Below are 72089 nucleotides of genomic sequence, written 5' to 3' on the forward strand. Positions count from 1 at the left end.
TCCTTCACAGTTTTATTTGAGCTGACTGTACAACCATCAAGATTAATTGTCAGATCCAACAGAAGATCTCTTTGTTTCTTGGGTGCAAAAATTCTAACTAAAAGATTGGATTAGGGGCCTCCCGGGTGGTGCAGTGGTCTATGGCACTGCATCGCAGTGCTAGCTGTGCCACCAGAGACTCTGGGTTCGCGCCCAGGTTCTGTCACAGCCGGCCGCGACCGGGAGGTCAGTGGGGCGACGCACAATTGGCCTAGCGTCGTCCGGGTTAGGGAGGACTTGGCCCGGTAGGGATATCCTTGTCTCATCACGCACTAGCGACTCCTGTGGCAGGCCGGACACAGTGCATGCTAACCAGGTCGCCAGGTGCACAGTGTTTCCTCCGACACATCGATGCGGCTGGCTTCCGGTTTGGATGCGCGCTGTGTTAAGAAGCAGTGTGGCTTGGTTGGGTTGTGTTTCGGAGGACGCATGGCTTTCGACCTTCGTCTCTCCCGAGCCCGTACGGGAGGTGTAGCGATGAGACAAGATAGTAACTACTAACAATTGGATACCACGAAATTGGGGAGAAAAACACATGTTTTTTTAAGAAAAAAAGATTGGATTAGGTTAGAAAAATGTATGTTATTTAGCTTTGTGTACCACAAGATTAATCAATCAGTCACTCAACATACATGCAAAAACACAGATATTAAAAACAGTTCATTTGTTATCATAACTTACAAAAATAGAGTTGGTGTGACTTCTCATTTACACTGAACAAAAATATAAACGCAACAATTTCAAAGATTTTACTGAGTTACAGTTCATTTAAGGAAATCAGTCAATTGTAATAAATTAATTAGGCTCTAATCCCATAGGGCGGTGCACAATTGGCCCAGCGTCGTCTGGGTTAGGGGAGGGTTTGGCCAGGGTAGGCCTTCATTGTAAAATAAGAATTTGTTCTCAACTGACTTGCCTAGTTAAGTAAAGGTTAAATAAAAATACAAAAATGAAATGATCTATGCATTTCACATGACTGGGAATACAGATATGTATCTGTTGGTCACAAATAAAGATAAAAAAAGGTAGGAGGGTGGATCAGACATCCAGTCAGTATCTGTTGGGATCACAATTTCTCTCGTTCAACTCGAAACATCTCCTTTGCATAGAGATGATCAGTTGTTAATTGTGGCCTGTAGAATGCTGTCCTCTTCAATGGCTGTGCAAAGATGCTGGATATCAATCCAGAGCATTCCAAACATGCTCAATGGGTGATATGTCTGGTAAGTATGCAGGCCATGGAAGAACTGGGACATTTTCAGCTGCCAGGAATTGTGTACAGATTCTTGGGGCTGTGCATTATCATGCTGAAATATGACCTGATGGTCGCGGATGAATGGCACGACAGCAGGCCTCAGTCTCGTCACGTTATCTCTGTGAAAATTGCCATCGATAAAATGCAATTGTGTTCGTTGTCCGTAGTTTATGCCTGCCCATACCATCACCCCTCCGCCACCATGGGGCACTCGGTTCACAATGTTGACATCAGCAATCTGCTCGCCCACACAATGCCATTGTCACACCCTGGCCTTAGTATTCTGTGTTTTCTTTATTTTTGTGGTTAGGCCAGGGTGTGACATGGGTGATTATGTGTTTGGCTTGTCTAGGGATTTTGTAGATTGACGGGATTGTGTTCAGTGTTGTATTCTAGGTAAGTCTATGGTTGCCTAGAGTGGTTCTCAATCAGAGGCAGGTGTTTATCGTTGTCTCTGATTGGGAACCATATTTAGGCAGCCATATTCTTTGGGTATTTCGTGGGTGATTGTTTCCTGTGTCTTGCACCAGTTAGGACTGTTTCGGTTTTTCATGGTTTCTTGTTTTGTATATGGTTCACGTTATCATCTTTATTAAAGATGTTCAACCATAACCACGCTGCATTTTGGTCCTCCTCTCCTTCCCAGGAAGAAATCCGTAACAGCCATTCAGCCTGGTACAGTTAAAACCAGGATTCATCCATGAAGGGTACACTTCTCCAGCGTGTCAGTGGCCATCCAAGGGGAGTATTTTTCTACTGAAGTCGGTGAGAACCACGAGCATGCAGAGGAGCTTCCCTGAGAAGAGTTCAAAACAGTTTATGCAGAAATTCTTTGCTTGTGCAAACCTAGAGTTTCATCAGCTATCCAGGTGGCTGGTCTCGCAGATGAAGAAGCGGGATGTGGAGGTCCTGGGCTGGCAAGGTTACACGTGGTCTGCGGTTGAGGCCGGTTGGACGTACTTCCAAATTCTCTAAAACTAAGTTGGAGGCGGCTTATGGTACTTCCAAGAGAAATTAACATGAAATTCTCTGGCAACAGCTCTGGTGGACATTCCTGCAGTCAACCTGCCAGTTGCATACTCCCTAGAGTGGCCTTTTATTGTCCCCAGCACAAGGTGCACTTGTGTAATGATCATGCTGTTTAATCAGCTCCTTGATATGCCACACCTGTCAGCTGGGTGGATTATCTTGGGAAAGGAGAAATTTCTCACTAACAGGGATGTGAACAAATTTGTGTACAACATTTGAGAAAAATAAGCTTTTTGTGCATCTGGAAAAAGTATGCGATCATGGAAACATGGGACCAACACTTTACATGCTGCATTTATATTTTTCGTCAGTGTAGTTTTGAGTCAGGACCACAAACATTTTGAGCAATAATTACTTTTCATTTACTTTCAGTTCAACTTTACTAGAAGTATTTGAGTTAAAAATGTCTTGGTTTACAGTGTATGGAACTACAGTGTGGTGTGTGTGGGCTTGGGAATTTGAACATTATACTTTGCAATCACCACGAGACATCCTCAATATTATTGATACAATTATCTAGTTTGACTTACCCTCTTTCTTTCTCTCCATTTCCCCCCCAACTTCCTTTGCTTTTTCAGGTTTTTTTCAAGCTGTTCTCCGATATCCAACCACCCTTCAACTGAAAGTAAAATTGTGTTTGTAAATAATAATCAAAAGGAATACAATTCATTTGTACAATTACTTATAATATATCTTTTTAAAACAACACAACAAAAATGTCTTCCTGGTCTCTGTTGCCCCCTCGCTCTCTCTGTCAGTCATTACAGCTTGAGTTCAATCAATTGTCTCTCTGGCTTTTCACACTTTAGTCTCTCTATTATTCTGTCGTTTCTCTGTCAATCTATTCAACTTCCCCCATTGGGCCTCAAACTCCATCTATTTTTCTGTTGTTCCAGTGGAGTTCCCACTCTCTTTTATGCTCCTCTGTCGCTTCCTCCTCTGCTGTCCTTTCTATCTTTTTCTGTCCCTCTTCCTCCGTCATTCTTTCCATCTTTCTCTCCCCTCTCTATCCTCCCCTCGTTCTCTTTCTGGATCACATTGATAGAATCACTAATCTCTCTCTCTCTCCAGAGCCTCCTGGATAGTTGGTGTCTCTTCCTTCATTGTGCTCAATCTCATTTGATCTTTCATTTATTTCTATTTGTCCTTCTTTCTCTTCCCACCACCACCTCCTCCACCCTATTTGCTTGCGGAGCAGATCTTCATGCTCCTCACCACTCCAACAGACCACCGCTTCTCCCCTCTCCCTGTCCATCCTCCTACCACTCTCTCCCTTCATTGATCACCTGTTATACGAACACTCTTGTTCAACCCGCCGTCTCATCTCCTTATTGGCTTGTGCCTTTGCCGCCGTTCCGTCTTCTCTTTTCTCCTTGCCGTCTCACCACCGACACTCGCAAACTCCTTTGATCAGAAGATCTGTGCGAAAACAAACACATCCAACATGTTCAGGAATAATATTACCAGACTGTCTTTTCATTTACAAAACACTGATTCTGTTAAACTAGTTCAACACTGGAAACCAGCTCATATTAACTGTGGGAAAACTGGCTCCTATGGGGAAAGAGCACACAGCTCCCTTTGTAAAACCTCATGCTTCGTTACCATGACCCTTATTGTTACGTCTTTAATAAACATGAATCACTGTGTGGCATTCAATTAGTATCCCATGTAGTATTGATTTTATAGGCAGATATAACAAACTCACTACAAGCGTGAGTGAATAAACAGAGTGAATAAACAGGCAACTCTTATATTAAATTGTTCTGAATGAAGAAGAACCATCTGAATGTGCGAGGATCAGGCTACACTGCTTCGTTGTTCAACCACAACTGTCTCTATTAAACACAATTAATGTATTTCAATGTAAAGACTTGCTTTAAAGCTTCCAGTGAGTTGCTGCAACTGCTGATTGCATTTTATCCATGATCTTGTTTGTTGGGTTCTCTCTCTGTGACAACTGTGAAGTCATAAAATGTCGAGCGTCAGTGTTATATCACCAATAGTTACCAATAGTCTCCAACCTAGGTTGTAACTACCCCTTAGGACAAACGGGATTCGCTGGTTATAAGCAGGATGTCAAATCCATTTTAAATCAATGAGAACAATGACATATCAGTCTCATTCATTGTTTTCTGTATTTTCTGTTAGAAATATTAGCTATTTAAATGAGCAATCTGTAGTTCAAACACTGACAAAGCGGTCACCTCGCTACTGTTTTGGTAAAGAGCTAAGGGATGAGGCTAAAGAAATGTCCATCCATGACCATCTCTGATATCAATATTATAGTTTTTTTAGGCTTTACAGTATTTGGCAACTATTACATTATTTACAAACATTGTTCTGATGGAGTGAAAGACGTTTTTAAAGTAAGGCACGTGTCACGCCCTGATCTGTTTCACCTGTCCTTGTGATTGTCTCAACCACCCTCCAGGTGTCGCTCATCTTCCCCATTATCTCCTGTGTACTTATAAACGTGTTCTCTGTTTGTCTGTTGCCAGTTCGTCTTGTTTGTCAAGTCAACCAGTGGTTTGTCTCAGCTCCTGCTTTCCGCAGTCTTGCTTTTTTTTGACCATCCTGGTTTTGACCCTTGCCTGTCTGCTGTCCTGTCCCGTTGACCACTACTCTGGATTATTGACCTCGGCCTGCCTTGCCCTGTCGTTTGCCTGCCCCTGTTGCTGTAATTAACATTGTTACTTCAACACAGTGTGTGTGTGTGTGTGTGTGTGTGTGTGTACCAGTCAAAAGTTTGGACACACCTACTCATTCAAGGTTTTTCTTTCATTTTTACTATTTTCTACATTGTAGAATAATAGTGAAGACATCAAAACTATGAAATAACACATATGGAATCATGTAGAAATCAAAATGTTTTGAGATTCTTCCAAGTAGCCACCCTTTGCCTTGATGACAGCTTTGCACACTCTTGGCATTCTCTCAGTCAGCTTCATGAGGCAGTCACCTGGAAGTTAATTTGTGGAATTTCTTTCCTTCTTGAGCCAATCAGTTGTGTTGTAACAATGTAGTGGTGGTATACAGAAGACAGCCCTATTTGGTAAAAGACCAAGTCCATATTATGGCAAAACGGCTCAAATAAGTAAAGAGAAACGACAGTCTGGCATTACTTTAAGACAATACGGAAAATTTCAAGAACTTTGAACATTTCTTCAAGTGCAGTCGCAAAAGCCATCAAGCGCTATGATGAAACTGGCTCTCATGAGGACCGCCACAGGAAAGTAAGTTCATTAGAGCTCATTAGAGTTAACTGCACCTCAGATTGCAGCCCAAATAAACGCTTCACACAGTTCAAGTAACAGACACATCTCAACATCAACTGTTCAGAATAGACTGCGTGGTTGAATTGCTGAAAATAAACTACTACTAAAGGACACCAATAAGAAGAGACTTGCTTGTGCCAAGGAACACAAGCAATGGACATTAGATTGGTGGAAATCTGTCCATTGGTCTGATGAGTCAAAATGTGAGATTTTTGGTTCCAACCGCCATGTCTTTGTGAGACACAGAGTAGGTGAACGGATGATCTCTGCATGTGTGGTTCTCACCCTGAAGCATGGAGGAGGAGGTGTGATGGTGTGGTGGTGCTTTGCTGGTGAGAATGTCTGTGATTGACTTAGAATTCAAGGCACACTTAACCAGCATGGTTACCACAGCAATACACACCTCCAGGCTGTGTAAGGGCTATTGAACCAAGGAGAGTGATGGAGTGCTGCATCAGATGACCTGGCCTTCACAATCACACAACCTCAACCCAATTGAGATGGTTTTGGTTGAGTTGGACTGCAGAGTGAAGGAAAAGCAGGCAACAAGTGCTCAGCATATGTGGGAACTCCTTCAAGACTGACAACTGAGATGTACAAATTATGGCATAAGGGGACAGCAAGCGGATAAGAGGCAAATCGTAATTTCGATTCAGACATTAATGAGCAAGCGATGACGGACAGAGTCAATATAACTGTTTGTTCAGCACTTTTGAAATGTACGACGACAGAACTCAGAGCATTGTCCATTTTTCCAGTGTACTCCCTGTACCAGTCAGAACCGTAGGATAAATAAATGGGGAACATAAACAGACAATGAAAGCTCTTATAATATTCGCTGATTACATTTATCTAAAACAGGTTATAGGCTATTTGTGCACCACCAAGTTAGAACAGTAGGCGAAATTAAGAGGTGAAAGTATACCAAATTATTAGGGTGTGTCACGTTCGTTGAATGGAGGAGACCAAGGGGCAGCGTGATATGAATACATGTTTTTAATGAAGGCGAAGAACACTTAACAAACTAAACAAAAACAACAAAAATGACAGTGAAGCTAAATATAGTGCTGACACAGGCAACTAACACATAGACAATAACCCACGAAATACCCAAAGAAGATGGCTGCCTAAATATGGTTCCCAATCAGAGACAACGATAAACAGCTGCCTCTAATTGAGAACCAATCTGGGCAACCATAGACATACATAAACACCTAGATGGTAAACAACCCCATAAACATACAAAACCCCTAGACAGTACAAAAACACATACATCACCCATGTCACACCCTGACCTAACCAAAATAATAAAGAAAACAAAGAATACTAAGGTCAGGGCGTGACAGGGAACGCCTTTGGTTCTTTGCGTTTAAAAACAAATACACGTCATATAACATTTGGGTCTTTGCGTTTAAAAAAAAAAAGATTTTAATTTGACTCAAATTAAAACACTCATTGTGTCAAATAACACAATTCTATTAGAATGTTGTGAATGTTGTGTGTGCTGAATTTGCACTTGCAAGCCAAGCACCACAACTACTAACGTTATGTGTTTACAATACCGCTTTGGTGAAAATAGACCAAATTATTAGGGTGATACACATGGGCTACTAACAGTTTACTACACAACATACACTTCGTATTACTTTCTTATACATTTCTCCCTAGCATATTACATCATTTATGCAGCAGCATACAAGACATCTTTAGACTCACCTTGTGAAATTTTGTCATCGAACTTTATCATCAAAGTCTGGCATTCTCTGGATTTATGGTGGGAACTCTGTAAAAAAAACACAGCCACTCCATTGAATAGCAGGCTAACGTAGGGGTTTCTTTGCAACGCTTGCAGTTAGCCACTGATTCCTTCCAAACGACTCATTGTTGAATTTGCAATTTCCAACTGATTATTGTGTAATCTTAATGTACAATGGCCGATGAACACCGATATGTTTTTATCTATAATTTCTCTTAATTATTTCTCTTCATATAACAAGGATTTAAAAGGATTTGCCAGTAGATTGTCGACGTGATTATGATGACTGATGATGACTGCTAGCTTAGACTTTGAAAGTAAGTCGTTGACTTGATCAGTCCAATAAAAGCTACTGTAGCTATAACGTGATTTGATGGCATTCTATCTGTGGCCAATGACCTTGAGCATTCTTGGATGGGAACTTCTAATATAAGCCTCCTCCCTAAGTTTGTTTCACTCACTGCTTTAGCACACTGCCAACCCTGATGTCCTTGCTGTGTCTGAATCCTGGCTTAGGAAGGCCACCAAAAATTCTGAGATTTCCAAGATAGAACTGCGAAAGGGAGAGGAGTTGCAGTCTACTGCAGAGATAGCCTGCAAAGTAATGTCATACTTTCCAGGTCCATACCCAAACAGTTTTGGTAACTGCTAATTTGAAAAATGAATCTCTCCAGAAATAAGTCTCTCACTGTTGCCGCCTGCTACCGACCCCCCTCAGCTCCCAGCTGTGCCCTGGACACCATTTGTGAATTGATCGCCCCCCATCTAGCTTCAAAGTTTGTTCTGTTAGGTGACCTAAACTGGGATATGCTTAACACCCTGGCAGTCCTACAATCTAAGCTAAATGCCCTCAATCTCACACAAATCATCAAGGAACCCACCAGGTACAACCCTAAATCTGTAAACAAGGGCACCCTCATAGACGTTATCCTGACCAACTGGCCCTCCAAATACACCTCTGCTGTCTTCAATCAGGATCTCAGCGATCACTGCCTCATTGTCTGTATCCGCTACGGGTCCACAGTCAAACGACCACTCCTAATCACTGTCAAACGCTCCCTAAAACACTTCTGCGAGCAGGCCTTTCTAATCGACCTGGCCTGGGTATCCTGGAAGGATATTGACCTCATCCTGTCAGTTGAGGATGCCTGGTCATTCTTTAAAAGTAACTTCCTCACCATCTTAGATAAGCATGCTCCGTTCAAAAAATGCAGAACTAAGAACAGATATAGCCCCTGGTTCACTCCAGACCTGAGTGCCCTCGACCAGCACCAAAACATCCTGTGGCGGACTGCAATAGCATCAAATAATTCCCGCGATATGCAACTGTTCAGGGAAGTCAGGAACCAATACACGCAGTCAGTCAGGAAAGCAAAGGCCAGCTTTTTCAAGCAGAAATTTGCATCCTGTAGCTCTAACTCCCCAAAATTCTGGGACACTGTAAAGTCCATGGAGAACAAGAGCACCTCCTCCCAGCTGCCCATTGCACTGAGGCTATAAACCACCGATAAATCCATGATAATCGAAAACTTCAACAAGCATTTCTCAACGGCTGGCCATGCCTTCCTCCTGGCTACTCCAACCTCGGCCAACAGCTCCACCCCCCCCCCTCCCGCAGCTACTCGCCCAAGCCTCCCCAGCTTCTCCTTTACGCAAATCCAGATAGCAGATGTTCTGAAAGAGCTGCAAAACCTGGACCCGTAAAAATCAGCTGGGCTTGACAATCTGGGCCCTCTATTTCTGAAACTATCTGCCACCATTGTCGCAAGTCTCTTTCATATCGCCTGAGATCCTCAAAGGCTTGGAAAGCTGCCGCGGTCATCCCCCTCTTCATAGGGGGAGACACCCTGGACCCAAACTGTTGCAGACCTATATCCATCCTGCCCCTATCTAAGGTCTTTGAAAGCCAAGTCAACAAACAGATCACTGACCATCTCGAATCCCACCGTACCTTCTCCACTGTGCAATCTGGTTTCCGAGCAGGTCACGGGTGCACCTCAGCCACGCTCAAGGTACTAAACAATATCATAACCGCCATCGATAAAAGACAGTACTGTGCAGCCGTCTTCATCGACCTGGCCAAGGCTTTCGACTCTGTCAATCACCATATCCTCATCGGCAGACTTTCTAATGACTGCCTTGCCTGGTTCACCAACTACTTTGCAGACAGAGTTCAGTGTGTCAAATCGGAGGGCATGTAGTCCGGTCCTCTGGCAGTCTCTATGGGGGTGCCACAGGGTTAAATTCTCGGGCTGACTCTTTTCTCTGTATATATCAATGATGTTGCTCTTGCTGCGGGCGATTCCCTGATCCACCTCTACGCAGACGACACCATTCTGTATACTTCTGGCCCTTCCTTGGACACTGCTATCTAACCTCCAAACGAGCTTCAATGCCATACAACACTCCTTCTGTGGCCTCCAACTGCTCTTAAACGCTAGTAAAACCAAATGTATGCTTTTCAACCGTTCGCTGCCTGCACCCGCACGCCCGACTAGCATCACCACCCTGGATGGTTCCGACCTAGAATACGTGGACATCTAGGTGTCTGGCTAGACTGTAAACTCTCCTTCCAGACTCATATCAAACATCTCCAATCCAAAATCAAATCTAGAATCAGCTTTTTATTTCGCAACAAAGCCTCCTTCACTCACGCCGCCAAACTTACCCTAGTAAAACTGCCTACAAAATAGCTTCCAATACTCTACTCAGCAAACTGGATGCAGTTTATCACAGTGTCCTCCGTTTTGTTACTAAAGCACCTTATACCACCCACCACTGCGACCTGTATGCTCTAGTCGGCTGGCCCTCGCTACATATTCGTCGCCAGACCCACTTGATCCAGGTCATCTACAAGTCCATGCTAGGTAAAGCTACGCCTTATCTCAATTCACTGGTCACGATGGCAACACCCATCCATAGCACGCGCTCCAGCAGGTGTATCTCACTGATCATCCCTAAAGCCAACACCTCATTTGGCCGCCTTTCCTTCCAGTTCTCTGCTGCCTGTGACTGGAACGAATTGCAAAAATCGTTGAAGTTGGAGACTTTTATCTCCCTCACCAACTTTAAACATCTGCTATCTGAGCAGCTAACTGATCGCTGCAGCTGTACATAGTCCATCGGTAAATAGCCCACCCAATTTACCTACCTCATCCCCATACTGTTTTTATTTATTTACTTTTCTGCTCTTTTGCACACCAGTATCTCTACCTGCACATGACCATCTGATCATTTATCACTCCAGTGTTAATCTGCTAAATTGTAATTATTCGCCTACCTCCTCATGCCTTTTACACACAATGTATATAGAGTCTTTTTTTCTTCTTTTTTTTTCTATTGTGTTATTGACTTGTTTATTGTTTACTCCATGTGTAACTCTGTGTTGTTGTCTGTTCACACTGCTATGCTTTATCTTGGCCAGGTCGCAGTTGTAAATGAGAACTTGTTCTCATCTAGCCTACCTGGTTAAATAAAGGTTAAATAAATAAAATAAAAAATAAAAAACCCAAGGGGCTAACATTTTCAAGCTCTAACCTTAGAATTGGGGATTACGTACTGTCCCATGAGTGGCAGAAAACTGAGCCAATCCAGACAGACAAACTGAGCCAATCAGGCTCAACGCTCTATATTTCACCACAGAAGCACTGAGCTAGGTTGAAACACCTGCCTTACTCAAGAAAGCAAAAAAAGAGACCATGTTTGGATGCAGCTTTATTAACTCATTGAGATTTTTTTTTAACCAAAAGTGTGGTGCTTAAAATGAATAATGCATACAAAAATTGCATACTACAGTTGTGGGATCTTAATTTGAGCCAGTTTGATACAGCAGAAAAATGATATTGCAGCAACAGGAAAATGGAATTATTGTGTGTATTATAATTAATGACAATTTATTGTAAGGTTTTAGAATTTCAGACTTGATTTGCCCTAACATAAAATGTATCAAATGGAAATTCTAAGCTTTGGTAGGCTTTTTAAACCTTGAATACACCACAAGTTCGCATTTCCTGCCGTGCTGGAAAATGTTCATCAACAAAATAGTGATCAAATGAAGATTCTATATCTCTACGTCACAAATGTGCAGATATGTGCACTACGTCATTGCTCTCTCTCTCTCTCGCTCTACTGTGTGTGCGTTTGCTAGCTGTCACTCAAACGGCAAGGTGCTGAAGCTTATTGGCTGAAACTCAAATTGCTAGGGGGCTGAAACTCATAATGTAGGGAAAATGGCACCACACAGCTTCCAAAAAACAGTCGCTTTCAAACTATGGATTTCGTGGCTAATTGAGGTAAAACAGTAATTCTGCTCACAGATTATGCATGCATGAACTACACATTGACAAATCCAGCCCAAAGCGGCAGGTTAAAAAAATACTTACCTGTCTCCAAAGTACCCGGTTTTGACTGACTTTTTGTCGAATCCAGCAGTTGCAGTTTCATCTCGCTGTGATATTCTCAGCCGGATTTTCAGCTCTCAACATGAAAAAATACTAAATAACTTAGTAGAATTGAAACACGACCACTTTCTTTTGGTCACCACTATGTCATCAGTTGTATGAAATGGGGATTGTTTGTTGATTGATTGTTACTACATTTAGAAAGCATTTAATTCATTTCAAACCCTATTCCCTTACTTTTGTTGAATAGGGTGTTTTTTTCTTATTATTTTCATAATATTTGTACACCTCAGAAACGTATCTATTTTTATCAGAAAGGCAAGTTTCAGACCTATGCAACATTTCTAATTATTGTTTATGGCCATCTCATGAAGATGTATTACTTTTAGGCATGTCTATTTGAGTGGAAATTTACATTCTTGTCACACCCTGATCTGTTTCACCTGTCTTTGTGCTTGACCCCACCCCCTTCCAGGTGTCGCCCATCTTCCCCATTATCCCCTGCGTACTTATACCTGTGTTTTTGGTTTGTCTGTTGCCAGTTCGTCTTGTTTGTCAAGCTTACCAGTGTTCGTCCTATCAGCGCCTGTCTTTTTCAGTGCCTCTTTTCCTCATCCTCCTGGTTTTTGACCCTTGTCAGTCCTGGGACTTGTACCTGCCTGCCAGACCACTCTGCCTGTCCCGAGCCTGCCTGCCGTCCGGTACCTTTGTCTCACCTCTGGATTATTGACCTCTGACTACCCTGAGCCTGCCTGCCGTCCGGTACCTTTGTCTCACCTCTGGATTATTGTCCTCTGACTACCCTGTGCCTGCCTGCTGTCCTGTACCTTTGTCTCACCTCTGGAGTACTGAACTCTGCCTGCCTTGACCTGTCGTTTACCTGCCCCTGGTGTTACAATAAACATTGTTACTTCACACGGTCTGCACTTGGGTCTTACCTTGATCCCTGATACATTTTGCCATATTGTTCAAAAGGTTGTGTTAATGGTACATGCTGTATTGTAACATAAAGATGAATGCTGAGGACCTTTAGAGTGATAGAAGCCAGTGGAATGCACCACATCTTTTTGAGGGGGGTGTGATGCAACAGCATACAGTGGGGCAAAAAAGTATTTAGTCAGCCACCAATTGTGCAAGTTCTCCCCTCTTAAAAAGATGAGAGTACTGTAATTGTCATCATAGGTACACTTCAACTATGACAGACAAAATTAGAAAAAAAATCCAGAAAATCACATTGTAGGATTTTTAATGAATTTATTTGCAAATTATGGTGGAAAATAAGTATTTGGTCAATAACAAAAGTTTATCTCAATACTTTGTTATGTACCCTTTGTTGGCAATGACAGAGGTCAAACGTTTTCTGTAAGTCTTCACAAGGTTTTCACACACTTGCTGGTATTTTGGCCCATTACTCCATGCAGATCTCCTCTAGAGCAGTGATGTTTTGGGGCTGTTGCTGGGCAACACGGACTTTCAACTCCCTCCAAAGATTTTCTATGGGGTTGAGATCTGGAGACTGGCTAGAAATTGAAATGCTTCTTACAAAGCCACTCCTTCATTGCCCGGGCAGTGTGTTTGGGATCATTGTCATGCTGAAAGACCCAGCCACGTTTCATCTTCAATGCTCTTGCTGATGGAAGGAGGTTTTCACTCAAAATCTCACGATACATGGCCCCATTCATTCTTTCCATTACACGGATCAGTTGTCCTGGTCCCTTTGCAGAAAAACAGCCCCAAAGCATGATGTTTCCACCCCCATGCTTCACAGTAGGTATGGTGTTCTTTGGATGCAACTCAGCATTCTTTGTCCTCCAAACACGACGAGTTGAGTTTATACCAAAAAGTTCTATTTTGGTTTAATCTGACCATATGACATTCTCCCATTCTTCTTCTGGATCAACCAAATGCTCTCTAGCAAACTTCAGACGGGCCTGGACATGTACTGGCTTAAGCAGGGGGACACGTCTGGCACTGCAGGATTTGAGTCCCAGGCGGCGTAGTGTGTTACTGATGGTAGGCTTTGTTACTTTGGTCCCAGCTCTCTGCAGGTCATTCACTAGGTCCCCCCGTGCGGTTCTGGGATTTTTGCTCACCGTTCTTGTGATCATTTTGACCCCACGGGGTGAGATCTTGTGTGGAGCCCCAGATTATCAGTGGTCTTGTATGTCTTCCATGTCCTAATATTTGCTCCCACAGTTGATTTATTCAAACCAAGCTGCTTACCTATTGCAGATTCAGTCTTCCCAGCCTGGTGCAGGTCTACAATTTTGTTTCTGGTGTCTGAGTCGGAGTTTGGAGTGTGACTGTTTGAGGTTGTGGACAGGTGTCTTTTATACTGATAACAAGTTCAAACAGGTGCCATTAATACAGGTAACAAGTGGAGGACAGAGGAGCCTCTTAAAGAAGAAGTTACAGGTCTGTGAGAGCCAGAAATCTTGCTTGTTTGTAGGTGACCAAATACTTATTTTCCACCATCATTTGCAAATAAATCCATAAAAAATCCTACAATGTGATTTTTCCTCATTTTGTCTGTCGTAGTTGAAGTTTACCGATGATGAATATTACAGGCCTCTCTCATATTTTTAAGTGGGAGAACTTGCACAATTGGTGGCTGACTAAATACTTTTTGGCCCCACTGTAAATAGATTCATATCTTTCATATCGCCTGAGATCCTCAAAGGCTTGGAAAGCTGCCGCGGTCATCCCCCTCTTCATAGGGGGAGACACCCTGGACCCAAACTGTTGCAGACCTATATCCATCCTGCCCCTATCTAAGGTCTTTGAAAGCCAAGTCAACAAACAGATCACTGACCATCTCGAATCCCACCGTACCTTCTCCACTGTGCAATCTGTTTTCCGAGCAGGTCACGGGTGCACCTCAGCCACGCTCAAGGTACTAAACAATATCATAACCGCCATCGATAAAAGACAGTACTGTGCAGCCGTCTTCATCGACCTGGCCAAGGCTTTCGACTCTGTCAATCACCATATCCTCATCGGCAGACTTTCTAATGACTGCCTTGCCTGGTTCACCAACTACTTTGCAGACAGAGTTCAGTGTGTCAAATCGGAGGGCATGTTGTCCGGTCCTCTGGCAGTCTCTATGGGGGTGCCACAGGGTTAAATTCTCGGGCTGACTCTTTTCTCTGTATATATCAATGATGTTGCTCTTGCTGCGGGCGATTCCCTGATCCACCTCTACGCAGACGACACCATTCTGTATACTTCTGGCCCTTCCTTGGACACTGCTATCTAACCTCCAAACGAGCTTCAATGCCATACAACACTCCTTCTGTGGCCTCCAACTGCTCTTAAACGCTAGTAAAACCAAATGTATGCTTTTCAACCGTTCGCTGCCTGCACCCGCACGCCCGACTAGCATCACCACCCTGGATGGTTCCGACCTAGAATACGTGGACATCTAGGTGTCTGGCTAGACTGTAAACTCTCCTTCCAGACTCATATCAAACATCTCCAATCCAAAATCAAATCTAGAATCAGCTTTTTATTTCGCAACAAAGCCTCCTTCACTCACGCCGCCAAACTTACCCTAGTAAAACTGACATCGCCTACAAAATAGCTTCCAATACTCTACTCAGCAAACTGGATGCAGTTTATCACAGTGTCCTCCGTTTTGTTACTAAAGCACCTTATACCACCCACCACTGCGACCTGTATGCTCTAGTCGGCTGGCCCTCGCTACATATTCGTCGCCAGACCCACTTGATCCAGGTCATCTACAAGTCCATGCTAGGTAAAGCTACGCCTTATCTCAATTCACTGGTCACGATGGCAACACCCATCCATAGCACGCGCTCCAGCAGGTGTATCTCACTGATCATCCCTAAAGCCAACACCTCATTTGGCCGCCTTTCCTTCCAGTTCTCTGCTGCCTGTGACTGGAACGAATTGCAAAAATCGTTGAAGTTGGAGACTTTTATCTCCCTCACCAACTTTAAACATCTGCTATCTGAGCAGCTAACTGATCGCTGCAGCTGTACATAGTCCATCGGTAAATAGCCCACCCAATTTACCTACCTCATCCCCATACTGTTTTTATTTATTTACTTTTCTGCTCTTTTGCACACCAGTATCTCTACCTGCACATGACCATCTGATCATTTATCACTCCAGTGTTAATCTGCTAAATTGTAATTATTCGCCTACCTCCTCATGCCTTTTACACACAATGTATATAGAGTCTTTTTTTCTTCTTTTTTTTTCTATTGTGTTATTGACTTGTTTATTGTTTACTCCATGTGTAACTCTGTGTTGTTGTCTGTTCACACTGCTATGCTTTATCTTGGCCAGGTCGCAGTTGTAAATGAGAACTTGTTCTCATCTAGCCTACCTGGTTAAATAAAGGTTAAATAAATAAAATAAAAAATAAAAAACCCAAGGGGCTAACATTTTCAAGCTCTAACCTTAGAATTGGGGATTACGTACTGTCCCATGAGTGGCAGAAAACTGAGCCAATCCAGACAGACAAACTGAGCCAATCAGGCTCAACGCTCTATATTTCACCACAGAAGCACTGAGCTAGGTTGAAACACCTGCCTTACTCAAGAAAGCAAAAAAATAGACCATGTTTGGATGCAGCTTTATTAACTCATTGAGATTTTTTTTAAACCAAAAGTGTGGTGCTTAAAATGAATGATGCATACAAAAATTGCATACTACAGTTGTGGGATCTTAATTTGAGCCAGTTTGATACAGCAGAAAAATGATATTGCAGCAACAGGAAAATTGAATTATTGTGTGTATTATAATTAATGACAATTTATTGTAAGGTTTTAGAATTTCAGACTTGATTTGCCCTAACATAAAATGTATCAAATGGAAATTCTAAGCTTTGGTAGGCTTTTTAAACCTTGAATACACCACAAGTTCGCATTTCCTGCCGTGCTGGAAAATGTTCATCAACAAAATAGTGATCAAATGAAGATTCTATATCTCTACGTCACAAATGTGCAGATATGTGCACTACGTCATTGCTCTCTCTCTCTCTCGCTCTACTGTGTGTGCGTTTGCTAGCTGTCACTCAAACGGCAAGGTGCTGAAGCTTATTGGCTGAAACTCAAATTGCTAGGGGGCTGAAACTCATAATGTAGGGAAAATGGCACCACACAGCTTCCAAAAAACAGTCGCTTTCAAACTATGGATTTCGTGGCTAATTGAGGTAAAACAGTAATTCTGCTCACAGATTATGCATGCATGAACTACACATTGACAAATCCAGCCCAAAGCGGCAGGTTAAAAAAATACTTACCTGTCTCCAAAGTACCCGGTTTTGACTGACTTTTTGTCGAATCCAGCAGTTGCAGTTTCATCTCGCTGTGATATTCTCAGCCGGATTTTCAGCTCTCAACATGAAAAAATACTAAATAACTTAGTAGAATTGAAACACGACCACTTTCTTTTGGTCACCACTATGTCATCAGTTGTATGAAATGGGGATTGTTTGTTGATTGATTGTTACTACATTTAGAAAGCATTTAATTCATTTCAAACCCTATTCCCTTACTTTTGTTGAATAGGGTGTTTTTTTCTTATTATTTTCATAATATTTGTACACCTCAGAAACGTATCTATTTTTATCAGAAAGGCAAGTTTCAGACCTATGCAACATTTCTAATTATTGTTTATGGCCATCTCATGAAGATGTATTACTTTTAGGCATGTCTATTTGAGTGGAAATTTACATTCTTGTCACACCCTGATCTGTTTCACCTGTCTTTGTGCTTGACCCCACCCCCTTCCAGGTGTCGCCCATCTTCCCCATTATCCCCTGCGTACTTATACCTGTGTTTTTGGTTTGTCTGTTGCCAGTTCGTCTTGTTTGTCAAGCTTACCAGTGTTCGTCCTGTCAGCGCCTGTCTTTTTCACTGCCTCTTTTCCTCATCCTCCTGGTTTTTGACCCTTGTCAGTCCTGGGACTTGTACCTGCCTGCCAGACCACTCTGCCTGTCCCGAGCCTGCCTGCCGTCCGGTACCTTTGTCTCACCTCTGGATTATTGACCTCTGACTACCCTGAGCCTGCCTGCCGTCCGGTACCTTTGTCTCACCTCTGGATTATTGTCCTCTGACTACCCTGTGCCTGCCTGCTGTCCTGTACCTTTGTCTCACCTCTGGAGTACTGAACTCTGCCTGCCTTGACCTGTCGTTTACCTGCCCCTGGTGTTACAATAAACATTGTTACTTCACACGGTCTGCACTTGGGTCTTACCTTGATCCCTGATACATTTTGCCATATTGTTCAAAAGGTTGTGTTAATGGTACATGCTGTATTGTAACATAAAGATGAATGCTGAGGACCTTTAGAGTGATAGAAGCCAGTGGAATGCACCACATCTTTTTGAGGGGGGTGTGATGCAACAGCATACAGTGGGGCAAAAAAGTATTTAGTCAGCCACCAATTGTGCAAGTTCTCCCCTCTTAAAAAGATGAGAGTACTGTAATTGTCATCATAGGTACACTTCAACTATGACAGACAAAATTAGAAAAAAAATCCAGAAAATCACATTGTAGGATTTTTAATGAATTTATTTGCAAATTATGGTGGAAAATAAGTATTTGGTCAATAACAAAAGTTTATCTCAATACTTTGTTATGTACCCTTTGTTGGCAATGACAGAGGTCAAACGTTTTCTGTAAGTCTTCACAAGGTTTTCACACACTTGCTGGTATTTTGGCCCATTACTCCATGCAGATCTCCTCTAGAGCAGTGATGTTTTGGGGCTGTTGCTGGGCAACACGGACTTTCAACTCCCTCCAAAGATTTTCTATGGGGTTGAGATCTGGAGACTGGCTAGAAATTGAAATGCTTCTTACAAAGCCACTCCTTCATTGCCCGGGCAGTGTGTTTGGGATCATTGTCATGCTGAAAGACCCAGCCACGTTTCATCTTCAATGCTCTTGCTGATGGAAGGAGGTTTTCACTCAAAATCTCACGATACATGGCCCCATTCATTCTTTCCATTACACGGATCAGTTGTCCTGGTCCCTTTGCAGAAAAACAGCCCCAAAGCATGATGTTTCCACCCCCATGCTTCACAGTAGGTATGGTGTTCTTTGGATGCAACTCAGCATTCTTTGTCCTCCAAACACGACGAGTTGAGTTTATACCAAAAAGTTCTATTTTGGTTTAATCTGACCATATGACATTCTCCCATTCTTCTTCTGGATCAACCAAATGCTCTCTAGCAAACTTCAGACGGGCCTGGACATGTACTGGCTTAAGCAGGGGGACACGTCTGGCACTGCAGGATTTGAGTCCCAGGCGGCGTAGTGTGTTACTGATGGTAGGCTTTGTTACTTTGGTCCCAGCTCTCTGCAGGTCATTCACTAGGTCCCCCCGTGCGGTTCTGGGATTTTTGCTCACCGTTCTTGTGATCATTTTCACCCCACGGGGTGAGATCTTGTGTGGAGCCCCAGATTATCAGTGGTCTTGTATGTCTTCCATGTCCTAATATTTGCTCCCACAGTTGATTTATTCAAACCAAGCTGCTTACCTATTGCAGATTCAGTCTTCCCAGCCTGGTGCAGGTCTACAATTTTGTTTCTGGTGTCCTTTGACAGCTCTTTGGTCTTGGCCATAGTGGAGTTTGGAGTGTGACTGTTTGAGGTTGTGGACAGGTGTCTTTTATACTGATAACAAGTTCAAACAGGTGCCATTATTACAGGTAACAAGTGGAGGACAGAGGAGCCTCTTAAAGAAGAAGTTACAGGTCTGTGAGAGCCAGAAATCTTGCTTGTTTGTAGGTGACCAAATACTTATTTTCCACCATCATTTGCAAATAAATCCATAAAAAATCCTACAATGTGATTTTTCCTCATTTTGTCTGTCGTAGTTGAAGTTTACCGATGATGAATATTACAGGCCTCTCTCATATTTTTAAGTGGGAGAACTTGCACAATTGGTGGCTGACTAAATACTTTTTGGCCCCACTGTAAATAGATATCTAAGAATCTACGTAGGCCTACAACAGTATTAATGTATCGATGAGATTGACTACCTAATGGACTGCCCTGCTCTAATGGTTTACAAGAACTGCCTATGCTAGCAGTACGGTAATGATTTGACTATATGGGTGTGTGCATGCGCTGCATGTGTGTGAGAATGAGGTCAACTGTGAATGAATGGAAAAGTGAGTGTGTGCATGTGTGGGTGTGTATGCCTGTGTGCGTGCATGTGTTTACCAGTATGTGGTTTTGTGTGTGTTCATGTTCCTGTATTTGTGCCGTGCGTGTGTTCCGGTATATATATATATGTGTGTGGTATGTCTGGTGTCTGTGTGCTGCTGGCCAGAGCAGGAAGCTTACGCTTCACTTCAGTGTGTGTGTGTTCAGGTATTCCAGGTGTCCGTGCACTACTGGCCAGAGTGGGAAGCTTGCGCTTCACTTTACAAGGGAGCCTACAGGGGTGGAAGTAAGCTGCCCTGAAACTTTAATGAGAGTCTGTCATCTTCAACACGACCGTCTCACTGCCCTCATCCTCATCCAACAGTCCCTATATGTGGAGTGAAAACCAGACAGACAACCTACTTTAATACGAGACAGACATTCTGCGGTCTCCTAAACACAAAGACACTATTGACACTGTTTGTGGAGCTTCATTGTGAAGCTACGGAAAATAGCTTTCCTCTCGTGATTTAATTGTCTTGTGTATAGTACGTTAAATGTACATGCAAGTTGATGACTGTTCCTAACGATTTTGCCTTCTTAATTGTTTTTGATTGATTGGCCAATTGTCCTATAGCCACATCATTTGCCAATTACAGTAGCAGATCAATATTTCGTTTACGTTGTTACGTGCTTGGCTGAACTGTAAAAACACTAGAGTACAGTAAATTCAATATGGGGAAATCCCTGATTAGTTGCCCTAATGAGGTCTACTGTAAATCAATGTCCAAAATCAATAATGTATGCTTACCTCCTATCACTTAAATCTACACTACAGTAAGTACAGTAAATACATGCACATCCTTAAAGGAGAACTATTCCACCTCTATTCCTGGGGTTGGGTAAGACAGTGGTTACTACAGAATTAGAATAGCCTACCTCAGTTGCAGTTACATTGACCAAAACCCTTCATTGGAAATAGTTCCCCCCCCCCCCCCCCCCCCCCCCCCCCCCCCTGATGAGTTACGCAAACAGACTCTGTTCTCTTTAGTCTGTGTGTACGGACCTCTGTCAGGGAGTAAACTGTTCCTTTGAAGTGCTGAACACACAGGCTGGGGGGCAGAGGTCAGACGGGCCTTTTCTTTTGTCCTCTGAAGTGACGGATGTCGGCTGCCTTTGTGTCTGTCCAGTTAACCACATTGCCCACAGAAGGCACTATTATTATTATTAACATGGTTGACACTTCCTTTACAGTGCATTTGACCAGTAAAAAAAACAGTCAAACAAGCTGGTAGTGACGGGCTATTTAGTCGTGAGATTTGACGTGTGGTCAATTATTTTGAAATCAATGTCATTTAACTCATATCTGGTTATGGCATACTGTACCTTGTGACAGAGAGCACTTGTGATTCAATTGAAAGTTCTTGATTGATACTGTTACTCAGTACTAGCTCTCCTGATGGAAGTGCCATTGAAGTACAATTACAGTGCTGGATTAGCCATCTAAAATAACAAGCACATGATATTCACTGGTAGTAATAACAGTCTGGAGCTATAGTTTGTGATTGTCAGATCCTGTGTTGAAAGAGTAACCAATGTCATCTGCACAAAAAACATGAAAAGGACTTGGCCCTTGAATTGTACTGCTTTCTTAGTAGGCTACTTACAGGCACTTTCCATTTGGGTACTGAACCATACCTACAAAATGTTGTCCTATTTACTTTCGAGGAGAGTTCTGCAATAAACAAACCTAACTCTCAACTGCTGACTTCCTTTCGGTTTATCTTATTAATAGATGTATTAGATATATAACTTGTAACTAACACACAATCCTAACACTAGCTAATATCTTACCCACTACTGTGCACTGACATTTACAATGATTCTTAGCTCCCCTCTGCTGGGGCCTATTCTCACAAAATTGAGATTCTAGGATTTGCGTGCGCAATAACTTATTGGCATTTGTCAAACCGTCGCAAACAGCATTGATTTTCAACATTGAGTCAACATTGTTTTCATTGATAAATAAGAGACATACAGTGCCTTGCGAAAGTATTCGGCCCCCTTGAACTTTGCGACCTTTTGCCACATTTCAGGCTTCAAACATAAAGATATAAAACTGTATTTTTTTTGTGAAGAATCAACAACAAGTGGGACACAATCATGAAGTGGAACGACATTTATTGGATATTTCAAACTTTTTTAACAAATCAAAAACTGAAAAATTGGGCGTGCAAAATTATTCAGCCCCCTTAAGTTAATACTTTGTAGCGCCACCTTTTGCTGCGATTACAGCTGTAAGTCGCTTGGGGTATGTCTCTATCAGTTTTGCACATCAAGAGACAGAAATGTTTTCCCATTCCTCCTTGCAAAACAGCTCGAGCTCAGTGAGGTTGGATGGAGAGCATTTGTGAACAGCAGTTTTCAGTTCTTTCCACAGATTCTCGATTGGATTCAGGTCTGGACTTTGACTTGGCCATTCTAACACCTGGATATGTTTATTTTTGAACCATTCCATTGTAGATTTTGCTTTATGTTTTGGATCATTGTCTTGTTGGAAGACAAATCTCCGTCACAGTCTCAGGTCTTTTGCAGACTCCGTCAGGTTTTCTTCCAGAATGGTCCAGAATGTATGTAATACAGAATGTATTTGGCTCCATCCATCTTCCCATCAATTTTAACCATCTTCCCTGTCCCTGCTGAAGAAAAGCAGACCCAAACCATGATGCTGCCACCACCATGTTTGACAGTGGGCATGGTGTGTTCAGGGTGATGAGCTGTGTTGCTTTTACGCCAAACATAACGTTTTGCATTGTTGCCAAAAAGTTCAATTTTGGTTTCATCTGACCAGAGCACCTTCTTCCACATGTTTGGTGTGTCTCCCAGGTGGCTTGTGGCAAACTTTAAACGACACTTTTTATGGATATCTTTAAGAAATGGCTTTCTTCTTGCCACTCTTCCATAAAGGCCAGATTTGTGCAATATACGACTGACTGATTGTTGTCCTATGGACAGATTCTCCCACCTCAGCTGTAGATCTCTGCAGTTCATCCAGAGTGATCATGGGCCTCTTGGCTGCATCTCTGATCAGTCTTCTCCTTGTATGAGCTGAAAGTTTAGAGGGACGGCCAGGTCTTGGTAGATTTGCAGTGGTCTGATACTCCTTCCATTTCAATATTATCGCTTGCACAGTGCTCCTTGGGATGTTTAAAGCTTGGGAAATCTTTTTGTATCCAAATCCGGCTTTAAACTTCTTCACAACAGTATCTCGGACCTGCCTGGGGTGTTCCTTGTTCTTCATGATGCTCTCTGCGCTTTTAACGGACCTCTGAGACTATCACAGTGCAGGTGCATTTATACGGAGACTTGATTACACACAGGTGGATTGTATTTATCATCATTAGTCATTTAGGTCAACATTGGATCATTCAGAGATCCTCACTGAACTTCTGGAGAGAGTTTGCTGCACTGAAAGTAAAGGGGCTGAATAATTTTGCACGCCCAATTTTTCAGTTTTTGATTTGTTAAAAAAGTTTGAAATATCCAATAAATGTCGTTCCACTTCATGATTGTGTCCCACTTGTTGTTGATTCTTCACAAAAAAATACAGTTTTATATCTTTATGTTTGAAGCCTGAAATGTGGCAAAAGGTCGCAAAGTTCAAGGGGGCCGAATACTTTCGCAAGGCACTGTACTATATGTGAACGAGTGCTACAACCCCTCCTGGAAAATGTCCTCCATTCACCATTTATGGTAGCAAAAAATTTCCTCATTTGTTGTATGATTTGGAAATGTTAGAACTGGGCCATGCCAGTTTCTAAAAGAAAGCGCAAAGTCTAATTTTAATCACATTTCTATAGCGGTGTGGGTAGAATGTTTTCATCTTTTGCAGTGACTTTTTCAAACAAAAAATTCATGCCACCTATTGCGAGTGCCAAACACTGGCTACGCATTCTGCAAGATTGATTGTCTATTCAAACTATTTGAAAGTAAATGCTACAGCCCATACTTCTTTACAATATTATACACTACACGGCCAAAAGTATGTGGACCCCTGCTCATTGAACATCTCATTCCAAAATCATTGGCATTAATATGTAGTTCGTCCCCCACTGCTGCGATAACAGCCTCCACTCTTCTTGGAAAGCTTTCCACTAGATGTTGGAACATTGCTGCAGGGACTTGCTTCCATTCAGCCACAAGAGCATTAGTAAGGTCGGGCACTGATGTTGGGCGATTAGGTCTGGCTCGCAGTCGTTGTTCCAATTCATCCCAAAGGTGGTTATGGGGTCAGGGCTCTGTGCAGGTCAGTCAAGTTCTTCCACACCGAAAGGGCCTTCCTCAAACTGTTGCCACACAGTTGGAATCACAGAATCGTCTAGAATGTCATTGTATGCTGTAGCATTAAGATTTCCCTTCACAGAAACTAAGGGCCCTAGCCCGAACCATGAAAAACAGCCCCAGACCATTATTCCTCCTCCATCAAACTTTAGTTTGCACAATGCATTCGGGCAGCGAGTCTTCTCCTGGCAGCCGCCAAACCCAGATTTGTCCGTCGGACTGCCAGATGAGTTGTTGAAGCGTGATTCATCACGGTGCCACGTTGAAAGTTACTGAGCTCTTCAGTCTTCAGGCCATTGTACTGCTAATGTTTGTCTATGGAGATTGCATGGCTGGGTGCTTGATATTATACAATTGTCAGAAACGGCTGTGGCTGAAATAGCCAAATCAAATCAAATTTTATTTGTCACATACACATGATTAGCAGACGTTAATGCGAGTGTAGCGAAATGCTTACACTTCTAGTTCCGACAGTGCAGTAATATCTAACAAGTAATCTAACAATTCCCCAACAACTACCTAATACACACAAATCTAAAGGGGTGAATGAGAATATGTACATGTAAGTATATGGATGAGCGATGGCTGAGCGGCGTAGGCAAGGTGCAATAGATGGTATAAATTAATAGTACGTACATGTGATATGAGTAATTTAAGATATGTAAACATGATTAAAGTTGCATTATTTAGAGTGGCATGTATAAAGTGACTAGTGATCCATTTATTAAAGTGGCCAGTGATTGGGTCTCAATGTAGGCAGCAGCCTCTCTGAGTTAGTGATGGCTGTTTAGCAGTCTAATGGCCTTGAGATAGAAGCTGTTTTTCAGTCTCTCGGTTCCAGCTTTGATGCTCCTGTACTGACCTCGCCTTCTGGATAGTAACGGTGTGAACAGGCAGTGGCTCGGGTGGTTTATGTCCTTGATGATCTTTTTGGCCTTCCTGTGACATTGGGTGCTGTCGGTGTCAAGGAGGGTAGGTAGTTTTCCACCGGTGATGCGTTGTGCAGACCGCACCACCCTCTGGAGAATCTTGCTGTTGAGGGCAGTGCAGTTTCCGTACCAGGCTGTGATACAGCCCGACAGGATGCTCTCGGTGGTGCATCTGTAAAAGTTTGTCAGGGTTTTGGGTGACAAGCCAAATTTCTTCAGGCACTGTTGCGCCTTCTTCACAACACTTTCTGTGAAGGTGGACCATTTAAGTTTGTCTGAGATGTGTACACCGAGGAACTTAAAACATTCCACCTTCTCCACTGCGGTCCCTTCAATGTGAATAGGGGGGTGCTCCCTCTGCTGCTTCCTGAAGTCCACGATCATCTCCTTTGTTTTGTTGAATGAGAGGTTGCTTTCCTGACACCACACTCCGAGTGCCCTCACGAGTGCCTTCGTCTCGTCATGTTGTTGGTGATCAAGCCCACTACTGTTGTGTCGTCTGCAAACTTGATGATTGAGTTGGAGGCATGCATGGCCACGCAGTCGTGGGTGAACAGGGAGTACAGGAGGGGGCTGGAGGAGCGAAGTGGAGATGTTGTTTCCAACCTTCACCACCTGGAGGTCGGCCCGTCAGAAAGTCCACGACCTAATTGCACAGGTTGGGGTCGAGACCCAGGGCCTCCAGCTTGATGATGAGCTTGGAGGGTACTATGGTGTTAAATACTGAGCTGTAGTCGATGAACAGCATTCTTACATAGGCATTCCTTACATAGCTATGAGATTGTGCAGTATGATGGTGATTGCGTCGTCTGTGGACCTGTTGGGGCGGTATGCAAACTGAAGTGGGTCTTGGGTGGCCGGTAAGGTGGAGGTGATATGATCCTTGACTAGTGTCATGACGTTGGCCTGGGGGGGAGGTTTATGACAGTCATAAATACATCTTCCCCCCTTTTTCCTCTCTCTACCCTACTGAGGTTACATTTGCAAAACCCTTGGATAACATAGAGATTCTGGGAACATCCGTAGGTGGGGGGAAATGAACTATACTCTGGTAATCCGAACAATTGAACATATGCGGTGGTACTTAATGAATATGATGTCAATTCGGTTGTCATCTGAGACATTCTCATCAATGATAAGATGACAAACTCCACAGTGGAATGTCTACACATCAGAGTTATCGGATTCACATGGAATTGTTGTTCAATTTAAATGTTTGAATATTAAATTATTTGTGATGGGATGAAATGTGATTTTAGCTTCTAAAATGGGAGATGTGGGTTTTCATAAGATAGGGCTGCTCAATCAATCAGTGGCCCGCCCTGTGAAGGGACATGGGCTATAAAACTTTTCAAACACACCCTCCTCTACCTTCCTATATAAGCCCTTGACGACAATAGAACTTCCTGTTCCGAGGACTTGAGGACGATGGTCCTATGTCAGAATGGTTCAGATAATAACTACAGAACGAAGCCAACATCAGCGTGAGCTTTGGTTGCGAATGGTATGAACTTTGAACTCTTATTCACTACAGAAGTGATACCTCCTAGCCGTTGAGTTAGCAACCGCAGCTGCAAACGCAGGTTAGAAAGGAACAGACAGAGTATACCGTCTACCACACAACGACGTTATTACAACGTATCCAATTGACAACCAGAGACATTCTTCAAAGGCCTCGGTTGGGCAACATGGCCTTCCATCTACCACCAACCTACCGAAGCGCAGCTCAGAGTAAATATTTATTGCATTTTCCTTTTCCAAATGGGCGGTAATTTAGAATGCATAACATACTGTGTTTACAATAGCACAGTTTCTTCCTTTGTTACTCAGTATTCCCGCTCTCTCACTCAAACCCAGCCCTTTTCTTTTGTGTAACAAGCTGTCATATCTCTTTCCGCCCGCTAGGGACGTTTTCCTTTATGACGTAATTTGTAATCAAGTTATGATTTAATTATGTGTATGTGTAATTCTGTGTGATTAGTTAGGTATTCCGTAAATAAATAATTAAACCCAATTTTTGTATTGCAGATAACCAAGAATTTACAACTTTCAGATGAGACTGAAATAAGATGACGATTGATATTGACTGCTATTGATGTAAAATATTACTAGGTCTTTAAGAGCTTATTCGGAAGATATCAGCTCTATAAATATTTCTTGGTGCCCGACTCTCTAGTTAATTACATTTACATGATTAGCTCAATCAGGTGATATTAATTACGGAGAAATTATTTTATAGAATAGCATGTCATATCACTTAATCCGGCATAGCCAAAGACACGACACTAGTCTCTCAAAACACTTCATGATGACAGAAGTGAGTGCTACGTAGTCATTTAGTTCAGTTATCTTTGCCTTCTTGGGACAATCTACAGGAACAATGGTAACCATCTTGAATATGTCTGTAAACACACCAGCCAGCTGGTCTGCGCATGCTCTGAGGACGCAGCTAGGGATGCCATCTGGGCCAGCAGCCTTGCGAGGGTTAACACGTTTAAATGGGGTGTCCACATACTTTGTAGTGTATATTGTTCAGTATTTTGTTGATCAATACATGATTTTCTTTCTCCTGCCTTGGTATAGGCTCTGAGATGAAATAGACTATGATGTTGCGCTCCTATTGCCCAGCAATACCACAGCCTACACGTACAGTTGAATAGTTTAAATAGGCTATTGCTCTATTTACTTTCAAGCACGCTTGGCTATTGAATGAACAATGGATAGATGGTAGACTCATTTTTGTTGTGCAGCGGGAATCAACCTGTTTGACCTTTTGATGTCAGAAAAGTAGGGACAGTAATCTGTCCTGCAAAATGATTATGATTTAAGCCTACATAAGAAAAGTAAAACAAACACAGGCTATGTGCTGCTGTGCGACCAATGGCAAATGCATCTGTTTAATCATTTGGCCTGCGTTTTTTAATGTTTTTATTATTATTCCCAACCACCATAATACCTCCAAGTTCCCCAAAACAACAACATGAGCTTGCAATACAATTGATCGACCACTAGAAGTTGTACGTCCACATGGTTTCAGCTTTGCGTGGAGATACGTACATTTTTACCAACCGTTGCAGGAAAACTGAGCCTCCTGCTCCCTACCTGCTCTGCTCTCTGCTGTATCTAATTCAATACAATTGAATTAGGGACAGCAGTTAATACACCCTAAATTCCCATTTGTTTCTGTAAACGAATTTGTGGTCGCCTCTGACACAGTCCCCGTCCCCCGCCTCCCCTCTGCAGGACTCCTTGTTTCTGCAGCCGAGTGCGAGACCGACCGAGGGGGGGAGGGAGGGGGGAAAGTGAGGGGAGGGGGAGGGGAGGGGGAGGGGGCGAGGGGAACGGAGGGTAGGGTTGATGAAAACAACAGATCGCTGCTACCCTAATCCTTTTGTGTATACGGTGTTAATCCAGCCGTAAAAGCCCGCTGCATCCGCGCCTTGTACTCAAGCGCTCCCATCACACAAACAACTACCCTGTGTCCTTATGGAAAGCAATGTCTGGATAGTCATACTGTAAATACAGCACTAGCAGCAGTAGCATCTCATAACAAACACACAAGATCACAACCTCAAACTCTAACTGTGCCATTTGTGTGTCCATTCGTCTGAGTTGCGCCAGGGATGTGCAGCCTTAACATAGATTTCCTCTTTGCATGGTTGTGCAGAGTGCGTTTTAATTAATGGTGGGGGGGGGGGGGTGAAGTTGTGTTTTGCAGATGTGTTTTTTTTTTTGGGTGCTTTCTGACATTTTCTCTATGTGCATTTGTTGTTTTTGTTCCATTTGTGCATACAGAGTCGTTGGTTTGTTTGGTATGGACGTATGAATGCATACATGTGAATGTAAGTCAGTGTACTCATTGTGTGCTGTGTTTTTGTGTGTATCCCATGCTTGTTTACAAGCTGAACGAGAGAGAGGGGGGGGATAGAGGGAGGGAGCGGTAGTGTGGTTGCCGGGGCAGGGGGGGGGCTGTGTCTAAAGAGGACACACCCTGGCAGCAGCGGAGGCACCGATGCCCCTCCCACCCCCAACCCCCTCTACTCCAACCCACAACGTCAGGCAGCTGATTAGAGAGCTCTCCGTGGTGCTGAAAAGAGAAAAACACATTCAGACACACAGTAGGTGCAGTACGGCCATGAGAGAGAGAGAGCGAGAGAAAGAAAGTGAGAGAGCGAGCGAGCGAGAGAGAGAGAGGAAGGTAGAGTAGGCGTGTTCTTTGTGTTGTGATCCACGCTTCTGAAGCCTGGACTCATCTGCTGTGGCTCAGGCTAGCAGAGAGGAGCTCTGTTTGGATGAGAGAGGCAGTGGAGGGATGCTCCGACTGAACACCCCCTGACACACACATACACACACCGCTCTTCTTTTCAACTACTGGCACGAACTGCACCTGTGGCCCACACACACCTGGAAAGCCGAGGGTTCATCGGATCAGACAGAAAAAGCCACGAAGAACAAGTCAACTCCGGCGTGTGAATTCATTCTGCAGAAAGTGGCTGCAAGTCAAGAGGAGTGTGTGCGAGGCTTGTTTGTGTCTGTCTGTTTGTCAGTGAGGATGTGTGTGTGATGCTATTAGGGTCTGGTCCAGTGCTGCTGCCTCCTTCCGTGCTCTGTAGCATGTGCAGATGAGTGTGAAGCTGGCCCCTGGGTTGGAGTCTAGCATCGTTTGGACAGGGGGCTTGGGTCTCTCCGGCTACCCAGGGGAGGGAGCACTGATCTGGGCATCCACCGGCCTTGCTGGCACTGCCCCTGCCCTGGAGTACTCCTCTGAGCAAGCCTTACTGTCGGAAGCGTACAATGGCTACTGGACTTCCCTGTGGATTTAAGTGGAATTCTGCACAGATGCTCCAGGATCTGTCCGAGTTGTTCAGCGGCTCGCACTGGACTCACCTGGAGAACACCGCTTTGGCCCTCAAGTCAGCAGGGACACAGCTCCACTGTAAGTAACACACACACACACACACACACACACACACACACACACACGCATACACACACACACACACACACACACACACACACACACACACACACCTTCTCCTAACCTATCAAGTGAAATTGTATTTGTCACATGTGCCAAATACAACCGAATACAACCTTACCGTGAAGTGCTTAGTTACAAGCCTTTAACCAGCAATATAGAAAATATAAATAAAGGAAATATTTACTAAATAAACAAAAGTAAAAAATTACGTAACTATAACGAGACTATTTACAGGTTAGTCGAGGTAATTAGTAAAGTGACTATGAATAGACAATAAACAGCGAGTAGCAGCAGTGTAAAAACAAGAGGGGGGGGGGGGGGGTCAATGTAAATACTCTGGGTGGCCATTGTTTATTAAATGTTCAGCAGTCTTATGGCTTGGGGGTAGAAGCTGTTAAGGAGCCTTTTGGTCCTAACTTGGCGCTCCGGTACTGCTTGCTGTGCGTAAGCAGAGAGAACAGTCTATAACTTGGGTGACTGGAGTCTTTGACAATTTTTTGGGCCTTCATCTGACACCACCTAGTATATAGGTCCTGGATATCAGGAAGCTTGGCCCTAGTGATGTACTGGGCCGTACGCACTACCCTCTGTAGCGCCTTACGGTGAGATGCCGAGCAGTTGCCATACCAGGCGCTGATGCAACTGATTAGGATGCTCTCGATGGTGCAGCTGTAGAACCTTTAAAGGATCTGGGGACCCATGCCAAATCTTTTAAGTTTCCTGAGGGGGAAAAGGCATTGTTGTGCCCTCTTCATGACTGTCTTGGTATGTTTGGACCATGGTAGTTCATCAGTGATGTGGACACCAAGGAACTTGAAACTCTTGATTACATTGAGGGAGAGGTTGTTGTCCTGGCACCACACTGCCAGGTCTCTGACCTCCTCCCTATAGGCTGTCATCGTTGTCGGTGATCAGGTCTACCACTGTTGTGTCGTCAGCAAACAGTGCCATTGATTTCATAGGGTTCACCTTTGTTACCTGATCCTCTATATGATGAGGGATGGTTTTCACTGAGCTAGCTGTGCAATTTTTGACACCGCTCGAGAATATCCCCATACCCCCAGTGCCACCGTTGCCTAGATACGGACGTAGTGTGCCACTTTCATTCCCGTTTTGAGAAAAGGCTGCCTTGGATGACCAACTGTTGCAATCAATGTCACCTAAGAAGAGGAGAGGATGGGGAGGGCAATAAAAAGTGAGGCGTAGTGAGGGAAAGATAGGATGTGGGTTAGGTTCGGAGCTGCAAAACAACATTTTAAGAGAAAAGATTGAGTAACAAATTGCACGCACTGGAGAGAGAGCATCTCCAACAGATTTAGCTGATTTTAAATGAGAGAAAAGATAAAAGAAAGAGGTGAAAGGAAGGGAAGAGATGATGAACTGTGCAGGACCATAGGAGGAGAAACAGGGCTGCAAGGTTTGACTGAAAAACAGTGTGATAAACAAGCTGATCCCAGCGCTGCACAGCGCTGCAGGCTTACAGGGATTACAGAGGCAGGCTTAATTCAGCTCCAGCAGTGTTTGAATCCTGCACTGCCCCCCCCCCCCCCCCCCCCCCCCCTCTGCACTGAACACATCCACTTAACATGTCCACTCATCACTTCAACACTGAGATTCCACGGTGGGCTTCAAAAGTGCTTCACCACTCAGCAGCTTCATGAAACCACTGCGCTTTGAAACTGTGGTACATGGACCAAAATTCAACCACTAGATGCAGCGTAGAGGGTCGTCACTCAGAAAAAGATGCAAAAGTGCGCCTGTGCATCAATGATAAACTTCAACTATGAGATGCAATTCTGCAGCATTAACTGTAGCGCTCCAGCCACGAGCTAAAACACAGCACTGTAAATTAGGTCTGTCTCTCGTCTCTCTGTGACCCTGATTCAAAACTGGGGCCTTTTAAAAATGAGTGGTCTCTGGAGCAAACCGGAACAGACTGCCCCACGTGCAGTTAAACTCACTAACCCCAACGTCGAGGTTATTCATGGACAGACAGAACAGACAGACAGTAGAGGTATAGTGTGCCAGACAATTATCTGGTCTTTCTAAGTTAGCCATGCCATCCATTTGGCTGCTCTCCAAACTCTCTGACTCACACACACACGCACACTCGCGCACACACACACACACGTTCTCACATGCACACATGGGCAGACAGGCAGTCTCACACACACACACACACACACACACACACACACACACACACACACACACACACACACACACACACACACACACACACACACGCACACACACACACACACACACACACACACACACACATGCATGCATATGTGCTCATACACACACACACACACACACACACACACACACACACACACACACACACACACACACACACACACACACTGTCCCCCAGGTCCCCTCCCCCCACTCCACACTCAGTGCTGCTCACACGTAAACAGCACGAGTCTCTTAGGCTTATCTGAAAACATTGACCTACATAAAAGTGTGCATTCTCTTCTCTTCTGCTACAGACTCCTGCAGGACGCACTGTGCTGTTGCACACACACACATACCGGTGCACACACATTCCCTCTCAAACAGCATCTATGCACAGTGTGCACTCTGCATCTACGAGCACACTGAATCGCACACCCCATCCTCAGATGCTCAATGGTGCGTTTGGATGTGGCTGTAAACAGTGCTGTTTTCACCGTCCATTCCTCTCATTTGAGCGAAAGCAAAGGGGTTGACAGTCGAGCAGCCATCAGGGAAGAGGCTCTTTTTTCCCCAATTCTCCTTCACGCCTGTGACGCACAACTGTTTGTGGAGGAATCTTATAAAGAATAATCTTGTGAAGAAGCAGGCAAAAGCACAAGCCAGATTATTTGATCAGGAACCGCAGCAGTTCTACGTGTAAATCCAGCACAAACCACAGGAATGCACATGAGTGCAATCAGTAGCATAATGCCTGATATTCTGTATGCGTAGTACGTGACGTTGAAGGACTTCTCAGTACTGTATGTTGCTTCGTCCTAAGCCTAAGGCTACTGTCATTCGGTTGTGTGTCATTTGTTTTCCTTCTTTCATCCGTAAGTTCTTGATCCATTGAAGCCATTTATCAGGGCGACTAGACAGTGGGGCCCCTTCAGAGTTGTGCGTTTGTACTATACGTTTCCCATGCTCCAGGGAGGATAATGATGAAACTTGTGGTCGCAGCCATGACGCAACTGTTACCACTAATACTAACAACCCATTTATAAGCAAAAAAAAACCCACCCATACACAGCCACCAGCCACCGTAAACATCACTGAGCCCACTATACCATATTTGTCATTAACACTACTCTGTGTTCCTCTCGAAGAAGGCTGCCGGATCGCTTGCGAAGAATGATGAGCTCCAAAGAGGAAGAAACTCTGCGATTTCTCCAGTATGTTGAAGATAGCGGACTAAGAGCCTACAGCGGGCTGGTCTCTCAGAACCTGGATCACGCCAGGAATGAGAGGAACAGGATTTACCTACAGGAGAAGAACGACAAGAAGAGAAAACAGGAAGAAGCCATAAAGAGGTAGGAGACTTAAAAATGTGTTCGCACACCTACAGGACACTCCTTCCAAAACCTGGGCTGCAGAGCTTTGAGAAATGATACAAATATACAGGCACGTCATGCTTGTCTATAGACGTGAGATGTCACACCATACTAGTGTGAGGACTTAACGTTACATGTAACAAAGCATCAACGACAGTCATGCATCTGATAATACACCTGAAGACACACACACACACACACACACCGCATGCTCATACAGTTATATATAGATTCACTTATACGTGATATGCTTGTAAAGTCACAGGCTTAAGTTGCACTGGGCTGCCGATGCCCCGGACCTCTTACAATCACAATTACAGCCTCCAAGACAATGAAACTGGCCCAAACGAGCCCTTTAGGGCACCTTGTCCAATCTTTCAAGGGGGCCTTCGGATTTCCATTTCCTTAAGCTGAGTGTACACTGTGATTTTTTGGCCCCGACACTCGAGATCGGAGACAAAAATCCCCATGTCGTTGACTACTTGGGGCGCGCGTCCGCCACCGACACTCGTTTCATGTGAACGAGTCAGAGACGCAATCTGAGGGCTTTGACCCGTCTTTGAGCAGTCTCAGACGTCCCAATATTTGGAAACGTGTTTGAATTTATCGGCACAAAATCTGCAACGCTCTTGTAGTGTGAGACATGCAACAACAAGATTTGAGAACTGTGATCTGCAGTAGCCATCGCATCCCCCCGGAATGTGTACACTCGAGCAGGGGAAATGACTCTGACACGCTCTTTACACACAATGTTATTCAATTCGAAATGCATTGGCTAGATATTTCAACTCTGTATCATACGCGTGAATGTCTGACTGAAAACGTTTATGAGGCTGCTTTGAGCCATGGCTCGTTCTATCTAATCACATCCTTGTTTTAGTGAGACAGCGTGGTATCGAGAATCCTCACCACAAAGGGAAGAACCTTATCGTGTGTGAACAACGTCTGCGCCACATCGTTTAGTGTGCATGGTGCACACCACTACGTCGGCAATGCAAAAACACAACAGGAAAGACGGTCGTTTAATGTGAGAGGCTCAGCGATGTTAGGATTTTAAAAGTTGTGTAGTGTTCCGCCCGGTGTTATGGTGTGCTATTCTGATTTGGAGCAAAGGCTTGTACTGCGTTGGTCAAACTGTTGAGTTTCCATACACAACAGAGAGGAAAGGATGTGTGTACTGTTTGTGGTTCTTGAGTGGGTGTGCGTGTGCGTGCGTGTGTGCGTGCGTTTGTGCGTGCGTATGTGCGCGTGTGTGTGTCTTGGGTGTGTAACATGTCCTCAGTCCCTTCTGTTAAGAGCTCACAGTGTGTGCGTGTGTGTGTGTCCCTTAAGCCATGGCATATTGCTATACTTTGGGGTGCCAGTGGGTCGGTGCGGGCCTCTCTACGGAGTAGAGTTAATTTATCATTTACTGACTTATTTGGGACTTGTCCTTGGCTAGAGGTCGTCCCTGCCTACTCCACTTGATGGAGAGTAGTTTTAAGGTAGCCTGGTCTCAGATCTGTTTGTGCCGTACAGCCAACCCTTATGGTCATTGTTTGGCATGGTAACGACAATAGGACTTGGCAAGACGGCAGAAACAGATGACAACAACCATAGGAGCACAAACAGATCTGGGACCAGGCTAGATTTAGGGAGATTGTGATCATAAAATTGATGGATGAGGCCACGTTCACTATTGGACATAAATGCACTAAGTGTGTGAATGGTTTAAGGTTGTTTTTAATATAGGGTCTATCAACAGAACTATAGGCTATATTTGTTAGCTGGCTAATGATGGAAGATTGGGCCAAAACTCAAAACCAGTCATATATAATGTACATAATATTATTTACTAACTGAGAGTTTGTAATTTCAGTCATCTGATACAGTGGTTACAAACACTCCTACAAAGCATTGGAATTTGCATTGGAATAGTCAGTAGTGTCTTGCAAATGTGTGCGTCCTCTTTCATCCTCTGTCCAGGTGAAAGTGAGGCAGAGGAGACTGGTTGTCCTTACTTGGGGCTATGTAGCGGCACCACGTGGCATCCGAAAGCTGAGCGAATAGGAAGTGGCTGCACGACATGGGCAGCACGTGGAGCCGGCGTGCTTTGGTTGTGTGTGAACGAGTAGGCGCTGTGGAGGCAAGTGTGTGGTTCGCCCATAAAAGACATGACAGCAGATGGATAGAGAGGCGTCTGGTTGTGTGTGCTTTCCAATGCTACATGTTAACAGTGGTAGCAGAGTTCCTCGACAGATTCTCATTCTACAAGTGTTTGCAACATTTTCTAGGTCTAGGGAATGTGTTCCAAACCTGAACAGTCATCACTCTTTAAGCCTTGTACGGCATTGATTTGCTTTCACCTGTTAAGCTCTGCAAATGTTGTAGAGAGTGTCAGGTATGTGCAGCGTATGTGCAGCTTTGGCCATTTAGTGTCTTCTTCTGATAGTAAATCTGACATCAACTACAGTCGACTCGTAATATTATAGTAGGGGCCAGTAGTGCAACTTTTTTCCATTCATTAACTGTATATGTTCTCTGCACTTGCAATGTTTCTTATGCACCGCACCGTTTACACGAGTAGCGTTTATGAGCAAGTTCTGTTTGAGAAACCATCATAGTGCACGTTTTAAAGCACAAAGTCCCTGGTCCCCCCCCCCCCCCAGTCGTATGACGAAACGTTCTGTGGAGAGCACAAGAAACTCATAACTTTTCACTTAATAAACACATGGCAGCAAAAGTTACCTAGCACACCGACAGCGAGTCTGATGTCATCCTAATTTTGTACCCATTCCAAAGGAGGTGCTGCCTTGAGGAAAGTGCTATCTAGTGTCCTGATATCTTTCTATCCGTCTCTCAGCTGTTGTCAATGTAAAATATTAATACACAGTAGCTAGAGGAAGAGTATAAAAAAAAATAGCTGGATTTTGGACGAGGCCTATAAGTAGGTCAATGAGACGACCCATTTTTACAGTAACTGATGGAGGGAGAGAGAGAAGCAAAAATAAAGAGAGATAGAGAGGGGGAGAAAGAGAGATATACGAGAGAAAATGGGAGAGAGAGAATGTGAGAGAACGGGAGAGAGCGAGAGGGAGGGGGAGAGAAAAGAAACCTGTTAGAAAGAGATTAAGTGTGGAGAGCTCGCTAGCAGGAGATGTGTTCTGCCTGGTGACAGCTGGAACAGCCGCAGGCCAATCAGAACACCAAGTTGGTTTGAGTGAGGAGGGTCTTCCTGCCTACAGTGCCATCCCACTTGTGTTTCCATTGTATCTGAAGGAGTAGTTATTCACACACACACAGGGATATACACGCACAGTGTTGTTGTCGGGCAGTTCTGGTTCTGTGTCTTGTGTCTCTATGTGACTTGGAATGTGCAATATGTCACCAACAAACAAAATAATTGGGTTTATGTGTGAGATTAATTGTAAGGGAAAAGTCTGTCCATAACACTCAGTGTGTATTGTCACACACGCACGCACGCGCGCACTCACGCACGCACGCACTCACGCACGCACGCTCGCACACACGCTCGCACACACACACACACACACACACACACACACACACACACACACACACACACACACACACACACACACACACACACACACACACACACACACAGATTGATATGCACAGCAAACCTCACACACAAACGTAGTTCTGTTCTTTTTTGGTGTCTTATTGTGCATTCAATGTCACATAGACTCAAGTAGCCTACTGACACAGAGCCAGAACTGCCCGACGACAACCCTTCATCCAACTGTTCCTTGTGCACCTGTGGTCTAAGTTCCAGCCAATCACTGGGCAAAGATCCTATAAATAACACACACATACACTCCAGCAGTTACACACCTGGTACATACACAGTTCTGTATGTGTTAATGTTCATGGGTGCTTTCCTGCAGACGCCTGGGTGTGAGCGAGCAGAGCTTAATTATTATTACGTCTGATTATGATTACATGATTATTGTCATTTCTGCAGAGTATATGAATTAAGTACCATCATGTTATAGTGAATCCATATTTCCACATTGCATGGATAAAGTTTTTCCAATTCTAGGCCAATAACAAATGATTCTGAAAAAACAATAATGTTATAACATTAGCCTATCATTTCTGCAGCGTTTATGAGTTCAAAGCAAAAGCTACAACTCGTCACTTGATTTACTATACTGAAAACAATGAAGGTTCTTAAAGGGTTCTTCCTCAGCTGGTATGGTTCCTTGGGGAACTCTTAGACGATAAAGAACCTTTGAGTTAAGTGGAGGTTTCTTGACGGGACATCTACAGTTCTTCGGGAATTCTTAAAGGTTCTTGAAATATATGGAAGACTGCAGATGTGTCCCTTTCATAGCATACAGAAAATTGGCCAGTGTTAACTTCTTTGGGCTGGAGGCAGTATTGAGTAGCTTGGATGAATAAGGTGCCCAGAGTAAACTATCCAAACATTTGGATAGAAAGCACTCTGAAGTTTCTAAAACTGTTTGACTGATGTCTGTGAGTATAACAGAACTCATATGGCAGGCAAAAACCTGAGAAAAAAATCCAACCAGGAAGTGGGAAATCTGAGGTTTGTAGTTTTTCAACTCTTGGCCTATCGAATACACAGTGTCTATGGGGTCAAATTGCACTTCCTAAGGTTTCCACTAGATGTCAACAGGCTTTAGAACCTTGTTTGATGCTTCACTGTGAAGTGGGGGCGAATGAGAGGGGAATGAGTCAGAGGTCTGCCAGAGATCCATAAGCTGGTGACGCGCGTTCACGTGAGAGTTAGCTCTGTTCCATTGCATTGAAGACAAAGGAATTTTCCGGTTAGAACATTATTGAGGATTTATGTTAAAAACATCCTAAAGATTGATTCAAAACATCGTTTGACATGTTTCTACGGACTGTAATGGAACTTTTTGACTTTTCGTCTGCTCCTAGTGATCCTAGTGAGTTTGAATTTGTGAACTAAACGCGCAAACAAAAGGAGGTATTTGGACATAAATGATGGACTTTATCGAACAAAACAAACATTTATTGTGGAACTGGGATTCTTGGGAGTGCATTCTGATGAAGATCATCAAAGGTAAGTTAATATTTATAATGCTATTTCTGACTTCTCTTGACGACTCAACATGGTGGATATCTGTTTGGGTTGTTTTGGTCTCTGAGCGACGTACACAGATTATAGCATGATGTGCTTTTTCCGTAAAGGTTTTTTAAAAATCTGACACAGCGGTTGCATTAAGGAGAAGTGTATCTATAATTCTGTGCATAATAGTTGTATCTTTAATCAATGTTTATTATGAGTATTTCTGTAAATTGATGTGGCTCTCTGCAAAATCACCGGATGTTTTGGAACTACTGAACGTAATGCGCCAATGTAAACTGAGATTTTTTAATATAAGTATGAACTCTATCGAACAAAACATACATGTATTGTGTAACATGAAGTCCTATTAGTGTCATCTGATGAAGATCATCAAAGGTTAGTGATTCATTTATCTCTATTTCTGCTTTTTTTGTGACTCCTCTCTTTGGCTGGAAAAATGGCTGTGTTTTTCTGTGATTTGGCTCTGACCTAACATAATCGTTTGATTAGCTTTCGCTGTAAAGCCTTTTTGAAATTGGACACTGTGGTGCGATTAACAAGAAGTGTATATTTAAAATGGTATAAAATACTTGTATGTTTGAGGAATTTTAATTATGGGATTTCTGTTTTGAATTTGGCGCCCTGCACTTTCACTGGCTGTTGTCATATCGATCCCCTTAGCGGGATCTCAGCCCAAAGAGTTATTAACTGGTGTTGATTTTTCTGTGTAACACTCTTTGTGTTGATTCAGGAGATAAATTAACACCGTAAAGAGTTAAATTAACACTCAGTGGTGTAAAATAACCCCAGTGTTGGTGACAATAACCAAAGTTGAACCAAAACCATGCCCATCCTTATCATATTTCCCAGTATGCTCTACTGCAGGTGGATTTTAAGAATTGTTTGTTTCAATATCTATGTTTTTGCATGTACACAATTGATTAATTAATTGTATTCTACTCAAATATAAATACCATACATTTTTTGTAAACTAATTCAATATGTTACTATGGACTGAGGCTATTGCACCCATTACTGAAATTATTGTTCCACTTTATATCATCTCATATCTTAGTCTTCCTAACACTGGCAGTCATTCTGAAAGCAAATGCTGGCTATCCCCGCTTCCTGGATTCCAATAGGATTTACACATCTCTTTGCAAGATAGCATAATGTGCCGTTCAGGCCTGATGTGGCCTGTAAACCATGAGTTTCAGGCTACTGTATTAGGGTAAAACTAGGGTCTCAAAATGAGCCTTATGAATTATGCTGTGTTAAAAATAAATGTTTAATGATAACTCATTCACTTAGGATTTCACATGATGAAGGCCACAGGACTGAAAATGTATGAATGCAACAACCATGTCTCTGTCACTAGCAAACACAGTTATTGGTGGTACCGGTAACTCAAAAATGTACTTGTAAGGCACCCTGAGAAATATGCAGATTTTTCTCAACAATAGGGTGTTAAGTGTGTGTGGTTCTTCAAGGAACCATCCCATTTAAGGTTCTTCAGAGAGCCTAAAATGGTTCCCTTATGGTAGGGCTGCCCAACCCTTCCTGGAGATCTACCTTCCTGTTGGTTTTCAGTCCAACCCTAATTTAACACACCCGATTGTACTTATTAGCTGCTCAACAAGACCTTAACTAGCTGAATCAGATATGATAAATTAGGGTTGGACTGAAAGCCTACAGGACAGTAGATCTCCAGGAAGAGGGTTGGGCAGCCTGCCTAATGGCATCGCCCAGAAGAACCTTATTTGGTTTCAACTTGAACCTTTATTTTTAACAGTGTACATAGGAAAAATAATAACTCCTGCCATTCAGATACCATGATTAGTGTGTTCATGGTTAAAAAAAGAATAAGAAAGTACCAAAGAGAGTGTTTGAAACAGGCACTATCTTCTAGGCTACAATAACATCAGCTGGTGCCAAGCTCCTCTGGGCACAAGGCATGACCAGGAATACACACTGAGAGCTGTGTGATTTTTCCCTCCCTGGTCTTGAAAATGCCAGCTCAATGCTACCTCCATCATGTGCGTGACTGGCACGATCCACTGCAGTGATTCATAACCTGAGATCCTGGAACCCTCAGGTGGTGTGTGATAGGTTTGGTAGCTGGAGGAGGGTAGGTGTCACAAGGGAGGTCTACAGGTTCAAGGAAAGAGTCACCCATTTTGAATGCTACATCTCTGAGCGATGTTCTATCGGTTCCTTGGGTCATTTCATGTCTTCATGTGTATCTGAGCTATTGCCGTTCAAGCATGCAAAAATTTGCAATGACACAGCATTGCGATAAAGCTGCTCTCACTAGACTGATTGCAAAAACGTTTGTCATGCATGTTAGATTTCAATACTGGCTGATGTCATAACGTGGGAGCCATTTAGAATATTTCTCCAATATTCCTACCTCGAGAAATGTGTCATTTAACAGTGGGTCCTCCACATGTCTCCTATTTGTCTGCCTCTTCAGTCCAGGGTGCATTGCATGGTGCCATTGCAAGGCCGTTGCAAATATCAGACTCTGCGAGAGACACTGATCTGTAGATTGAACATGGTGAGATTGTAGACTCCTACATTTTATAGTGTCGTTTGTTTAGGCGATTTTACAGCTAACTAGCTACTTCACATGCTGATATTGACTTTGGTATTATTGTGTGTAGCTACATTTGCTAGCTAGCTACCTAGCTTGCTAGTCAGCCAGCCCATTGAGAGAGCATTGCGTGTGTTGTAGTCGACTTGATCTGCAACAGTTTTCCACAACGATTTTCAGATGTTGCATACAATCTTAGTATAACAATAAAATGAAACATTTGTTCACAAAAAAAAAGTTTTCTCACATTTTAGTGTTATTTAACACTGTGAATTTTAGGAATTAATAGTTTTGAGTGGATTTTTCCTTTTAATAACTACAGATCAAGGTTTAGGACTTGGGAGTTGTAGTCTCTCATCTGTTCGTTTGTTGTGCGGAGCTGGACAGCAGCAGGCTTTGTGTCTGGTTTCCGTGGGTACCCTGTTGCTAGGCAAAGTTAAGCCCCTAACCAATGAACCCAACCCTGCAAGCTCCTGCTGCTCAGCAGCTGGCTTGGAGTCAGTGGGAGTCAGCAAAGTCACACACACATAAAAGCAAACATCCACCCACCCCCGCCCATGCATGCATTCAAGCATTTGTACGCACACAATGCCACTTAATGTCACAATAATCTTCCAACTTTGTATTTTGACTGACGCATTGACTTAATGAATGGATAAACTCTTGGACTTAATTTCCACAATGTGGGCTAAACCACCAAAAGATACCAAAAACACAAAAGGTTGTAGGTTGGTTTTCCTATAACTAACTGATTCAGTGCAGATGATTGATTCCCCTCAATGACAGTAACTGGACAAAAACGGTTTAGAATACTAATATGTCAACATCACTGTTTCTGTCCAATTGGTCTTGATGGAACATTCATTCTATATTTTCCAAAACAATTTGGTCATTCCAATTTTCTAACCTTTTCAAAGAGGCACTCTGCAACTGGAGTACTGTCTCCGTCAGGGTTGAACTACATGTGGTTCAACTCTCATCCACTGACGTTGTGAAAACTCTGCATCAGTGCAATGAGGAGTATGAGTTGTAGTTGAGCACCAACAGAGAAAGATGCATGAGTAGGGAGGAAGTACACATTCAACACAGCAGATGATGCGCAGTAGTTTGAATGGCCACTGTGTGAGTGGGTGTGTGCATGTGCAAAAAGTTCTGTAGGTTAGTGGTTGGAGACAGAATAATTGTTAGGCTATTTGCTTTTGTCATTTTTCAACTTGACTTACAGGTATATACTCTGATTTTTCATAAATGTATTCAAGGTGTTGACCATATACTGTACCACAATCAACACATTTTCGTATCTGACAATATCTGATGATATAGGGCTATAAAAACTAAGACAAAAAAACAATCGGTCGCCCAACTAGACTACTTCCTATTTTTGTCCACCTCATCATCTCCAAACTTTATTTAAACTTTCGCCGTGATATATTCTGTTTGCTGGTGACCTTCTAAATAAAAAAAATAGTACTTGAAATGAAGCTAAAGTCACCACCATCTGGCAGTAAGAGAGTCAGAAATCAACTCTACAGTCCTGTGACTGTTAAAGCCCCATTCTGCCACATGAACCACTCCATTCAGGCTAATCATCCGGGTTTTTAAAGAGGGATCGATGGTGGCCGGAGTGGGGAGACTTCCATCGTGTCATTGTCTCTCTGCGGCTGGGAGCGCTGAGCTAACCATGCCCAGGGTTAAACACAAATCAATGGCTACCCACAGAGAGATTCTCTCGGCTGAGTGGCACTAATGTGGCTCTCATTGTTGACGCTTGCATCATTTGAGCACTCATAAAGAGAGTAGGGCAAGCGGAAACACACCCACGTGCACAAACAAACATCGAAGTAGACCTCTGTGTGCTATTTTTGGTTGAAGTCCTTGTGAAAGGGCAAACTTCCAGAGGTGAGGGAAGGACTGATGTATCGGTGATGTTTTAAGTTGACTAATTATCTTTATAGAGTTATCTTTGTCACAGTAACTTACTACAACTGTTTGAATGAAAGATTGATCGATTTATTGTTTAGCGATTTATTGTTTATTGTTTATTTCTGGATCAATCATTTTGGATTTGAAAGCAATACATTTCATCTTTATAGTGTTCAGTGTGGTTACATTTGCTTGGTTTTCCATCCATAATAAATGGTTTCTATGTCAAATGCAAAGATAGTTCTATGTACCGTCGTGCGTTATGACACGAGCACCTATACTATCAGATTCCAGACCAGTCTTTATGTATCATAACATAAACATCTCTCTCTCTCTCTCTCTCTCAGGACGGGCGAAGAGGTGGTGACTGAGGGGAAGCTCCTGCGCATGGGCTCCATGACAATGCCACCCCCCCCGGAGCGCATGCCCGTGCCCCCCTATCTTGCTTGCGGGCCAGGCTTCGCTGTGCGCTCCCAGTCCCTACACTCGGTGGGTGGGGGCAGTAATGGCGGTGGGGAGGAGGAAGTGGGCAGCCCCACGTCCCGCAAGCAGCCCCCACCCAAACCCAGGAGGGACCCGGCTACCAAGTTGAGCATTTCCTCTGAGACAGTGGACCACAGCCCCACCTTGGTCTGTAGGGGCTGCAGGGCCAATCCGGACAGTTGTGATGGTAAGTAATGGAATGGCACGGCTAGCTAAGCAAAGTAGCTAGCTATAGCCTGTAATCCAACGTAGCTAAGGCAACATGGGCTTAGTACACAACTATGAAAAAATACTACCCTACGCACAACTACACAAACACACAAGACCTGAGAAACACTCTGAGAAACACTACACTACAATATGCACTGAGTGGTTTATGTGTGACATCGCTGTACAGAATTCCTGTCTGACTTTACATAACAACAACACAATTTGGCCCACACTCCGTAAACAAATGACCATCCGCTGCAGTGGGACTGAATGAGCCCTTACAAGCCAGAGTGCAGTGAGTGTACATGAGGTTGAGTGTAGCAATGCGGATGAACATTGGCTTCTGGTGAGTGAGGCTCTGCTTGGTCATTCAATCTCACTGCTCCTGACGGTCATGAATGGTGTTTCTGTGGCCCAGTCGGCCAGTTTTTTTCCACTATTATTGGATGGCAGATGTGCGTACAGACTTTCTTTACATCATACTTTTTTCCTCCCCACACGGACATGTTGCAGTGTTAGATTCCCCCCCCCCCCCCCCCCCCCCCACAGGAGGCTGCTGATGGGTGAACGACTAGTAATAATGTCCGAAACGGAAACCGTGTGTTTGATGTATTTGATACAGTTCAACCTATTCCGCTCCAGCCACTAAGACGAGCACGCTCTCCCCAATTAAGGTGCCACCGACCTCCTGTGGATTTCACCGCAACACAACCTGACTCTAGTAACTCATTCAGGCTTGAGGAGGTTGGAAGGGTGCGTGCAAAGTGACCTGTCTCCTTTTTTGATGAGCTGTCGAAAGCTAACCGCTTGGAAAATGCCTCCCCACAGCATGTGCAACCTACAGTATCTGTGTTCTACAGTGTCTGCTCATCCGTTTTCCTCCTTAAAGCCCACAAAGATCCAGTTTACATTTTGCACGAGAATGTGCTCCGAGAATGGGTCACATCCGGAGAGATCTGAATTTGATGTCCTGGTGTGACTCGTTTAGCCTTTATCCACTTTGTGATCGGCTCTAGCATGAATCCTCACCAGGTAGACAAAAGTGATCCGCTCTGCGTCTGTTGTGAGGAAAAAGTGTCAGAGGTCACACTGTAAGTCGTTGTTGCATGCAATCGGCAATTCCCCTGAATTTAATAATAACAGCAGATCTCAGAGGAAAGCAGATTAATGAAACGAATGACGGAAGCGGGACACATTGGGGAAAAAGATGGTTACTGTACTAGAAAATGTAAGCAGAGACAAGGTATATTTGAATGGATCGACATTCAACCATCAGATATAATTTGTTTGAACTTTATTCACTATAAAATCAGTAGTGTGGCCTTGTGGATACTGGGATGTAAAACCAATAGAGCATAAGAGCCATAAATTCAATCACTGTTCAGCTGTAGACCTATATCAAATAGCATGAAAACATTTTTTTGTTTGTTGACAGAAACAAAGAACACATGCTAAGCAAGGAAACCACAAGTGAAGAAATGAACAGGCTATTAAAGTCTTCTAGTCTTAAAGGGCTGTGAGAGACTTAGAGGTGAATACACGGCCGCATTCGACTGCGTTGCAGTTTGACGTGTGTGCCGATGTGATGGTTGGTTAGGGAGTTGCCCTGGCTGTCTCAGATTGGAGGGGATCACTGTGTGCGCACAGATCTTCCTCTGCACCACGGCAACCATCCCACAGAAACAAGACCCCCCGTAGCCCGGCCAATCAGAACAGCGGCAGGCAGCGAGGGCCAATGAAGCTGCGGCAACGGTTGAGCTCTAAGGCGTCCCGGCCAATCGCCGTCGGAGTGTGGGGGTGTCCATCACAGAAAGAAGGGTTGTTGCGTGAGCCGGAGCAGGCTCTGCGCCGAGCAGGGGGGAGGGGCCAGTCGGAAGCAGAATTCATTCAGGAGGAGCGATTGACCTAGATTCCTTTTCCCCTAGGAGGAGAGGGGGTGTGGGTAAACACATCCGCTACGGGGGAGGGGGCGAGAGAGCGGGGGAAGGGAGGCGGGGGAGGATGAACTCATCATCTGTGCGTGAAACAGATCTCAAGATCCACCATGCAACCCAGTTAGCATAATGATAGTAATAACAGGCCACACATCCGAGTGCGGAGACACAAATTACACTGACACATAGCCACATCAACAATTGAAAAACACACGCACACACACACACACACACACACGCACACACACGCACACACAAGCACACACACGCACACACACACACGCACACACACACACGCACTGAACCACAGCTGACTGTGCTCAAATGAGGGGTTGGGTGAAGTGCGGAAGAGACATTTCAGTTGAATGCATTCAGTTGTTCAACTGACAAAAAAAATTATATATATATATATATATATATATGTATATATATATGCTATTATCATCTGGTTGAGAAAATGGTGCCGGGATATAAAGCCCTGTTGAATTTACAACCTGTGTTTTTATGTGCACTTGTTGGAGGAAAACAGCATATTTGCCCTTTGCCTGTGTGTGTAGTAGGGAGAGATTTAAGTTCAGAGACGATGAATGTAAATATGTTGAGGTTGGGTTGAGGTTATGGATGTACTGTACATGAAAGATTTCAAAGGGATGAATGGTGTGTTTGTGGGTGGGTGTGTGTGTGTGTGTGTGTGTGTGTCGTGATGGCGGTGGTGAGTCATAGAGAGGAGCGTGCGCCTGGACCATCTGGCGTCTGAATTATTAAAGGTGTAAAATCTGCAGTTTGAAGGAGACATGTTCCAGCTCTTATCTTCCACTTTACATCTGACCAACGGGAAAAAGGGACACACTTATACACTACACTATTTGACCTAGAAATACACTCTCTCTCTCTCTCTGCGCTACTATATACTGTAACCAGAACATATCTAGCCTAAAGGAACACCTGTCTCTATATGGCTGTGATATACAAGACCCAAATGGAGTCACTGCAACGCTACGTCACACCAACCTGAAAAAAAAACACACAGTTTGACTCAGATACACTTAACTACTACATTGCCGTATATCTGACCTAAAAACAAAGACATGTAAAACGTAATAATACACGGAAGGTTTACTATGATATGGCTAACACGTTTTGTTTTTCTGCTCCTTCAGCGCCACAAGGCTGCGGCGAAGACTGCAAGAGGGTCCCTCCCCCCAAACCCAGGAGGAATCCCAACACCCAGCTGAGCACCTCCTTCGATGAGTCCTACATCAGGAAGCACGGAGGCTGCAAGGGTCACTCCCCCTCTGCGGAGCGCGAGCACAACCCCTCGCCGCCGAGCGACGAGAGCCCCAGCCACCACTCCGACTCGGATGAGCCCGTCTACATCGAGATGGGCGCCAGTGTTGGGGGCGGGGGGCAAACAGAGGCGCCCAGGAGTGAGGACGAGGAGCCGGACGAGTCGGTGTATGAGGAGATGAAGTACCCCCTCCTGGATGACATGGACTACCGCTGGGACCCCCCGGGATGCCGCTCCGCCTGCCCCACCCCGGCACCACTGGACCCTGAGCCCCTCAGCCGCTGCTCCACTCCGCGCAACATCCCCCTCTGCGACATTCCCGCGCCCTTCCCCAACCTGCTAACCCACCGGCCGCCTCTCCTGGTGTTCCCCCCTTCACCAGCCCAGTGCTCGCCAAACTCAGACGAGTCCCCGCTCACACCTCTGGATGCACTGACCAAACTGCCCATGATGGACAACCCCGGTGCCTACAGCAAGTCACCCACCTCCTCTTCCGAGCCCCCCTTGGCGCACCTACGCCGGGAGCTGACCGCCACGCCCACCCTGACCGTGTCGGGTCGCTCGTCGGCCCCGCCCCTGCCCTGCACCCTCTACAAGTCCTCGGCCTCCTCGACCCACGGCTATCAGCGCAGCCACTCAGCCTGCCCCTCGCCCGTCAGCATGGGCCGCTGCCTAACTCCCCTCAGCCTGATGCGTGCGCCACCCTTCGACGCCCCCATTCCCTTTCCAGGCGGGCTGCCGCGCAGTGCCTCTGCCACGCCCCACGGAAAGGGCTCGCCGCCCCAGGACTGCGTTGCCGGGGGCAGGCTGCATGGGTCAATGCAGAACGTGTCGACGGGGCGCTCACGCACACCGACCAGCCCCCTGGACGAGCTGACCAACCTGTTCACCGCCGGTAGGAACATGATGAAGAAGAACACCAGCGGAAGGAAGTCGAAGGAGCCCGGGGAGAGTGAGTGTCAATCATTCAGTCAGTCAATCAATCAGTCAATCAACGCATCACATCATCTATTTGTCAATCTAGTTGCAGAATCAGTCAATATGAACATAGAGGTAGAGTAAAGAAAATGGTTCCTCCACAGGTATCCACTATCCAGTCTGATCCAAACTGACTGCCATGCCATAACCCACACAGTGTAAATTTGAGACGTTTGTTGACACATTGATGCACAAACTACAGCAATGGCTCAAGTTTTTTGTGAAATGATTTATTTGTGTTCTCATCAGTGTCGCGTTAATGTAAACCCCTTTTCATCTGGTTAAACAACTTCCAATCCCACTAAATTAGGAGATGCTGCTGCTGATGTTTGCGGTGGGTGTTTGTGGCTCTTTGCAAGCATTTCCTCCGTGAGCCCGTTTAATCTATGCCCACCAAACATAGATTGATACAGATCATATGATTTAATCTGGCCCGGATTAGGGAGTAAAGCGGCCGGCATGCCTCTCAAACCATGCAGTGGCATTAAGCCACCGCACAGCATTACTCTTAAATATGTAAACATGTTTAAACACAGGAGGCCAATGCGTCCTGTGCAGTACTTTTCCAAAATTGCACAAATGGTGAATCCAGATAGTTACCCAACTCCGGAGGTTAATACATATTTATAAAACTTCAAAACCGGTTTTCCATATTCATGCTTTGTCATGCATCCTGTAATCTTTATATTCAATCGTGGATTTATTTATTTAATTTGTATGCATAATTCAGCCATTGATTTCCTCCTAATTAATGACCCCTGTTGACACATGGCCTGAAATTTAAATGGACCTAATGCAAAGGAATAAAATATGAATTTGTGTTTGAAACCACATAGGCTATTCATTGCATATGCACACAATACTGTATTACAAATTGTAAAAGAGTAAATTGTGTGTAGGTATCCAGGACTTAATTATGGTCACAAGAGCAGTGTAGTGTGTTATTGGGTTTTTATCAGATTGGCTGATGATTTGGAGAGAGATCTAACATAGCAACTAACTCCATGGGGGAATTCCCACTGGTTGAGTGCATTTGAACCCATCTCGGGCTATACATAAAAAATGACTGGGCACGTGTCAATCTGTTCTTAACTCCGAGAGCTTCATAGCAACCACCAACTCCAACCCAGTCATAGCAACAGAAGAAGGAGCCTCTCTTATTTGCAGCATCCCTCCCTGTGGGGAAGTGGGCCAATCGCAGCACAGGTCACTCCAGCTTCCAACTGATCATGTGCAGCAGCAGTAGGCTTCCTAAGAGACAACCAAGACATTTACACCTGATTAGAGAGGCCCAATCAGCTAGTAAAGATTGAACCAATCAGGGAAACAGCTTCACAGTCACCAATCAGGAGAGAGAAAGAAGCCCCAATCTATGACAGATGCTGACTTCCTGGAATTGTAACACCACAATCTTCTCTGAATGTAGGAAATATTGGTTGGTGGTTCTGGCAAATGTTTGCATCTAGCCTTTTATGCAAATTCTGTGTATTTCTTAGCTTTAATTGGCTTGTGGGATCATTTGTTGGCTCTGTCCTCTTCATGCATATGCAGTAATGTCTTATTGATGCACAGTTTTGTGTTGTCTTTTAGCCTAATAGAGAGAGACAAGCAGAAAGAGATAGAACATTACAATTGCCATGTATACCTACTGCATTGTTTTAGAAATATTTCACAAAATATGACCGATTAAAACAGCAAATAAATGTGTTAAACAAGAATGCATTGAAAGTGGTTACTGAGCCTTTACCATTGGTAATAGTATCTATGCAATTCACATCATGGATGTCTCCATGACATCTGTCAAATGAAACAACAGCATTTCCCGGTAATTCAGGCAAAAGGACCTTGTCTCATCCCAGTGGTTAATAGCACCCACAGCGCATGGGTGAAACCAAGTGGCCATATAGCGTTAGTGCAGTGCTTTAATAAAATTGTTCATTTTTATATAGGTTATGTTTACTAGTTATTTTGTGTTGAAGTAGCAGAATATACTACTAACTAATTGGTAGGAACTTGGCATTTTAAGGTTTTTGACTGCGTTTCTCCTAGGAAATAACAGTAGATACCACTAGGCCTAACTAATAACTAGGGAATATTTTCTGGTGTCTGACTGTGTTCCTCCTCTGTTATAGCCGAGTCCAAGTGTAAGCCGAACAGCGAGTCCAAACGTGACGGCAAGGAGCGGCACAGTCACAGCAAGGAGTCCAAACGGGAGAGCAAGGAGTCCAAACGGGAGAGTAAGGAACGTAGCAAAGAGTCGTCTTCTCACAGACGCGACACCAAGGACAGGGGCTGTAGCAGTGCTGAACCCCTGCCTATGAAACGGGACAGCAGAGACCGGGGTTGTAATAGTGTGGAGCCCTTGCCTATGACAAGAGACAGTAAAGATAGGGGTTGCACTAGTATTGAGCCCCCGCCTGTCAGACGGGACAGCAAGGACAGGGGCTGCAATAACATAGAATTGATGCCAAGGCGCAATAGCAAAGACAGAAGTGTCCACTGCATGGAGCCTTTACTAAGGCAGGACAGTAAAGACTCTCCCCGGAATGGTGTGGAGTCCAGACCAGACAGCAAAGAAAGGCTCAGCCACCAGAACCCACCGGAACTTCTACCCAGGCAAGATAGCAAAGACCGAACCAGGAACGAAATGGATTCGAGACATGACAGCAAAGAACGAATTGATCAGCCACCGGAGCTCCTACCCAGACAAAATTGCAAAGATTCACCCAGAAATGGCCTTGAGTGTAGACGTAATAGCAAAGACCGAGACAGGGCGAGCTACGGCCTGGAGTCTAGACAAGAGGGCAAAGAACGAAGTTACAATGGAATGGAGCTCTTACCCCGACAGGACATCAAAGAGTCCGCCAGACATGGCCTTGAAGCCAGGCGTGACAGCAAGGACAGAAGCTGCAATGGCTCAGAACTGCCCCCCCGGCGCGATAGCTATGGCAAGAGTGCCAATGTGGTAGATCCTAGGCGCGACAAAGACCGGGTGGGTTACAGCTCAGATGTCTTGCCCAGGCGTGATAGCAGAGATAGGGGGACCTACAACTTTGAGCAATCAAAAGCACAAGAGAAGAACGGTGTATCAGGGCAACAGTCATCAACGGCCACACCAACTCGGCATGGAAGACCTGCTGGCAGTCCGCCAATGATGTTGGGAACTGGCAATACAGGTGAGGATAGCCTAATTTAAATTGCACATGCAGCTCAACACAACCAGACACCAGGAAGTGACTGTGGTAAATGATTGACACGCACTAAACATGTCTTCATCAAGCACAATAATCTGCAAAGTTTAGAGATGCTATACTGTTGATTGCAATAACATGCAAGTAGCATATCCATAATCAAACAATTTGAACATTCTCTGACTGGGTTACATGGGTAACTAAAATGTACATAAAACAAAGGTAGTTCTTCAATCAAGTACAAGGGTGGAGTAAAAACCCGCAGGCACTCGGATGACTCAGCCCTCTGTGGAATGAGTTTGACACATGCTGTAAAACAACACATTTCACTGCACCTATCCGGTGTGTGTGACAATAAAACATATTTTGAGTGTGCTTGTTAGCTAGCTAGCTAGGCTAATTTAATTAGCTTATTGTCCGTCACCTTGATTGTCATTTGAAGACAATTTGAATTAATTATAAGGATATTTCATACTAAATCAGTAAAGTTTGAAAATTAAAAGAACAAACACAATTTTACACATTTCACACAAAATAAGAAACTTAGCTAGGCCAACTGTTCTCATCAGGGTGCAGTTTCAAACTCAAGAAAGGTGATTTCATCTGGTTTGGCAGGAATACTGAGACCAGGTGCAGGTGCCCTTTGAAACACACTGTAGTCTAAATAGCTAGAAGCCTAGGCTACACAACATAAAATGAAATGTGATTCCAAGTGTTATCTTATAGACAAGACATAAAACATGCTGAGAGATGATTGGTAAGGGTTTGAGATTGTGATTAGGCTTATAACTGTGTATTGCTTCACCATAACTTTTAGTTTTGTTGCATATAAACTATTAAAAGAGTGAGCTAAATGTATTAATTTAAATACATTGTCCCTCTTTATAGAACTGAAACCAGCACTTCCGAAGTATGGCCGCTCCTTCTCTGCCCCAGTTACACCCTCTCCCTTGGGGACCCCACAGAGGCAAGCACCAGAGGCACAGGTAATTCGATGAGATATGCTGCCAATAAATCTACAATTATCGAGAATTTCAATAAACATTATTCTACGGCTGGCCTTGCTTTCCACCTGGCTACCCCTACACCGGTGAACAGCTCTGCACCCCCCGCAGCAACTTGCCCAAGCCTCCCCCACTTCACCCAAATCCAGATAGCTGACGTTCTGAAAGAGCTGCAAAATATGGACCCCTACAAATAAGCCGGGCTAGACAATCTGGACCCTCTCTTTCTAAAATTATCCGCCGAAATTGTTGCAACCCCTATTACTAGCCTGTTCAACCTCTCTTTCGTATCGTCTGAGATCCCCAAAGATTGGAAAGCTGCCGAAGTCATCCTTCTCTTCAAAGGGGGAGACACTCTAGACCCAAACTGCTACAGACCTATATCTATCCTACCCTGCCTTTCTAAGGTCTTCGAAAGTCAAGTTAACAAACAGATCACCGACCATTTCGAATCCCACCATACCTTCTCCGCTATGCAATCTGGTTTCCGAGCTGGTCATGGGTGCACCTCAGCTATGCTTAAGGTCCTAAACAATATCTTAATCGCCATCGACAAAAGACAATAATGTACAGCCGTATTCGTCGACCTGGCCTATGCTTTCGACTCTGTCAATCACCGCATTCTTATTGGCAGATTCAACAGCCTTGGTTTCTCAAATGACAGACTCGCCTGCTTCACCAACTACTTCTCAGACAGAGTTCAGTGTATCAAATCGGAGGGCCTGTTGTCCGGACCTCTGGCAGTCTCTATGGGGGTGCAACAGGGTTCAATTCTCTCTGTATACATCAATGATATTGTTCTTGCAGCTGGTGATTCTCTGATCCACCTCTACGCAGACGACACCATTCTGTATACTTCTGGCCCTTCTTTTAGCCATTATTTGCATTAACTAACCTCCAGACGATCTTCAATGCCATACAACTCTCCTTCCGTGGCCTCCAACTGCTCTTAAATGCAAGTAAAACTAAATGCATGCTCTTCAACCGATCGCTGCCCGCACCTGCCCACCCGCCTAGTATCACTACTCTGGACGGCACTGACTTAGAATATGTGGACAACTACAAATACCTAGGTGTCTGGTTAGACTGTAAACTCTCCTTCCAGATTCATATTAAGCATCTCCAATCCAAAATTAAATCCAGAATCGGCTTCCTATTTCGCAACAAAGCATCCTTCACTCATGCTGCCAAACATACCCTCATAAAACTGACTGTCCTACTGATCCTCGACTTCGGCGATGTCATTTACAAAATAGCCTTCAACACTCTACTCAGCAAATTGGATACAGTCTATCACAGTGCCATCCGTTTCATCACCAAAGCCCCATATACTACCCACCACTGCAACCTGTATGCTCTCGTTGGCTGGCCCTCGCTTCAAATTCGTTGCCAAACCCACTGGCTCCAGGTCATCTATAAGTCCTTGATAGGTAAAGCCCCACCTTATCTCCGCTCACTGGTCACCTAGCACGCGCTCCAGCAGGTATATTTCACTGGTCACCCCCAAAGCCAATTCCCCCTTTGGCCGCCTTTCCTTCCAGTTCTCTGCTGCCAATGACTGGAACAAATTGCAAAAATCACTGAAGCTGGAGACTCATATATCTCCCTCACTAACTTTAACCATCAGCTATCAGAGCAGCTTACAGATCATTGCACCTGTACATAGGTCATCTGTAAATAGCCCCCCCCCCCAACTACCTCATCCCCATATATAATATCTCGACTTGCACATTCATCTTCTGCACATCTGTCACTCCAGTGTTTAATTGCTAAATTGTAATTATTTCACCACTATGGCCGGCCTATTTATTGCCTTAGCTCCCTAATCTTACTTCATTTGCACACACTGTATATAGACTGTTCTATTGTGTTATTGACTGTTTGTTTATTCCATGTGTAACTCTGTGTGGTTGTTTGTGTCACACTGCTTTGCTTTATCTTGGCCAGGTCGCACTTGTAAATGAGAACTTGTTCTCAACTGACTTACCTGGTTAAATGTGCTTGATTTACTTTCCCTGGTTGCCTACTGCTCTTCTCCACTTTTCCCCAGGTACCCCAGATGCCGTGGATGTGTGGGGACAGCACCATGCTGGAGCAGATCGAGAGGAAGCGCACCCTATGCATGGAGATCCGCTCCAGGCAGCGGCCACCAGACAGAAACCACCCGGATAGGAACCTGTGCAAGCAGAAGAACAACGGGGCCAAAAAGATCCAGCCGCCCCCGTACCCCACACAGACCACTGTGTTCTGGGACACAGCCATCTGACTATAACCAATGATTAACTATAACCCACTTGGCCCCATGCCCAATCCCCATCTAGACTTTGTGCCTACTGATTGGCCTACTCCGCATCACGGGGGTCAGGGGCAGCCAATAAGAGCAGGGAGGGGATCGCTGATGTCAAAGGTGGTTACCATAGCAATATTTCCGCTTGTTCAGGTTGTAATGTTTTCTCATCATCACTGGTGATATTTGATATTTTTCTATTTCAAGTGACTCCATGTAAAATACTTAGTACGAATAAATATTTTCTAAACAAAAAGGGATAAAGCAGAAAAAACTATGTAGATGTAGAGCAATCCAATGTTTCTTTTACGTTTTCGTTTTGGTATTTTACATTTTAAAGCATAATCTATCACGGATAATTATTTATGCCAAATGCTCAATGAATTTCCAGTACTCAAAAGCACTCTTTTGAATGGAGGATATTCTGACTATCAGAGCCATATATTTCGATCTAAATACATGGCTCTGGTTGCCATTAGCCCTTGGGCCAATGTGTTCTAGTATGTACAATACTTAGTCCTAGAACAGGTCAGGAATCTTGTGCTTCAGTTTGTAAGTTTACAAGCTGTGTAGTCAGTCAGAGCCTTTGACAAGGATGTATTTGTTATGAGATGGGTTGGCTAGCATGTACATAGTACACAACACTAAGATAGAAACGAGGGTGGGTCAGGGAGATAAACCTAAGGACAAACCTATTATCCCAAACCAGCCTGCTGAGGTAAATTGTTGGTGAGGTTGCACTTTGCAAGGGTTGGTTATCTAATATGGGTTGGTGGCAATAGCTGGCACAGGTCAGCTCTCCTACTCTGCCAGGCACATTGAGAGCATCTTCCCACAGAGTAGATACGGAACTCAAACCACACCAACAACCAGCCGGAACAATCCATGCCTGAACTTTTAGACAAAAACTTAAATTTACGGCAGAATATGTGTATATTATGCACTTGCTTGAGAAATAACTTTGGAAAAATGTGCTTATATATTTTTGGGTAAAATGTAGAGTAGTAAGCCGTGCCATGTAATACGTTATCACTGGTTGGCTGGGTGGTATGATCGCAGATGATTGGCTGTCTGTGACATGCCGTCATCCGTGACTGGCTGTCTGTGACGCATTGTCCCCTGTGATTGGCTGCTTGGCAGCATCCATTTTAGGGATCAGATGATAAGGACCTATAGGGTGGCCACAGCTCTGCCCAAGTATAAGGACATGGGTTACACAAGCGCCTACAGATCAAGGCTTTGTAAAGTAAAGAATAATAATGAAAAACTGCACTACCCATCATCCTCCATCACACTCAATTAGGCTGGATCCATGTCCAGCTACCCCTCCACTCCCCCTCTACCTTCTACATCATCTAAAGAGGTTATCTTTTGCACGTAAGAAATGCAATGTCTACATTGCCAAACTGTTTTAGATGTACCCCCCCTCCTATTCCTGTCCTCCATAGACCAGCATGCACCTGCATGGGCAATAGGGGTGTGACTGAAGTCATGGGTGACTCAGGAGTTGCCTCTAACAGTTGCTCCAGGGCCAGATTTCTTAATGATCTCCTAGGTTAAGGTTAGGATTTGGGTATTCTAACTATAGATCTGTGTTGGGGGATGGTCCTACATCAAGCGATGAATCCCTTTGAGGTTGTTTAAGGTGCAGTGTACTGTAGTGCTGTTGGGGAATAACATGGGTGAGAGACCAATAAATGGCTAGATCCCCAAATCTGTCCTTTCATTGGCAGACATGAGCAGCAGTCCTACAGGAATGGAGGAAAGGAAACCTAGGAGTAGCATGAACAACCTAACTGGCTAAGCCAGTGCAGTACCCCTTCCATTGAGAAATCAACACGGAGGTCCCACCGAGTCCTTTATACCTGTATGTGTGTGTGAGTGTGTGTTAGTGTGTGCCAAGCTACACTGTATGCAGGTCAACTCTGAAATGATTGTTGTAAACATGAACTTTTCTGCCCCACACAGTTGGTCGGCGCGGGTCTGAAATGTATAACGATGTACAATCTCTTTTGTGTCTGTATAGAATATGTGCACTGTGAAAGGTAGAGAGAGCACAGCACTGTGAAAGGTAGTGAGAGCACAGCACTGTGAAAGGTAGAGAGAGCACAGCACTGTCAGAGTCATCTGTCTTATTTCTAAAAAGGAAAAGAAGAAAAAAAAAATGTTTGCGAAAATGAAGTACTGTATGCTGATTGTCACATGGGTTCTGTTGTCGATAGAAATAAATATGAACTTCAACCCGCTGTGGAAGAGCTCGGACTCCTGGTGGAATATGTGATTGTGCTTTTGGTCTTTGCAGTTTACTCTGATACATATGTTTTTTCAATAGTAACCCACATTGTAGTACTCAAAGGGCACTTGGTAAAGTTAATGGAAAAGGTCCCTGTAAATCACAACATGATTTAAAGGGATTTTTGTTCTTGTGGATGAAACTTTTAAAGAATAAAACACTTTTACTTATCTGTAATACAAGCATGGCATAGCACAATTTGATAGCAAATTCAAAACCATAAGAGCACCACTGTTATCAGCACCAACAAACAAAATGAATATTTACACCGACACGGGCAACGAAAGGAAACTATTTCATTTTGTAATTTCATTTTGCACAACTACAAACAGGAATATAACACAGATACTGTATGATGTATGAATAAATGGGACCAGTGCATTTAAAGCTGTAATAGCAGTAGTGTAAATGATATACATTACAACATTATGACATGGGTATTGATATAAGAACATAATATTATTGGTTATTGCAATTACAACGTGTTAAGATGAGTTCTGATTAAGGCATGCTGTGTCTTTTAGCTTTCACTTCCTGGTCTGGGAGGTGCTCAATGCAGGTTGATCAGTGCTTAACCATTGTGCCTATTGCCTGGCCAATGCCCACCATCAAGAAGTTAGTTTAAAGGATTATTCAGCGAAATTACATCATCTTCCACACTTTATATATTTGTTTCCTTACCTTGAAAGCAGTCCATCGACAGGGATAGACAGCAATCCACAATATGGTTTTGTTAAAACTAGTTAGGGATAGGCGGGACACATATGTCTCGACTGGCCAATTGGCAGGGAAAATGCAGAGCGCCAGATTCAAATAAAATACTATAAAATTCAAACTTTCATTAAATCACACATGTAAGATACTCAATTAAAGCTACACTCGTTGTGAATCCAGCCAACATGTCAGATTTTAAAAAAGCTTTTCGGCGAAAGCATAAGAAGCTATTATCTGATGGCCTGCACCATCTGCACCAGTAGTAAACAAAGGAGTTAGCATATTTCAACCATGCAGGCGCTACACAAAACGCTGAAATAAAATATAAAACATGCATTACCTTTGACAAGCTTCTTTTGTTGGCACTCCAATATGTCCCATAAACATCACAATTGATTAATTCCATCCATACATATCCAAAATATCCATTTATAAAGCGCGTTTGATCCAGATAAAAACAGCTTACAAAAAACGCAACGTCACTACAAAATATTTAAAAAGTTGCCTATGAACTTTGCTAAAATATTTCAAACTACTTTTGTAATACAACTTTAGGTATTTTTAAACATTAATAATCTATCAAATTGTAGACGGGGCAATCTGTGTTCAATACAGGAAGACAACAAAGCAGCGCCACTTTTCACATCTTGCGCAACTCACAAAAGTGTACCCAGTTCCTAGTTGGCCTACTTCTCCATTGCACAAAGGAATAACCTCAACCAAATTCCAAAGACTGGTGACATCCAGTGGAAGCGGCAGGAACTGAAAACAGGTTACTAAGAAATATCCCTTGGCAATAACAAGTTAGGGAACAGAGAGAGGCAAAAAAAAATAAAAAATCTGAACAGTTAGTCCTCTGGGTTTTGCCTGATACATAAGTTCTGTTATACTCACAGACATGATTCAAAGAGTGTTTTCTATCCAAACTATGAATAATATGCATATCTTATATTATTGGCATGAGTAGCAGGAAGTTGAAATTGGGCACGCTATTTATCCAAAAGTGAAAATTCTGCCCCCTACCCCCAAGAGGTTTTAAATTAGCCTCCGAGTTGACAAATGTATAAGGCTATACAGTGGAAAACCGACAGGGCTAGCACAGCATTGGGAAAAAACCAAATAGCAGTGATTTAGAGATGTCAGGGAAGTTCGGTAATCATAGCATGAGGTAACTTGACTTATGGATGAAATAGGAGGTGACGTGGCCTGGAGTGTTTAATGGTCCATGCCGCTGCCTCTGGAGCACATTTACAGCTTGGGTTCAAATCCGGCCCACTGCTCTTTCAGCACTCTCTCTCCTATATTTCACCTCCAACTCTCTCAATCCAATAAACATACAATAAAGAATAAAGAAAATAAATAGGTGACATAAGGTGTGTGCATATATACAGTGTGTGCATCAGCCCTTGGTACACACGTGGCATCGGCTGGCCTGCTGGCGCTGTTGATTGGAGGCACACGCCAGGGACGGGGGTGGTGCCAAACTGCTCGGCTCGGGTAACAAGGGTCAGCCAGAAGCTGTAGACATTGGCATAGTATTGGCACGTGCCACTCCACGCCGGCAGCTGCTCGACGAGGTCAGAGACTGACCCTCGCCACCTGCTCCGGAGTGCTGGAGAGAGGAGAGGATAGTACAAACACAAACACACACACACAAACAAACATCAACAAACAACTTTGCACACAATAAAGTCATACACACATACAGAGATCCCCCACCTTCCCCAACACACTCACCATAAGGAAGGTGTAGCTGGCCCACAAACTCCTCCATCCGAGGGGACAGCTGGTGGCTTTGTGATCTTGGCTGCGAGGGCGTCTCTCACACACGGCACAGCTGCTTATGTGGCCGAGGATTTCGCAGCCCGACATGAGCATCATGGGCACGGCCGCAGAGGTGGAGAGCCAGTAGGACTTACCGTTGCGTCTGGCGTAGTCACAGGTGTTGCAGTAGCAGAAGGGCATGGTGCTGAAGACTTGCAGACATGAGCCTGCCTGGCTCGTGTCTCCAAGTCTGTTTCTCCCTGGGGGGCCCTCGCAACCCAGCAGGACCCTAAGGACCCAGGAGAGAACACAAACACCACGATCAGTCAGTGTGAGGGTAATGGGGCACGCACTCACACACACACAACACTCCTGTTTCTGTTGGTCAGCTACCATGATGCCCAGGGTTTCCACAGGGCCCAGCATTAAAATGTGCGCTTTATTTACCAAGGCAAGTCAGTTAAGAACAAATTCTTATTTACAATGATGGCCTACCAGGGAACAGTGGGTTAACTTCCTTGTTCAGGGGCAGAATTACAGATTTTTACCTTATCAGCTAAGGGATTTGATCCAGCAACATTTTGTTTACTGGCCCAAACACTAGGCTACCTGCATCTCCTGGGGTTGGGGTTCAGGTAGACTTAATGATCCTGGGGGGCCAGGGAGACAAAGGGGGGTTCCTCAATGGTACTGACCGGGATGGCCTTTGGGACCTGCAGGTGATACAGAGGAACCGTGTTATCAGAGGGACAGGCTAAAACAGCTAGAATTGTCTCAGTTAGCTCTGCTGATCTCAGTGGTCACCTGCGTCTGCCTTTGTCACCTTTGGGCCCCAGGAGGCCATAGGCACCAAGACGACCTCCTGGTCCATTAGGGCCCATGTGCCCCGCTGGGCCTCTGGCACCTATCAGAAAATAACATTAGGCACCAAACAGAAGAAAACAGAATGCATCAGGGAGGAACTACCTCAACTTGCCAAATAAAAAAGTGTTATTTTCGATTTTGTTGCAACAAGTTTTTAAACGTTTTCTGTTTCGGAGTTGTGTGTTGTGTGGTTACCTTCGGCCTTTGTGGTCCTGAGTAGTCTGGTGGCCCGGGGGGGCCTGCGTCTCCTGGGGAAGGCACTGCAGTACCAGTGCGACCCGGTTCACTGGGTGGTCCTGAAAACAGAGCACTTGAATACTGAGACAATAAAAACACATGGTAAACCCCTCCTATGCACCAGAGAATGGGAGCAGAGCTGGAGCAGAGTGAGGAGCAGAGCATGCCCAATTTGACTGGAGCCAGAGGGAGATTCATAAAGTCTGGAGCGTTGGCCTTCTTGCCCGCTCCAATTTCATTCCAGTAGCCTCCAGTAGAGCTCATTCGAGCCCAGCATGCATTTGTAGTCTACTTGTGTGCTGCTATAGCCCCTTGCTTTAGCTACTGTCATGGAGTTTGCTAAATTGATAGAACACACAGGTGCAAAATCAAGGTGACTTACAAAGATGAGGACCAAGAGCAAGAGAGGGAGTGCGGTGATGTAGTGTCCACATTTAAAGAATCATTGTGGAATCTGAAAAGGCACAAATCCCAAAAGCATGATGATGTACTTACTACGCGCACATGCTAAAAGAAAAGAACGGGGTCCATAGCTAACTATACTGAACAAAAATATAAACGCAACATGCAACAAATTAAAAGATTTTACTGAGTTACAGTTTGTCACGATGTGGCCCTTTGCGGGTGTATGTCGTGGCTCCCCCTCTCTCTCACTCACCCCACCACAAGTTTTATGACTTTACAAAAGGTCATACATACCTGGTAGAAACTGCCATGCAGTATTGAGGGAGAGAGTCTACTAGAACTAGTCAAAACTCCTAATCCCCAAAATGGGAGAACTAAACAATATTCTACTTTTGAGAATGTGGGAGTGGTCCATGGACACTTAAGGGACAGTTATGACAAGTGTGTTTCATTTGGTGATCTCATGAAGGACAGGAAACACACATAACTGTATCTCTTAAAGTGTACATTTCCAAGCTGTCAGGTTCATATCTAAATATTGTGAAACGTTATGCGATTGACAATGCAACTATTTGTGAAAAGATGTAATGTGACGTTAACATTCTAAATGAGAAAATATGGGTTCTCATATAAAGTTAACCAGGTCAGTAACCACGCCCACGTGAGCATAAACATTACATCGGCGTCATGGACCAGCCTTTTCTCTGAAGTGTATATAACACACACCAAACGAAATTCACATTAGACTAGAAAACATGCATCTGATGCTTCTTGTGAAATGGTTAAGAACTACAATAGGCCACGGAGACCATACAGCTGTAGTTTGGCTACACGGCTAGAAATGGTTAAACTCAGAGACTATCGATCACTACATATAAGAGCAAATCTTAGACGTATAATTACTAGTCTGCAGCTAGAAATTACAGAATTCTAGAACGAGAATACCGACAACCACTGAAGCCTCTATCTAATGAGATCATTTCCAAATGGCACTCTGAAGTATCCATTCTAACCACCTACAACCACAAAAGACATTGTGACTTCTGAGAAAGTTAACCAGAGACTCTGATGAACTCTATTGAGTGATTGAGTGATTCCAACAGAGAAGACAACAACAACATACTGGCGTAAATATATACATTGCAATTATTCTCGAATGAGTGGCCTTTCATGTACAAAGGATTAGCATTTCAATTATTATAATTATCCACTGTGTATTGTGAATCCATTTTGTCTTTCCCGTTCTTTCTCAGTTCCTACCCCTTTCCTTTGTCTACCAAGCCGTTCATATCGGCTTAGTCCACTAGGGACTTTTCTATCATTGTTAGTAACCAATATCTACTGTTTGTTTGTTATGTAATTCTGTGTGATTATTTAGTTCATAAATAAATAATTAAGCTAATTTGTATATTGCTGATTCATTATGGAAACTAGGGTTTGTGCAGATATCCAAGGGTTTGCGATGTTCAGTAATGAGAACTGAACTGAATAATTCATTAAAACCTGTTTGGGATAGGGGGCAGCATTTTCACGTTCGGATGAAAAGCATGCCCAGAGTAAACTGCCTGCTACACAGGCCCAGAAGCTAATATATGCATATTATTAGTAGATTTGGATAGAAAACACTCTGAAGTTTCTAAAACTGTTTGGCCATGAGCTGATCATGCGCACGCCCGTGAGAGCTACCTGCGTTCCGTAGCATTTCTAAAGACAAAGGAATTCTCCGGTTGGAACATTATTGAAGATTTATGTTAAAAGCATCCTATGGACTGATTCTATACATCGTTTGACATGTTTCTACGAACTGTAATATAACTTTTTGAACTTTTCGTCTAAACTTTTGCCTGGACTTGCCCGTGCCTCGTCAGTTTGGATTTGTGAACTAAACGCGCTAACAAAGGGAAGTATTTGAACATAAATGATGGACTTTATCGAACAAAACAAACATTTATTGTGGAATTGGGATTCCTGGGAGTGCATTCTGATGAAGATCATCAAATGTAAGTGAATATTTATAACGCTATTTCTGACTTTTACTGACTCCACAACATGGCGGGTATCTGTATGGCTTGTTTTTGTGTCTGAGCGCCGTACTCAGATTATTGCATGGTTTGCTTTTTCCGTAAAGCTTTTTTGAAATCTGACACAGCGGTTGCATTAAGGAGAAGGATATCTATAATTCTGTGCATAACACTTGTATCTTTTATCAAAGTTTATGTTGAGTATTTCTGTAAATTGATGTGGCTCTCTGCAAATTCGCCGGATGTTTTCGAGGCACAACATTACTGAACATAACGCGCCAATGTAAACTGAGATTTTTGGATACAAATATTAACTTTATCGAACAAAACATACATGTATTGTGTAACATGAAGTCCTTTTAGTGCCATCTGATGAAGATCATCAAAGGTTAGTGATTAATTTTATCTCTATTTCTGCTTTTTGTGACTCCTGTCTTTGGCTGGAAAATGTCTGTATGTGTTTTTGTGACTAGGCTCTGACCTAACATAATCACATGGTTTGCTTTCGCTGTAAAGCCTTTTTGAAATCCAGAGTAGGGGCAATGGCACCAGACGGCAGGCAGGCACAGGGTCAGGGGCAATGGCAGAGTGGTCAGGCAAATGGGCTCAGAGTCAGGACAGGCAATGGTCAAAACCAGGAGGATGAGAAAAGAGAGACAGGAGAAAAGCAGGAGCTGAGAAACAAAATGCTGGTTGACTTGACAAACAAGACGAACTGGCAACAGACAAACAGAGAACACAGGTATAAGTACCCATGGGATAATGGGGAAGATGGGCGACACCTGGAGGGGGTGGAGACAAGCACAAGGACATGTGAAACAGTTCAGGGCGTGAAAATGCAAGGGTCAACTGCACAAATGTATACTGGTACAGAAGACAAAAGAGATATAGGTTACAATGTAATATGTAAGTTACGAGGTTGGGTCTTAGTACCTGTGGGAAGGTCCGCTCCACGACTACCCTTAAGGCCTTGACCTCTGAGAGGTCCTCCGGGAAGCCCTGGGGGTCCTGGACGACCTGGCGGACCTGAGGGACCAGGGAAAGCTGCACACACACAAAGTTCAACGTCATTTAATAGAACGAGAGGCCTTCGGACTTCTCCAGTGATTCTTTGAAACTACATCTAGATGCCTTAAGAAGACATACAGTACGGGGACTGTAGGGGTCCATTACAGTGCGCCTGGAGCTCCGTGGACGCCAGGGTTTCCAAGTGTTCCTGGTGGTCTTCTGGGTCCTGGGTCACCTGGATATCCTTGGTCCCCTAGTAAGGCTATAGAGAGAAGAGGACCAATTAAAGTTGCACTTTCCACAAATTCCCAGGTTTTCCAGAATTTCAAAGTTGGAAGGTTTGAAGAATCAGGAGGAAATTAGAAGGAAATACGAATCCTGAACCAGGACCTTTGGGAATTTTGGGAAAGTTGCCAGAATTGTACAACCCTAGGACCAATCGCACCTGCTCACACCATCTAGAAGTGTAACTCACTCCCTCAACACAAATTTTACATTTCGGAGTGAACACATATATTTTGGATCTAGATACTATACAGCAATAATAGCCCAGCTGGAGGCGGCAGCCAGAAAGACCAGGCCAAAACAGAGAGGACTTGTTTTCACCCACTTTGTCAGGAGTGGCTTACTGGAAACAGCAGCGGACTGAGAACGGTAGCGGCCTGGAACTGATCTGGAAACAGCAGCGGACTGGAAACAGTAGCGGACTGGGAGTTAAGAGTGAAGCTGGAAACAGCAGCGGACTGAGACTGGGAACAACAGCTAACTGGGAACGGACTGGGAACTGACCTAGGAAGGCGCCTCATCAATCCCTAGGACATTGTCAGCACAACATTCAGACCAGACCAATGCTCCCTCTAAGTCGTGGTGCACGACTCCTTCAGGACTTCCACTCAGAAGAAATGCCATGCAGAGACGCAAGAGATTGAACATTTTTCTGTGATCGAATCAACATCAACATCAGCCTATTTTCAATGCAACAAACCAAAACAAATCAAACTTTGCAAGATTGAGTCTGTGATTTTGTTGACTGAGTAGAATTCTATTGGCGGGGTAGCCCACCAGAAATTGGGTCTTTCAATCACCCAGAGTGAATGCGCTTTTCAGATCCATTCAGATCAGAGTGCGGAGCCACGCATGTGCACATTTGTTTAAATCCACTTCAATCAGTGTAGACGAAGGGGAGGAGATTGAGACATGGATTGTCTGTCTGTACCATTCAGAGGGTGAATGGGAAAGACAAAAGATTTAAGTGCCTTTGAACGGGGTATGGTAGTAGGTGCCAGGCACAGCGGTTTGAGTGTGTCAAGAACTGCAATGCTCCTGGGTTTTTCACGCTCAACAGTTTCCCGTGTGTATCAAGAATAATCCACCACTCAAAGGACATTGAGCCAACTTGACACAACTGTGGGAAACATTTTAGTCAACATCGGCCAGCATCCCTGTGGAACGCTTATGACACCTTGTAGAGTCCATGCCCAGACAAATTGAGGCAGTTCTGAGGGCAAAAGGGGAGGAGTGCAACTCAATATTAGGAAGTTGTTCCTAATGTTTGGTATACTCGGTGTATATCTACTATATTATATTTATTTAACAATAGAAGTGTGATTCGTTTTTTTTGCCTTTTGTTATTTTAATCGTTTTTGAGTTTTTTAAAATAACATTTAGAGGGAATCATTATTTGAAAGTAATATTTTAAGTTTTCCATTTATCATTTCACCTTGAGGGGGGAAAGAACAATACTGTATTGTAGTTTTAGAAGGTAAGACTTTTTTTCTTGTTATTAAAATATCAGTTCCAGTTTTTAGGCAGAAAACATACTCATTCTGTCTATATATGCCTCTTGTTTGGGAGAGAAAATGCCTGTATCTATGAGCCATGGTAATATGCGTGCGAGCAAGCATTTCATGAACACTTTATAGACAGAGGGTTTATTTCCTCAATATAGTTATTAGCGAAGTCAGTGCTTGTAGGAAAAGACAGACAATGGCAGTTTCAATTTATAAAAAAGAAAAATGTGGAATTGTTGTGTAGTTCTTTACACGGTTTCGCTGGCTTCAGAGATAACCTTTTGGTTCTAACTTAATGTGCTTCATGCGCATAACCACTAGATGGCCTAATATTCCAGGTCTGGTCACAGTACTGGTTCTGTGAACACTAAAATGAGTCTCTCCCTCTCCAAACTATTTGTTGATCCTCCTAATCAATTGATTCTGATATGTTATATATGTTATGTTATGATATGTTACAAGCCATATAATCTGATATTATACGAGCTCATAAACAGTTATAACAGTTGGCTGTTTGATAAAGTGTTCACAGTTTCCATCACAAATAGTACAATTTCTGATCGTATTGGGGTTAAAAGTAACATTGCACCATGTAGGACTAAAGCTATGGTGGTTTGGCCAAGACATACAAACGAGCACACACACACACACACACACACACACACACACACACACACACACACACACACACACACACACACACACACACACACACACACACACACACACACACACACACACACACACACACACACACACACACCCTATCCCCTTCATGCCCCTCCAGCCCAGGTTGTCCCTCCTTCCCTTCTCTCCGTGAGGCCCTGCAAGGCCCCTGTGACCTGCTTCAGCCTCCCTGGTGCTCCCCCTGGAGAGGAAATTACAGCTAAAATAGTATCAATGTGATTTACACATCAAATGTGTCTGATATAGGTGTAGTGGTCCTCGAGAACATATTAGCCTATTAAGCTAAAGCCTAGGCATGAGTTATGGGAGCTAGCATGAGTATTCAGGTCTGGAAAACATGGATATGTATGAGCTGAAAGCATGTGATGAATCGCTGCTACTGCATGGAGCACAATATTAACCCTTTTGTCATTCCACCATGTACATCTATCAATAAGTCTGCAGCTTCGGCTCAGTCTTTTTTCCAAACGTTGTGCAGACATCTTAAACATATTAGACATATTAAATTTCTTATCAAACGTATATACCCAATACATGATAAATAGCACAATCTTTTAAAAAAAGAAGAAAAAAATAAGCTATATCTAGAACCTTAAAGGGTACTTTGGCTGTCCCAATAAGATAACCCTTTTGGTTCCAGTTAGAACTTTTTTGTGTTCCATGTAGAACCCTCTGTAGAAAGGGTTCTACATGTCTTGGTTCGACTGTCTTGGTGTGCTTGGACCATGTTAGTTTGTTGGTGTTGTGGACACCAAGGAACTTGAAGCTCAACCTGCTCCACTACAGCCCCATCGATGAGAATGTGGTGTGCTCGGTCCACCTTTTCCTGTAGTCCACAATCACCTCCTTTGTCTTGGTCACGTTGAGGGAGAGGTTGTTGTCCTGGCACCACACGGTCAGGTCGCTGACCTCCTCCCTGTAGGCTGTCTCATCGTTGTCGGTGATCAGGCCTACCACCGTTGTGTCATCAGCAAACTTAATGATGGTGTTGGAGTCGTGCCTGGCCGTGCAGTCATTTAAACTGGTTGGGTAAGTTTAAGGCCCCCAGAACATTCACCCCTGGCCTAATGGGCAACCAGTTGTCTGGACTGTAGAGAGAAATGTAACATTGGCACAGTTTCAATATTGTTGTTATCAAACATTGCAACTGGGGTAAAAAAAAAGTGTTTCTGATATACAGTATTCCATTATGATATCAATATCAAGTGGAAAGATTCAACAAAATCGGTGCCCATCACGAGGGTGAAATGTGAAACTTTGCATGCATGTTTTATGACAGAAGATTCTAAAGATGATGCAACATTTCTTTGATTCCTTTTAATATTTTCAGCCGTAGTGTCAACCATAGAGTTCAAGTTGTACGGGTCCCACAGAGTCGTGGTCATTACACTAGGCCGTCCGTCATAGACCCCCATTAAAGTGTATGTGTGTTTGTGTGTGACAAATGTATTTCACAGCTTGTGCTTTTTTTTAATCAACTATAGCTATCTGTCTCCTCTCCATAGCTTGTGTTGAAAGTTAGTTTCACAAACATGGAGCAACATTTACTTATGTTTCCTAAATATTTGGATATTTGGGGGATTTATTTTGTAAGACAAGATAACTCCCACTACACATCTGGCAATAAAACTGGCCTACTTTCACTTTCCAAATGAGTTGAGTTTCCAATCCTTGTGTGAACTCTTAAACCAGACTTGCATTTAACAGTTTCTTAATGCCTTAATGATTTTATCGTAGATGTGTAGCTGTTAATATAATGTAAGCATTAATGCAAGTGCTGAGAGCGTAGGGCAATTCCATTGGGATCATATTGCTCTAGATCACTAAAAACCTTGGACAGTACCATGGGGTTTCGCAATGTGTAACACTGAACATAGACACAGACAGACAAACCTAATGACACTGCATAATCAACTCTTAATGAAACAGGTGGAGTTAAGGTCAACACAGAAATTCCCCAGGTGATGGATTTAAGTTTATCCTAGCTCTAAACAACCCACATTTCACCAGTGAAGCCAAAACACATTACCGGCAAATACAGCAATAATTCCCAGAATACTATTCCTCGCCAGAAAGAGGCTCCTGCCAATATTTACAAGCGAAGGTATGAAGGAGAGAGATGCATGTTCAACCAATAAGGTCAGGTTAGTTTAGCGAGGTTAAGCTGACACTAGATCTGTCTCTGTACGTGCAGATGCAATCTTTTGGTGTGTGTGGATCATGGCACATTATGGAGGGTTAAAGGCCAATTCCAAAATGCAATGCTTGAATGCTAAATTGAAACGCTAGAATTATAAATGCAATGTTTATTCTAAATTAGAATGGCGAACTGATAAATGCAATTAAAAAAAGGTAAATACATGTAATGAATAAAAAGTGTTAGTTCATATGCCTTGCAACCGTGATATATAGACCTAGACAATAAGGCCAAGACAATAAGAAGACAGTTGCAGAATAAATTCAACCACACCTTTGTTTCATCACAAAACCGGAGCGCAATCTCTGACCGGTGAAGTCGACTAAGCATTTTGCATGTAACAAACAGTTACATGACATACAGCATGGTCAAGCAAGTTAATGTTTTCGAGATTTCGAGATTTTCGGACTACTAAACAACTGTTGATTTAGATCCACAGAGAGTTACCGCAAGTCACAAAGAAAACAGGAGCTGCCTCCACTATTCCAGCACCATTTCAACATCATCAAATCACCTATAACATCATCAAATCACCTGTATTATACCTGCTTAGTCTAATACAGTGAAAAATAAAATCAAGTAAAAACAATATAGTTCAATCCTCGTCAGCTAAATATGATGTGTCTGTCTTTGGTTCTGATTTTTGTGTGAGTGTGCGCGTTCGTGGAAGTAGAAAAAGCTCACCCTAATTGTAGATAAACTTGTAGACATCCTCCTCTCTTTCATGTTGATGAAACGGTTTATGACTCTGTGATACAGTACATGCTTTTATTTTTTTGTTGTCCTAGGCTACCTGCCAAAAATGCTTGCTCGCTAGCCTAACTTCCTTTCATGGGCAACATTAGCTTGTTAACATTAGCCTTCTACATCTAGCTACATAGTGAACTTCCATCCTCTCAGTCCACGTGCACAATGAATGAGTTCATGGTTGGATCAGAATCTCTATTATAATCATTGGCCAGTAAGGAGAATTAAGTGTAACCACTTGTCCAAATCCCTATCTCCATCCATGGCTAATTTAGGAAAGGGACAATGTTAGCTAGTTAGCTAGCCACCGGAGGACAACAACACAACAAGATGCAACAATTCAAGTTGTTTCTGTCAATGATGTATTCCTGTCAATGATGTGATAGGAGTAAAGTCAAATCCAAACTGGCTTCCCTTGATACTTTTTTGTGTGTGCACCAGGACCATTCACAGATGAGCACACTCAGTTTAGCTCAACACTGATTGGCTATTCTTTTATATCAAATTTGCACTTTATTCTTTTTTATCAAATGAGGCCAAGTGCTCGCTGGCTTCCTTTGAATTCAATGCTACAGGCAATGTCATACACCTTTTGACCAGACAGCATCAGATAGATGGCCTACACATACAGAGACAGAGGGGCACTGTTTCACTCGCTTGGATGCTTTCACTGTTGAGATGCATTCAGTCTCTTGGTGATCATAACAACATAACAACATACAGCAACTCAAGTCCTTCTGTTCACCTGACTTAGAATTCCTCACAATCAAATGTCGACCGCATTATCTACCAAGGGAATTCTCTTCGATTATAATCACAGCGGTATATATTCCCCCCCATGCAGGCACAACGATGGCCCTGAACTAACTTTATTTGACTCTATGTAAACTGGAAACCACATATCCTGAGGCTGCATTCATTGTAGCTGGGGATTTTAACAAGGCTAATCTGAAAACAAGACTCCCTAAATTCTATCAGCATATCGATTGCGCAACCAGGGCTGGTAAAATCCTGGATCATTGTTATTCTAACTTCCGCGACGCATATAAGGCCCTCCCCCGCCCTCCTTTCGGGAAAAGCTGACCATGACTCCATTTTGTTGCTTCCAGCCTACAGACAGAGACTAAAACAAGAAGCTCCAGCGCTCAGGTATGTTCAACGCTGGTCAGACCAATCTGATTCCACGCTTCAAGACTGCTTCGATCACGTGGACTGGGATATGTTCCGCAATGCGTCCAAAAACAACATTGACGAATACGCTGATTCGGTGAGCGAGTTCATTAGAAAGTGCATTGACGATGTTATACCCACAGCAACGATTAAAACATTCCCAAACCAGAAACCGTGGATTGATTCCAGCATTCGCACGAAACTGAAAGCACGAACCACTGCTTTTAACCAGGGCAAGGTGACCGGAAACATGACTGAATACAAACAGTGTAGCTATTCCCTCCGCAAGGCAATCAAACAAGCTAAACGTCAGTATAGAGACAAAGTAGAGTCACAATTCAATGGCTCAGACACAAGAGGTATGTGGCATGGTCTACAGTCAATCATGGATTACAGAAAGAAAACCAGCCCCGTCATGGACCAGAATGTCTTGCTCCCATACAGATTAAATAACTTTTTTGCTCGCTTTGAGGACAATACAGTGCCACTGACACGGCCCGCTACCAAAACCTGCGGACTCTCCTTCACTGCAGCTGACGTGAGTAAAACATTTAAACGTGTTAACCCTCGCAAGGCTACTGGCCCAGACGGCATCCCCAGCCGCGTCCTCAGAGCATGCGCAGACCAGATGGCTGGTGTGTATACGGACATATTCAATCAATCCTTATCCCAGTCTGCTGTTCCCACATGCTTCAAGAGGGCCACCATTGTTCCTGTTCCCAAGAAAGCTAAGGTAACTGAGCTACAGGACTACCGCCCCGTAGCACTCACTTCCGTCATCATGAAGTGCTTTGAGAGACTAGTCAAGGACCATATCACCTCCATCCTTCCTGACACCCTAGACCCACTCCAATTTGCTTACCGCCCCAATAGGTCCACAGACGACGCAATCGCACACTGCCCTAACCCATCTGGACAAGAGGAGACCCTGGGTCTCGACCCGGCCCTGTGCAACTGGGTACTGGACTTCCTGATGGGCCGTCCCCAGGTGGTGAGGGTAGGTAACAACATCTCCACCCCTCTGATCCTCAACACTGGGGCCCCACAAGTGTGTGTTCTGAGCCCTCTCCTGTACAACCTGTTCACCCACGACTGCGTGGCCATGCACGCCTCCAACTCAATCATCAAGTTTGCGGACGACACTACAGTGGTAGGCTTGATCACCAACAACGACGAGACGGCCTACAGGGAGGAGGTGAGGGCCCTCGGAGTGTGGTGTCAGGAAAAAAACCTTACACTCAACGTCAACAAAACAAAGGAGATGATTGTGGACTTCAGGAAACAGCAGAGGGAGCACCCCCCTATCCACATCAATGGGACAGTAGTGGAGAGGGTAGTAAGTTTTAAGTTCCTCGGCGTACACATCACAGACAAACTGAATTGGTCCACCCACACAGACAGCGTTGTGAAGAAGGTGCAGCAGCACCTCTTCAACCTCAGGAGGCTGAAGAAATTTGGCTTGTCACCAAAAGCATTCACAAACTTCTACAGATGCACAATCGAGAGCATCCTATCGGGCTGTATCACCCCCTGGTACGGCAACTGCTCCGCCCACAA

The 72089-nt window shown here is 43.8% G+C and overlaps 1 protein-coding gene across 3 annotated transcripts; it reads left to right on the plus strand.

Moving 5' to 3' along the window:
* Window positions 1-29162: 29162 nt before the first annotated feature.
* nyap2b (neuronal tyrosine-phosphorylated phosphoinositide-3-kinase adaptor 2b) lies at window positions 29163-56890 on the plus strand. Of its 3 annotated transcripts, none has more exons than XM_036985552.1 (7): window positions 29163-30083; window positions 33458-33661; window positions 43608-43930; window positions 47048-48127; window positions 50286-51329; window positions 52233-52330; window positions 54399-56890. In XM_036985552.1, the coding sequence occupies exons 2-7, from the start codon at window positions 33483-33485 to the stop codon at window positions 54612-54614; spliced, it is 2940 nt and encodes a 979-aa protein (XP_036841447.1). In that variant the 5' UTR covers window positions 29163-30083; window positions 33458-33482; the 3' UTR covers window positions 54615-56890. The 3 variants fall into 3 exon arrangements, with proteins under 3 accessions (XP_036841447.1, XP_036841448.1, XP_036841449.1); XM_036985553.1 differs by having other exon boundaries at window positions 33461-33661; XM_036985554.1 differs by lacking the exon at window positions 33458-33661.
* Window positions 56891-72089: the final 15199 nt, after the last annotated feature.

This window comes from Oncorhynchus mykiss, chromosome 8 (genome assembly GCF_013265735.2).
Source record: "Oncorhynchus mykiss isolate Arlee chromosome 8, USDA_OmykA_1.1, whole genome shotgun sequence".
In the NCBI taxonomy this organism is placed as follows: domain Eukaryota; kingdom Metazoa; phylum Chordata; class Actinopteri; order Salmoniformes; family Salmonidae; genus Oncorhynchus; species Oncorhynchus mykiss.

What these genes read in the sequence shown, in the direction of transcription:
- nyap2b (XM_036985552.1), top strand. Translation starts at nt 33,483, where the DNA reads ATGATGAGCTCCAAAGAGGAAGAAACTCTGCGATTTCTCCAGTATGTT. An exon ending in CAGGAAGAAGCCATAAAGAG is followed by an intron (nt 33,662 to 43,607) that starts GTAGGAGACTTA and finishes TCTCTCTCTCAG; the next exon opens with GACGGGCGAAGAGGTGGTGA. An exon ending in GGCAAGCACCAGAGGCACAG is followed by an intron (nt 52,331 to 54,398) that starts GTAATTCGATGA and finishes ACTTTTCCCCAG; the next exon opens with GTACCCCAGATGCCGTGGAT.